General features: G+C 34.6%; 8 protein-coding genes across 10 annotated transcripts; 4 read left to right on the top strand and 4 right to left on the bottom strand.

Moving 5' to 3' along the window:
* Positions 1-9,664: 9,664 nt before the first annotated feature.
* LOC112510573 lies at positions 9,665-14,230 on the bottom strand. Its single transcript, XM_025116037.1, has 2 exons — positions 13,755-14,230; positions 9,665-10,002 (listed from the first exon to the last, which is right to left on the bottom strand). The coding sequence occupies exons 1-2, from the start codon at positions 14,130-14,132 to the stop codon at positions 9,787-9,789; spliced, it is 594 nt and encodes a 197-aa protein (XP_024971805.1). The 5' UTR covers positions 14,133-14,230; the 3' UTR covers positions 9,665-9,786.
* A 6,645-nt stretch (positions 14,231-20,875) lies between these two features.
* Positions 20,876-25,160, top strand: LOC112508527 (probable F-actin-capping protein subunit beta). The gene is made up of 8 exons (XM_025113170.1): positions 20,876-21,055; positions 22,070-22,140; positions 22,434-22,547; positions 23,159-23,244; positions 23,321-23,394; positions 23,486-23,605; positions 24,557-24,652; positions 24,962-25,160. The coding sequence occupies exons 1-8, from the start codon at positions 20,927-20,929 to the stop codon at positions 25,043-25,045; spliced, it is 774 nt and encodes a 257-aa protein (XP_024968938.1). The 5' UTR covers positions 20,876-20,926; the 3' UTR covers positions 25,046-25,160.
* A 37-nt stretch (positions 25,161-25,197) lies between these two features.
* LOC112508528 (uncharacterized protein OsI_027940-like) lies at positions 25,198-27,779 on the bottom strand. 2 transcript variants are annotated; one of them, XM_025113171.1, is made up of 6 exons: positions 27,690-27,779; positions 26,231-26,417; positions 25,999-26,158; positions 25,669-25,706; positions 25,540-25,591; positions 25,198-25,454 (listed from the first exon to the last, which is right to left on the bottom strand). In XM_025113171.1, exons 1-6 carry the CDS (start codon positions 27,692-27,694, stop codon positions 25,369-25,371), a joined length of 528 nt encoding a protein of 175 aa, XP_024968939.1. In that variant the 5' UTR covers positions 27,695-27,779; the 3' UTR covers positions 25,198-25,368. The 2 variants fall into 2 exon arrangements, with proteins under 2 accessions (XP_024968939.1, XP_024968940.1); XM_025113172.1 differs by having other exon boundaries at positions 25,198-25,451.
* A 4,682-nt stretch (positions 27,780-32,461) lies between these two features.
* Positions 32,462-34,336, top strand: LOC112510338 (pentatricopeptide repeat-containing protein At1g34160). Its single transcript, XM_025115731.1, has one exon. The coding sequence runs from the start codon at positions 32,462-32,464 to the stop codon at positions 34,199-34,201; it is 1,740 nt and encodes a 579-aa protein (XP_024971499.1). The 3' UTR covers positions 34,202-34,336.
* A 1,301-nt stretch (positions 34,337-35,637) lies between these two features.
* LOC112509290 (sphinganine C4-monooxygenase 1-like) lies at positions 35,638-41,185 on the bottom strand. Of its 2 annotated transcripts, XR_003068816.1 has the most exons (4): positions 41,058-41,180; positions 40,640-40,976; positions 35,974-36,569; positions 35,638-35,782 (listed from the first exon to the last, which is right to left on the bottom strand). XR_003068816.1 is itself a non-coding variant. In XM_025114165.1 (3 exons), the coding sequence occupies exons 2-3, from the start codon at positions 40,868-40,870 to the stop codon at positions 36,027-36,029; spliced, it is 774 nt and encodes a 257-aa protein (XP_024969933.1). In that variant the 5' UTR covers positions 40,871-40,976; positions 41,058-41,185; the 3' UTR covers positions 35,638-36,026. The 2 variants fall into 2 exon arrangements, 1 of the variants encoding a protein (XP_024969933.1); XM_025114165.1 differs by having other exon boundaries at positions 35,638-36,569; positions 41,058-41,185.
* Positions 41,186-48,539: 7,354 nt separating this feature from the next.
* Positions 48,540-52,847, top strand: LOC112509737 (NAC domain-containing protein 17-like). The gene is made up of 3 exons (XM_025114852.1): positions 48,540-48,903; positions 50,988-52,019; positions 52,320-52,847. The coding sequence occupies exons 1-3, from the start codon at positions 48,708-48,710 to the stop codon at positions 52,664-52,666; spliced, it is 1,575 nt and encodes a 524-aa protein (XP_024970620.1). The 5' UTR covers positions 48,540-48,707; the 3' UTR covers positions 52,667-52,847.
* Positions 52,848-53,885: 1,038 nt separating this feature from the next.
* On the top strand, positions 53,886-56,201 carry LOC112510306 (putative pentatricopeptide repeat-containing protein At5g52630). The gene is made up of 2 exons (XM_025115670.1): positions 53,886-54,053; positions 54,136-56,201. Exon 2 carries the CDS (start codon positions 54,232-54,234, stop codon positions 55,963-55,965), a length of 1,734 nt encoding a protein of 577 aa, XP_024971438.1. The 5' UTR covers positions 53,886-54,053; positions 54,136-54,231; the 3' UTR covers positions 55,966-56,201.
* A 4,656-nt stretch (positions 56,202-60,857) lies between these two features.
* On the bottom strand, positions 60,858-64,045 carry LOC112509855 (laccase-14-like). The gene is made up of 6 exons (XM_025115045.1): positions 63,928-64,045; positions 63,677-63,828; positions 63,336-63,580; positions 62,869-62,997; positions 61,599-62,549; positions 60,858-61,202 (listed from the first exon to the last, which is right to left on the bottom strand). Exons 1-6 carry the CDS (start codon positions 64,018-64,020, stop codon positions 61,072-61,074), a joined length of 1,701 nt encoding a protein of 566 aa, XP_024970813.1. The 5' UTR covers positions 64,021-64,045; the 3' UTR covers positions 60,858-61,071.
* Between the last annotated feature and the right edge of the window lie 1,091 nt (positions 64,046-65,136).

The following is a 65,136-nucleotide window of genomic DNA, read 5'->3' as shown; positions in this document are numbered from 1 at the left end:
TTCAAAAATAAAACATCATCGCTTTCTCAAAATCACATAAAGCCATATTATAACATCGACTGAGATAAATAATAAAATGAAATATTAAAATCATGATGTATCTCGCTGCATTGCGCGAGTACACTTCTAGTATATATATATATATATATATATATATATATATATAAAAGAATCACTCACACACGTTTAACATATGATGATGGAATGTTATATAATCAATACATTATACCAATCACTTACGTGTTGTTTGTTTTTTAAAAGGTGGTGAAGTCTGAAATCTTATTTTACTTCTTATTTATAAGATGTGGTGTTGAAGTTGAAATCTGAATCAATAAAACTATTTGTTTTTGTAAACTAATAAACGTCTAAATTTGTTTAAATTGTCGATTTTACTCATTAAAAAATTATAGTGTTGAATTTATAAATAAATTATACAATCTCACATAGTTAGGAAATTTACATCTAAATCAAATAATTAGCATTCATTTAAAACGAAAATATGTCATGAACGGTAGTTAACACATTTAAATCTTATTAAAATACATTATGAGATGTGAAGATTGATTTGGTAAGGATCGATTGAGAGAAATAATTGATTAAGGTTAATCGATTGAGAAACGTCGTTGTCAAAGGTTTGAAGAACAATAAGAGGCAAATAAGATGTTGGTTTACCTCTTACTAGATAAGAGAACAATAAGACATAAGTGTCTATAAAAAATTGGAAAAAACAAACAGTCTGCATGACCATACCTCTTAACGAATCATACATAAGACGCTAACAAGAGTTCTTTTATAAAATAACAAACAAGGCCTTAGATACGTTTTGAAAACAGGTGGGTGCATGCATGACACAATTGTTGTTAATTAAGAATTAGAAAACATGGATCATCTAATTAGCAAAAGCAAGTCTTCCCTTTAAGAGGTCAAAGGTCAACTTTGCTTTAATTAATCATGAACTATACATATATGGGGTTATTCACCAAAACGAACAAAATATACCTGATATATTAACGAAATAGTCAGCTTTTACGAAAAATTGCCAAAATACCCACACGGATCGCCCCCGAGGTAGATGTTTGACCAAAATATACCTGATATATATGTTAAAAGTTAAAATTTAAATATTGTTTTTAGGTATTGATCGGTCAAAAGATGAATTGGATGTGTAGCTATTTGATCATGTACCTAATTGTTAATGTGATTGCATTATCCTATAAAGCAGTCTATTGAAACGCTTAGAGAATGAGGTCGTCCTATAAACCTAATTTTGTTGTAGTGCAACAGGAATAATTTTCTGCATAAATTTAATTAATAGATGAACAGATTTGGGATCACGTAGACCAACTTGTTTTTGTGAGACCCGTGAAATCATTTTTTTACACTTGAAATTTCACAGCAAAACGATGTGAAGGTAACCTTCACGGTGTTTTTGTTATGAATGTTCGACTGTTTTTTACCTTCATAGTATTTTTCTGCAAAGTTTCAAATGTAAAAAAATAGTCAAATAAAAACAAGTTGATAACACGTGTAATTATATCATAGCTTGACTTAGTTTTGTGGTCTTTGTACCTAGGAACCCCTATATGCAGGATGTCCCCTCAGAAACGACATATGATCACTAATTTATATGACTCATTAACCAAATCCTAAAGTCAACCCATACTAAAATTAGTTGAGATTTTTCTTGGATTATATAATATTTACCTTCGACATTGATTTCATATCTCTCGTTGTATTTTAAAATACACCGTCTATACATGAATTTTAACGAAAATCGTAATTAGCAGAGGATGAGATACCGTAATCATATGTTGATGGCCTCATCCAATTTCTTAATTCACCGGAAATAGAAACCAGAACAAATGCAACCAGACGGAAAACGTTTCACTACAAGAAAGTTGTACCGACACAAATGATTACCAAGGATTTTTGTCGGTTTATGGCAATTTTAGAGCTTTAAAGTAACGATGAGAAATATATCGAGAGATTAGCGATAGATCCAAAACGTTGGTAAACCATGATCAATAGCAGTTTTAATCTTTACCTTTAAAGGTTTCCTTTTTTCAAATGTCATTTCAACACTATTTGTAAATATAAACAACATAAAAGTAATAAAAATAAACTTTTACTCGGGATTTTCTGGGTGATCAACTGGTATTTTCTTGAAAAACAATGGTTTCTACTGAACATTTTGTATTTTTTGAGTGATCCGTCGGTAATCGCCAACGAAAATTTTCATGGATAAAATTCTTTTTTTTTTTTTTGTAAGGGTGTCCGGGCCAAAGCCCGACTAATCCCCGGCAAATTTGGAGGCTAAACATGGCCTCATTTAAATGTCACCAACACTCCCCTCCCAGGACTCGAACTCGGGTTCATGACTATGCCATGCCCAAGCCTTTACCACTAGGCTGGAAGGTCTTTGACAAAATTCATTTATTTTATAGTAAGAAGAATAATCTATCATAAATCTTGTTCAAACTTAACTACATGTTACTATCACTATGATATGCCATTTGTTTAAATGCATTACAAGCCATGACTACTAAGTATTTTACAAAAAAATTCTAACTTGTAATAAAGTTTCGCGTCTTCGATGACTACGCGAAAGTTCATTCTTGGAAGGATGTATGGCGTCGTTATAGATCACGAGGAACGTTTGTGGTTATGCACCAAATCGTAGGTTGTTATCACATAGCTTGGATCGTCTATGTCTCGCTCTATTCTTTTCTTCACCTTGCATCCTATGGCCGCACAATGGTAGTAGTTCCTGTACAACGTTTCCACCGACCACACGATCAAATAACCTAGCGAGCTATGTTTTAACGAAATTGTACATAACCGGGTTACTTAAATGTTTAAAATTTTACATCTTATGTACTAAAATAGAAGATTTAAAAGTACGTTACCTAAAATATGAATCAAGTTACTTTTTCATGCAATTTGCCCTTTTAGATATAGGATATTGCATAATCAAGTTTAATTTAATTCTTGTCATCACTACAACAAAATCGGGTTTATAGAACACTCTCATTTCTAAGCGTCCTAATAGACCGATTTATAGGACCAAAAAAATAAAGTGTCCTATCTAAAGGTGTTTTTTTTACGTCGTAATAAGTTTTTTAGGACACTTTAAAAAAAAAAGAGTCCCGTTAGCAATTTTATAAGACACTATTTGAAAAATTGTCCTATAAAAACAAATATCCTATAAAAGATTGAGTTTATAGGACACTTTCTCAAAAGTGTCCTATAAAGTTGCTAATACGACACTTTGTATTAAAAATGTCCTAAAAAACTTGTTAAGACGCCCAAAAGCGTCATATAAACTTATTACACCACCTTTAGATAGAACGTTTTATATTTTGGTCCTATAAACTAAGTCCTATAAAGCGGTCTATTGAGACGCTTAACGATTGGGGGTGTCCTGTAAACCCAATTTTGTTGTATTGCATGTTTTTTTTCTTATGAAAGTTATACCTTGGATAAGGACTACTTTTAACCTTCTTCTTTCCGTACTTTCTCCATTTATATCCATCATCCACGACCTCAAGCTCTGTCTGCACACGAAATGCAATCCTCGATCCGACATTCACCGTTTCTGTCATGCAACCATCTCTGCATTTTGCAAGTTAAGCAAAAGAACTTAATTACAATAAGATACATCATGTGTGGTATAACAACTTAATATAAACAGACACTTAACAAATTAAGTCACATGCATGTGAAAACTATTCGGTTGTGGGTTGAAAGAAAAATTGATGCAACTTTGTGAACCAGCTGTGATCATGTGCTGCAAAGCCGGATTTTGGTCATTCAGACTACTAGAATCTTGGTAAGCTCTGGTGCTTGTTGTGGTCATTTCTTGCAAGACTGGATCTTGCTCGCTAATACTTAAATGGGGTGCTAAATCCAAAGGAGTTGAGCCTTGATAACTTGGTTGATCAATTAGCCGGTGATGATTATAATCCAATAACGTATCTTCAAAATGATATTGGTACGTTGCGTCATCGTTGGTTGCAAGAGGGTTGTAAAAGGAAAGGGAGTAATTAGGGTTTCCAGCTGGATCATGGGAAAGAGAGGGGAACATGGTGATGGAATGAGAGAAATTTAAGAAGGAACTGCTCTTTTTATAATGCTTCAATTTCATAAATTAATATTAACGTTGTTGTTTACTCTCTCTCTCTCTCTCTCTCTCTCTCTATATATATATATATATAGGGTGGGTTCACGTGAGACCAATGGTTTTTCGTGAAACCCGTGAGACCAATTTATGTTCATTGATCAACTTTATAAGCTAATGATCTAAAGTTACACGGTGGCAATTTTGTGATTATTGAGAAATCTCGTGGCAATTTGTGATTATGAATGTTTAGTATTGTAGATATAATCCAAGGGTTGAGAATTGGTCTTGCGGGTCTTACGAAAAATCATTGGTCTTACATGATCTCAAGTCTATATATATATATATATAKAGAGAGAGAGAGAGAGAGAGAAAGGTTGGTTATTATACAACCGTTTACATTTGTACAACCAATATAACTCAATCTCAACCGTCCATTTAATTTGATAAATATGTGATTTCATAAAAGTTTTGATTGTTTTCTAATATAAAGTATTGATCATAATTAATGAACTATATTCATCTTTCATAAATATTCAAATCATAATAAATAAACTCAAATCATTTCTATAAATGTCTCAATTAATTGGATTGCATTGGTTGTACAAATGGACATGATTGCATTTCAAATATACCATATATATATATATATATATATATATATATATATATATATTCTTATATAATATATGTTGGGATCTTTTCATACCACCTTCCTTGAAAGAAGACGAAATCCCATGTTAATGTCAAGTGCGAACAAACCAGATGATTTCGTACCAAAGTTTACATTTCTTTAAAGACGTGATTGACCGGTTGAATAGGTAACTGGTCATTTTAATTTGATGTGAAAAATTATAAATTAATTAAATCTTAGGTGATGACAACCCCGACCGCCACCTGCAGCGAATCCCATCGTCCTCAACTACGATCAACACCGGCCACTATCAACATCTTCTCATCTTCCTCGGACGATCTTTTAATTTGGGTTTTGAAAATTGAAAAGCTTCAATTTTGATCGATGTTGATTTTAGGTTTTTGATTTATACAAATTTAAAAGTCGCGGTTTCGATTTACATTTGATAGCTTCGACTAGATTTTGATTTTGATGTTATTTAGGTTTTTGATTTACATTTATTCAAAAGATTAGTTTCCTGCTGGGTATCCATGATAAGGAACAATAAAACGTTGATTTACATAGATTCAGAAGATTTTGGCTTGGACCTAAAAGGGGTTTGTATTATTTAGGATTTATGTTTTGATTTTTGAACCAATGGCACGGTCTAGTATTATTACGAGTGCATAAAGGGTAAAACCATGTGATTTACCACTAGTTACGGACATTGAACAGAAGTCACACCTTTGATTGTACTGTTAAGATGATCAGCAAAAGAAGAATCTGTAACACTTCTTTCATCAGTAAAGACGTTGTTCACTCTCTGCTTGGGTTTATACCCGATTAGATGCCTATGCAACTTGTAACACTTCTCTTTGACATGTCCATGCATACGACAATGACTACAATATGGTTGATCTCTTTGATTAGACTTAGGAGAGATATTGTAGGAATTTCGTTTTACATCAGTTTTAGCATTGAATGCCAATGATTGTTGTCCAAATCTAGTTTGTTGTTGATTCATACCAACAACGTTCCTCTGAAAAGTGGTCATTTTGTTGATGTAAAGTGTATAAAATGGTCATTTTGGTTAATTTTCCTAGTACTGAGTAAATGCATGCATGCTTAGATAGTCAATATAATATATTGATATATGTCTTATCAGTATATTCTGAAATCAACAAACTAAAGATCAGATATAACAAGAATGACACATCCATGCCTCGTGTTCAATCTAGATATCATGAACAAAAGGACATAAATATGTACACTGATAATGATCATACAGTTTGTTGATTAGCTGAATCACCAGACAATGGATGTGCTAGATGCAAGAATTATCCATCCGGATCAATTCTTTTTCTCTATATTTCACAAGCTACTATTTCTCTCTTCTAGGGAGTTGGAGACCGTATCAGCATTTGGGAAGAAAGAGGCTAGATCTCTTCCTTTGGCTTTGACGTCATTTAGAATCAGAGCATTTGTGATAGAGACCATGATCTGAGTTCGTTGGCTTAGATTCATATATGAATCAAAGGGTTACTGCTAGTACTGGTAAATTTTTGAAACACACATCCTACTCCATTTCATATGGATTCCTAAAAGAATACAGTTATTTTCAGTTGAACGTATGGCTCCCCTATTCAAACATTCCATTTGTTGGATCGTCGATCATGCTTTGGGCACTTGTGTTCATCGGTTATTATCTTCGTTCGTTGTTGATTGTGCTAGTTGTAAACCAATTCCTTTTACAAAGTTATATGAAAATGGGCTATCAAATTTGAAATAAAAAAAAGGGAAAACTAAAAAACCAATGGTCATTATTGATTACCGAAGTATCTCTGATGGATTTTGAAAATCGTATCCAAAAAACTAAAAAAAAAAAAACTTTCTACAGTGATCCTTCGGTGATCACCGGCGGCTATTTTTATTTTATTTTTGATTTCCCATTTTTTTATTTTGTTTGGTCATTGTTGGTGATCTATCCATAAACTTTTACATTTTCGACAGATTGTTGATGTGTGATCTTGTCCTCGAAAAATTCATATGAAATTTTCATTAACGATCGGTTGTTGATCCGCCATAAATCTCTTACAAGATTGATCACATGACGGGGTTCCGACCAATGACCGGATTGATGGTGGTCAAGTTGTGATTTGAGAGCAGCGATGGTAAAGTTCATTAATGTGCATATACCTGATTACCGAAATTGTTGACCTAAATTAAGTGGAAAAGTTTCTAAGTATGTTTAAAGAATATAAGTTTTCTCCAATAACACGACAACATAATTAAATTACGAATAATAAATGTAATCATTACATTCAATTTTCTTTTCAACAAAATATTGTCTTTCTAAAGATCCTAACTAATTCAAGTGATCATACATCTTTGTTTACGGGTGCTTTAGGATTGGTTTCACGTGAGACCAACATGTTTTTGTGAGACCATTTTTTTACACTTGAAACTTCACAGCTAAACGCTGTGAAGGTAAAAAGAAGTCGAACCTTCACAGCAAAAACACTGTGAAAATTAAAAAATCGTGTCTTATGAAAACAAACTTATCTTACATGATCTCAAGTTTATATATATATATATATATATATATATATATATATATAATATGTTTGAAAGTGGTTTCATTTCCTTACTTCTTCATTCTTTCTAATCCATTCACTTTATAGAACCCATTTTGACATTAGTTGAATCATTCAATTTATTATTGCATTATGTATACAACTTTTTAAAACTCAACCTTTAAATTCCATAAAACTAACCGGCAAATACGTTCAATACAAGATAAATGTTGAATCCTACTAATACGAAAAAATACTTCATAAAACCGATAACCACTCGACGACTTTAACGTTCTCAAAAAACCGCCCAAACCCATAAACTCGAAATGGATAAAAAAATGATTAATAGTTTAAATTCTCGTCTTCATAATCAAGATATATCTTATTATGTTGCATAGATACATTTGTTGTTATCGTAAATATTAAAATTCTTAAACAACATGATTGGTTCCCTTTGTAAGAGACATTGAAGTGGTCAATATCCAAAAAGGATAATAATTCAACCAAAATAAAATCACTTTAGATTTTTCCTTCGATCACGTATGATCGCTTTCGGTTTTTGTCTAAATTATGATCTTATTTACGATATCAATCTATCATTTATGATTATTTAAGATCAATAACATCATTACGACATAAGTTGTACTTTTTACATGTATATGTTTGGGATATCTGTGAATACCGAAAGTGAAACTAAAGGTGGAGGAATCATTATATTAACACAATTAATTCCAACACAATGTTGGGTACTTTTTTTAATTTAAATTTGATATACCACGTGGTCATGAAAAGTAGACTTGCTTTAATGGGAGAACTCTTGAATGGACTCCGATTACTTTGAAAATGGTAAGATCTTTGACGTATAAAAACGGGTTGCTCATTAATAGAATTTACTTTTCTGTTAAAATTGGAAAATTAATCACATAAATAATATGTTTTATGAAGTTATAATATTATTAAAAATAATTACATTAAATTATCCAATAGTTGTTAAAAAAACAAGGGAAAAGTTTTAATAAGAATCGTAAGTGTTTTGAAAATTTTAGGGAGAAATTATTACATGTATTATTTATGATTAATAATCTTAAATATGATGTCTTGCATTTTTGTAATCATAAAGGGAAACAAAGCAAAAAGAAGGGGAGGGACGGAAACACTGATTTTTTCTAAAGCATATAATATTTATATACGACAAATAAACTCACACATTTCTCTCACCTTTGGTGAGATTTGAACCATTGACCTCTTAGGAAGCTAAGGACTAAGGATGATGATTTGCTCCGACCCAGTGGAGAACCCAGCTCACCCGACCCTAACAGGGACGGGGATTTCCCGCTAAAACGAGCCCCAGGGCCGAGGATCCTCGATAGACTTAAACCAGGGTCGAGGTCGGGGCCAAGGCCGGGGGATGTTACTCAAACCAGGGCCGGGGATCCCCGGTAGACTCAAATTAACGGATATTCTTCATGGGTTTGACCGAGGCTTGACCGCCGGGGACCGAGGCCGGGGCTAGAAGCTATTACTAAAAACCGGGCCGGGGCCGGGATTAGAAAACCCGCCCCATCCCCGCCTCGTTGTCATGCCTACCAAGGACTCACATACAACCAGACCAAAAACCCTTTGATCAGAGACACCCTTTGTCGGAGAAGAAGATCGGAAAAGGTAGTTTTAGAATATTGTTTTTATTTTCTTTTATAGAACCGTTTGTACATGGGTTTTAAAAACTTGTACATTAACTTTCTTTATTAACAGAAAAGAAAATTATAACTTGATATTTTTAATAAAAAGTTGGAGAAAATGGTAAAAGAAAGAGTGAATTATATTGTCATCGTTTGCTCAAAATTCGGATTCGGTCCCTAAAACAAGCTATGTACACCGATAATTCTTAACTTCTCAATTTTGCAAACGTGAATGCAGATCAATAGATTGGGGCCGTTGATCACGTAACCGGTTTTTTCCAGAAATGACAAAAGTTGGACTCTAAAAAAGGTAATATAATTGTTCCAACATGTATATATTTGATCCTCTCTCAAACCCTGTTTTCGAGTAAGATATACTAAAAGAAACAAATAATGTGAGCTTATATCCTTGAGGTGCATTAAAAAAGCCGAAGCAACGAGTATTGATACAAAGACTTAATCACAAGGTTGGTGCCTGATTGGTTTGAGCTTGACTCCAAAGGTCAAAAGTACCTGGAGGTCTCAGGTTCAAATCCAAGAAGGAATAAAAATCCTCTTGTGGCCACGGAGGTTCAAATGCGGTGACTCCAGGCTATCTGCAAAGCAGGTGGTTGCCCCGGGATTAGTCGACTCGCATAGCGAGTTAGATATCCAGGTTAATAAAAAAAAGACTGTTGCATAACAAATTATCACAAAAAGGATTCATTGAAGCAAAACTACAAAAATTGTCCAGAAACAAACACCTTATGAAATGTGTAAAATTATGATGGTACTGATCAAGAACCTTTTTTAAGAAAACTATAATCAATGACGTTTGGCGAAGAAATCCCGGGTTCTCTTCCTCAAACGAGTGAAAACGATAACGACACAAGCTAGGACCCATGGAGGGACGTTGAAGTTAATGCCGGCGAAATTCAACTTCTTAGCCCATCCTGGAGTCTCCTTCATGACCAGTATAATCATTGCAGTTAATACTGCAACACCTACTAGGATCCTGGTGATTGGCTTTATCAATGAGTCCTGAAACCCGCATAAATTATTAAAAGTTAAACCGATTTCGGATGGTACTTTGAAGAAGAACACAGCCAATTAAGTGATACCATTGAAGCAAAACTAAGGGTTATTAGGGACTACTGATACCATGGAAGCAAAGGCAACATGGTAAAACTCATGAAGTTATAGTAGCCTCAGAGTGTTCTATCACAATCTTTGTATTAGAAAACTCTGAAGAATTTACGATCAACAAGCATTTAATTTAAGCATGCTATTCGACAAATATTCTCTATATTGTACTAGCTATTCAGATTGTTAGGTTTTGTGAGCCTTTCATGTTTGCTTCAAAATGAAGGGGAAAAAGTCTACATAAGTCACAGTGGAGCACACAAACACACCTGATTATTCGATACCACCATTGGAGTATCATAGGTGTATCAGGAAATGAGATGACCATCATATGGACCGCATGCATCCCTCTTGCATCATGTCATCATGTCACAAATCACATAGAGAAAATAGAACAGTTGGAAATAACCTATGAGAACCCTGACGCACGCTAGAAGCAACCTTACAACCTAGGTATCCGTATTAAGCCTCTTCATATGGTATGAAGCATGAAGAGATCGCCTTCTCTAGATTGCTTAGTCAATTCAGTATGTGCACGACTAATTAATAATGCATGTCATACCTGTAGATTGCATTTGCTAATTGTAGATGGATGGAAAGATTAGCATAAAATTCATAACACGCACTAAATTTAAGAGCTTCTCTTTTAAGTTTACTTTTTGCCTCCTCTGTTTCAATAGATGCTTAATACTTTGTGTTAAGATGACAACGCATTCTTTCACTACCCAAAACTTTTCTGATGGTCTCATAACACTTTATCCTACTGACCAAGATCTTGCCCCCTCTCTCCTTTTCTAAACCAAACAAACCCAGTAAATCTCACACAGAGTAGGGTCTAGGGGCACCTCTACCCTGAGAAGCAGAGAGATTTCTGTTAAGGCCCCGGCTTGCTATAAAGGTGTGGAAAAGAATTTCCGAAAAAAGAAAGAAATCGAGGGGGTCGTTTAAGGTTTATAGAAAATGGCGTTTTGAAGAGAATAGAAGCATGAAAAAGGAGCGTAAGTAGTGTTTTTAAAGAAATGGGTAATCACATACTTCGTCCAAACTAATCCCATGGCAAATTGCGACTGTAGGCTTCGCCCACAAACCGAGGTAAATCTCCCAGTGGCCACAAGTATACATATAGATGGCAGGATTCAAACTCGGGTTGATTTTATAATCCCCTTGTCCTTATCCACCACGCTACCACCCTTGTGGATATATATATATATATATATATATATATATATAACTTATTTTATATTATAAAATAGATTTAAATAATCCAAACTTTCATTTTAACCCTTTTTGTTTTAGAAAAATTAGACACAAAATTGTTATTCTATTTTGATTAATTCACATAATTATTTATATATTTATCATAAAAGATTATTTTACATAAAATATAAATCATTATGAAAAGCTGATCGAGTCTTTACACTAATATGAAACAAGTGTAAGTCAGCATGGAAAACAACAAGAGAAATAATTTACACCAACATGAAACAAGTGAAGCAGAAAAACACAAAAGATCTATTATGAGTGACTACCCACAATTAAAGAGTCCCCCTTCTCCTCATCTATGAGTTCTAATTGGCATAGAATTACCATACTAATATTTTCTATTGCTCTCTTCCTCCAATAGTACTGTATCACAGCCGACCATCATAGATAAAATTTTAATATTCATTTAGGTTCACAGTAATTACTAGGAACTTCTATATAGGCATGAGTATGGATGAAGAAGAATAGAACAAGAATTATTGTGGCTGGTAAACCCACACTTCAACTCTTGGACTTTCTACCCAAGATAAAAATCCAACCATATCAACGTGGTCTCAGAAACTAGCCTACCAACATGTAGAACATAGGGTAATGAATGGGATGGGCTATAACTGCTTTAACCCAATTCTGCAATAAAAAATCTTATGTTTATTAGCACTCCCAACAGCTCAAAGCAGGAACTCAGATCTACCATCCTTCATTCAAGAAACAAGTTTTCGACTTTCTTAATATAAAAAATTTAGCACGAATTCTGCCTGTATCCTTAACGGAATCTTTTGTTACCGTCTTAATGACGATGCTTACCGTATACAATTTACACTTAACAACACTTTTTCCTTTAGGCTTTGCTGGTTTTTCCATTTCTGCACCATGATTAATAACTAAACCCAGTAAGACTTAGTTGCTGGGAAGATCAACTAACCAGCAAAGAAGCTAACGGAAAGACCAAGTTTTATCATACACCAAGAAGAAGCATTTTTTAACAGAAAACATAAAGAATGAATGGTGCAGAAGATCTTCAAATCTTCATGAAAATATGGTTTTCCACCATCCCTTCTCTTATGGCTACTTTAATCAAACATGGATGATGGATCATAAGGTGTCATAAGACTCCTCTCCTCTTCCTGATCTCCTTACTGATTCTCCCACTCCCACTCCCACTCCCCCTCCCCCTCTTTGTTGTCCATTTTGCTGGCCCCAACTCCCAAATTGGTTGGTGAACTTGTGTAAGTACATGGATAGACTTCAGGTAGAATAGAACCTAGAGATCATATCAAACTCAAGTTCAACCTGTGAGCTTTCCAATTGAATGTTAAAAATGGAAAAGGGGGATCCAATGACTAAGTTTGCACCCGATGACGTACAGGTGACAGTGTGACACCAGCAAAGAGCACAGCAAGGATTACAAAATGGAAGTCCAAAAATAGCAGATAGACCCTTATCAACAAGTCCATGGCAAAATACACTTGGAATACGTTCATGCTATAGTCCTGTAGATACGAAGCAGAATATTGGAGACTATCTTAGACTGTTAGTTTTCAGAAGATAAAGACTGTTTTGAACAAGCAACTTTCAGCCTAATATAAGATTGGAAAACTGGAGCATGTTCTGCTTCTGAGGAGGAGGAATGGCAAGGTCCATTTAACATGAATTAAATGATAAGGAAACTTCTACAGGAACCTTTCACAAAATTCCCGACTAATGTGCCGAAATACAGATATGAAGAACAGAGGGCCATGTTCAAGTGATGTATCTTGAAGTACTATTTTCTGCATTTCCCTTGCCTTTAATGATTAACCATGGTAAGCTAGTCCAGAGTTTAACTGTCATAATCAGGAGTGTGTGCTATAGATGGTCAACTAGAGAAATTGAAAGGCCAATAAAAAGTAAAAGCAGAAAACAGCCAAGTACAGGGGCAAAATCCCTTTCATGTCTAGAATTTAACTAGATGTGACACCATAGTTTTCCTCCAAACCATACCCAAGCAAAAAATTAATCCCTGTCACCTGATTTTGAAGCACATTATGTATTTCTTTTATGCTTACATAAGATTCTATCAAAAAGAAACTACCAGTTCTACATATACAGACTAAAAAGTTGCCCTATTTTTGTATCACATTTTAACAAGTCGTAGAATCACTTTTGTCTTTTGGACAAAATTTAAATTTCGTTGAAGTATGTTGCCAAAATTGGGTTTGATAACATTATTGGTCTAAACAGACAGAAATTACGCGTTTGGAGAAAGCATAAGTTTCTGGTTTTTTGCCGTAATCACTTTTCGAGAATCAATTTTCAGAAAAATAAGCAGCAAGAACAGCTAGGAGTTGGTCATATAATAAACATCAATAATCAAAGGTAGAATTGGGGGAAAAAGAACTGTCGAGTACCTTGGGCTCTCCGTCAATGAAAATTACGGATCCATCCTTGTATGGTAGTATAGATCGACCATTTCTACCGTTAAACCGGATCGGAACGCCCCTTCCCGATTGCGTATTATAAGCATACAGCGATTTCAACCCATACTTGTCTAATATATCTCGAACTTCGAGCTGGTCTTGATCCCAGCCACCTAAACTCGACTTGAAGATGTCGATCGGACCCTCTCCGCGCCGATAAAGATGGACCTCCACCTCCGGGACCTTAGTCCTCACCGATTTAGAACGTGGTTTTAACTCTGAAGTATCTAACAGTGGGCGTGATTCTTCTTCCTTGACGGTAGCGGTGGTAGTCCTCGGCGTTTCTTCAGTTTCTACGATTTCCACCATTGTTGTAGTGTTGCCGGCAAGCGAGAAGACGCGTTGCAGAGAATGATCCGGTTAAAAGGTTGCTACTTGCCAAAATGCCTCAAAATTTCGAGAGTGAAGTAAATTATAGAAAAGTATAAGTTTGGTTTCATCCCTGAGGTTTCTCCACTTAACAAATCTTGTCCCTAAACTTCGTTTAATTGGTTTCCATCCTCGTTTTGTCCATTTCAGACCAATTTTATCCCACTATTTAGGTATTGTTAGAAGTTGTTTGTTTATCCCTTAATAGTTTTATTAAAAAGAAGTTTCAGAACCATTAAGAGGTAAAATTTATTTGGCAAAAAAAAAATCTGTCTTTTAATGATTCTAAAACTTCTGAACGATTTTTGTATCATGTGTCTTCCTTAATCATTCAGCGTTCTAATTGCACTGTAAACAATTGTCGAAAAATTTTATTTCATTTTGCACTATATCATGAGAGTTTTTTAATCATTCTGACCACTTAATCATTTTGTACCAAACCATTCGGCAACTGTCAAATAGTCTCTTAGTTTTTACTATTAAATGAGGGTTATTATAGTCATTTCAATTATAAAGTTAAGAAACCCAAATATTAACATTTTCGATCTCCCTCCCTTCCTCCCACATATCCCCCAAAAAATTAATTTATGTCGGATAGAAACAAAACTCACTATCCCTTCAATCGAAAAACCAAATCCATCGCCCCTTCATTTTCCTCTCCATGTATCAAGCAGAACCCACCGCCCCCCACTATTTTGATTTGAGAAAAAACCCACCACTGTCAACCAACCCATCAGCGAGTGGGACAAAACGTCATCTTCTCACTATGTATTGTGTACATCTAGAATCAAAAGGAATGACCATCATTTGATCAAACAAGGCGGAATGATTACTAATAGAAAGGTAACCATACAGTGATTAAAAACAAGTAAGACAACAATCGGAAAGAAACTTTAAACAAATTAACTCATATACGATCGGTCGATCATCTACCAAATTAAGTCTACAACAAAATAATTGTCCTTCACTATATAATCATTAAATTACAAACATCAGGGACGTTCATCACCATAAAAAATGGAGCGGTGGGGTTTGTTTGTTGGTTGGTCGGATGAAGTTCGTTGTTGATGTTTATTGACGATGGTGGGTTTTTACTCGCACCATTTTCTCTCCCCAATATTTTCGTGAACCAAAACAAACTAAAGTTCGTCGGCACATAGGCTGGTGAGACGAAGTTGGTCAGTGGGAGGAAAAAGAGAGGTTCAGGGATAAAATTAAAATACATTATTAATATATATATATATATATATATATATATATAAGGAAAATTAATAAAACGGGTAAAATAACCTAAATACCCTTTATATAACTGGATTTAATAGAAAACCTTAACGTCTGTTAAACAGAGGGACGAATTTGTTAAAAACTAACAAACGTCAGAGGCAAAATTTTGATTAAATGAAGTTTACAGACGGGATCCATTAAGGGGGTGTTTGGGATTGCTTATTTAAAACAACTTATGCTTTTTTGTAAAAGTGTTTATTAACTTATGTGGTATCAAACTTGAGTTTTGTAAAAAGTGTTTGGATTAGCTTACAGCGGTACCAAACTGCAATAAGCTGATAAGTTGTTTTTTAGTGTTTGGCAAATTTTGCTTATATCTGTAAAATGACCAAAAAGGACAGAGAGAAGATTGATGTTGTTATATGGAGAAGGGAGAAGATTGAGATCGATGTTATCTGGAGGAAAAAAGATAGGTATAAAGGGTAATAGGGTTAAAATGGTAAACTGGTAATAAGCAGTTTTTCATAAGTCAGGACGGATTAACTTATCAAAAACTGCTTATTACCGGTTTGGCACCGGTATAAGCAGTTTTCTTTTTTCTTATCCAAACACTAGGTATTAGCTTATCACCGGTGTCAGACTGAAATAAATCAATAAGCAGATAAAATAAGCAATCCCAAACACCCCTTAAAATAAACAAACGCTAGTGACGAAAACCAAACTTTATTCTAATCAAAATCATTCATGTTGTTCATGAAAATTTTTGGTTTCTGTAGCTCCCCTTTCAAAAGTACATAAGAAAATATATGGTTTCTACATTGTTATGGCTTTCGTTCTTGGCCTGTTTAATTGTCTTGTGTTAATTGCCTTCCGTGTGACGGTATTTTAGTTTTTTTGTCTCATCTTCTTCTTTCTTTTTCATCCTATTATTAATAACGTTGTACGAACATCATCAATTACCAAGAACATTATCAAATTTTAGGTTCCTTCTTCGTAATTTAGCGTCAAATCAATAAATCATCAAGTTCATATCCAAAAACATTATCAACTCGGACACGAATAAGAATAAGAAATTATCAGAATCTTCTAATCGTTTCGTTCCAAAAAAGTTGACGGATACAGAAGCCAAGGCCACATAAACCCTTTGCGGGTGGCTAGTAATGGTGAAGAAGCGTTAAGCAAAAGTTTAGGCCATAAATCGGGAATGAAGATTGAATCAAGTGGTGGTGGTGTTGTATACATGTTGAGGCTGCGTAACCCTTTTTCAAGTTGTAGTCACTTGCTCTCTTCTTGATCTTTTATGGCTGTTGAAATCGGCAAATAACAAGTTTTAACTGCTCCAAATCACAATATAAATTGTAATGATAAGATTTGTAAAATCACAAATCTGAAGCAATAAGCCCACAAGCTCGTCTTATTAGACTCTAATTGCAAGAGTTCAAGAAACCAAATCGAAAACTTTATTGAGTTCGAATGATTTCAATTGACATTTCATCAAAATCTCTAAACGGTTACGTATCCAGGGTTTAAATAGTTATTTTCCAAAAGAACATCAACTAAATGATCATATTAATCGATAACTCAAGTGAAAATGACGTTCATATGGAAATCAAGCCAATAAAATTTGTTCATAATATCTTACAAAGGAATCTTAAATGAAATGCATCAACAATCTAAAGCTTGACTATTGTTGAAAATAAAAACGAGTTACCAACTAAATAAAACGGAATGGAGATGGTAGACGCTTCAATTCTTCTATCTTGCTCCCAAAACCGTCCCTTGTTCTATTTCAAAAGGCGGTTTCCAACTCAATTTATACCAAGAAAATGGAAAAATTGCTCAAGATTCAAAAATTGACAAAATTAGTCCCTACAGTTAATTATACGACCCTTGCACATCAGGGTAGCATCTTGTGCATCATAAGTTCATATCATATATGCGACCCTGGTGCACGACCCTCGTTTGTGACCCTAGTATGCAACCCCTGCATGGCAAGGTAGCATGTTTCTCTTTTATGCATTTGTTCAACCACTTGTTCTGTACAACCCTCTTAAGTGCGTCAACCATTTTTTTGTGTGTTCTCTCTATTATATTAACCTATAATGGAATGATAAAACACATTTAGTAGGTTCTTTTAGCCATATAAATGTGTATCATGTAGTGGATTCGATCATAAAATATAAAACAATTTTGACACTTATCAATTGAATTAATCTAACTCGCCTATTAACATTTCATTTTTAATAATCATGGGCCTGTGCAACCTCAACTGATCTTAATGGGATCATGAAGTTAATAGCCAGATAAACCCTTCAGTTACCCTGAAGGGGCTTGAACTAGTGATCTCTAGTGAGCAAACCTATTAACGAACCCAATGACACACCAGTTAACCACTAACAAACCATATGGCGTTTCAAAAATTACCTCGCTGTTTGTAGGCAAATAGTTTGTACCACAAGAATCCAAGTTAGGTTTCTTTTATATTGATCTGCACACGATCATGTTTGACTTCAATGTAGTGCTAGCTCTAAAACCCTTGATTCTTCAAGATTGTATATGATTTAACGAGACAGAGAGAGAAAGAGATGGAATTTTTCTGTTTTGTTATCATGGTCGAAATTTTTAGGGTTTAAGATTAGTTTTAGGGTTTTGGATTAGTTTTAGGCTTAAGCTTTAAAACATAGATATAGAGGTCGTTTATTAAACATTCACCCGGTAAGTGCTCATCGAGTCATTTTACCTTATCAGATGAACATGAAAAGGATTAAAATCTTACTCTGTAAGAGCGATGACAAGGACCGGGAATTTTATCCGGTAAGTGAGAGTGACGACTCTTATCCGATTAACGCAAACCGGATAAAAAGTTGTATACAATGTCATTTTATTAGACCAGATCTTATCCTAAATTAAGTAAAAATGTTGACTCTTATCGAGTAAGCGTTGGGTGAACAGCCCCATAGGTTAACATAGATTAGAGATAAACTCTGATCTCTCCAACATAAGAAAAGCTTACCTTAATCCTTGAGTATTCCCATTAAAGTCGATTAGACCCGATTCTTTAAAAAAGTTCTATTTAATTTAATCAACTTAATAAAATTATATAAATATATTTATGCATAAAACCTTAATTACTAAAAAATATATTAATATTTTTTTTGATTAACCTGGATATCCAACCCGCTATGCAAGCCGACTAATCCCAGGGCGACCACCTACTTTGCAGATAGCCCGGAGTCACCGCATTTGAACCTCCGTGGCCACAAGGGGATTTTTATTTCTACTTGGATTTGAACCTGTAACCTCCTGGTACTTTTGACCTTTGGAGACAAACTCAAACCAATCAGGCACCACCCTTGTCATAAACATATGATAATATTTTCTAACCATCCAATGATCTCATTAGCATACGCATTATTTGTATACAACCTTATAGGTTTACGTATTTTTTAATAATGTCACTGTCTGACATATTACATAGACATATAAAACATGCAATATCATAATACTGACCACCTAACAGGACCTACATAAAACAACCTATCCTAAGCAAGGTAGATACGCTTTAACATGATAATGCAATAAAACATCATCAACGACCTCAAATCACACTATTTCAAAAACGAATAAGATCAATATTTTATATAAACGGACCACGATATAAAATTTGAAATTGACTTTCAGTTAATCTTTTGAACAATTTATAACATGGATCGGATATGTTTTAGTCTCTTGTTTGACAAGATTGAAGGAAAGAAAAAGCACCAACCATGTGTTGGTTGGTATTAGCATGTGTTAGGTAGTATACATTTCAAGCTGTAACGTTACTGCAAATCCTAACCGATTTTGATTTTAAAGGTAACATTTGTAATGAATAGAAAAGCAACATTGTCATTAAGGCTCGTATGCGTTTTTAACCATCCAACGAATCAATATTTAGGTCTCATTCGAGGTCAGCAGGGCCAATCGATCTTGGTTGACTCTTGTTGTGGCTTGGTTATATTTTTGTATATATTAACTAAAAATAAGTCGTTAGCCAACTTTTAGGCCGTAATTGGTTCTCGAGGATAAGAACTGCTTTAAGTGAATATGAACCAGAACAATATCTATGTTGGAACATAATCTTTAACTGGACTTTTATTTTGAAAATTGTAATTAATTCAACCATAAAAATCTCAATAAAACCCTTAATTGGACCTTGAGGGACCACGTCATAAAAATGGTTTTTAATAGTTTTTGTCAAATACATTATAATATAATATAGATATATTATTATTATTATTAGAAAAGAAAATTAAAAATTATATATTTTACGATATCTAGATATTATTAAATTTATTTTTCATATACTAAAAAAATCTTTAATAATATTTGATTTAATTAATATAAATTAATTAAAATAACATAATATCGGGTTGGCTTTTGAATCTCTTTGAAAGCAAGCAATCAACATCATTATATAAAGCATCGTTGGTTTTGAATTTCCAAATTTCTTTCATGCTTAGCAATCAACAGTTCAACATCATCATCACCAAACCCTGTATACTACTCAACAAAATTACAATAATTAGTATATACAATATTCATTAAAAAAATATTTTTTAAAATAATTGTATCATGTTATCTTGTTAATACGGTAATTAAATAAATTTGGTACATATAGAAAAATAGCAGCATTGTATCGTATTATAATTAGGTAAAAATGTTCATCTCCATGTTGACTGATATGATACTCGATTTTTGTTATATCTTTTATTGAGTAAGGTTTTTTGTTCTTGATATGCTTACCCGACAAAATAAGTGACACCTAGTAAGCAACTCCTAATAAGCACTTACCCGCAGGCACGTTCCAATCTTTTTGGAGGCCCTGCTATATTCAAAACTTTTTGTCATATTGTATAAATGAGATAACAGAGTATATGTTAAGAACAAAAATGAGTTAAACCTATAACGATTAACAATCTGAAACTAAACCTAAATCATTAATAATTTGGACCTAAAACCAAACAATTAGTAGTTTGAACCTAAATAATTTCGGCTATAGTTTTATACAGTTTGATAAAAGACCTTAATCTCATGTAAATTTTGGGGGTACCGTTCAAAATCTCATATTTAACATGCTAATAGATGACTCTACTTATTCACTAGACAATTAATAAACAGCCGTTAATAAACAATAATTATCATCATGAAATTTAAGCTTCATACAAACTAACCATTATACTTGATAAAATATTAAATAAAAAAAACACTTATTATTGTTGCGCCTCCCTTTTGAGCGTAAAAGTTGAGGGGTGAAAAATGCTAAAATAGATTTGTTCAAGGACTATCGAAAATGTAAAATAAAAGCTAAGAGGACTAAAAAGTAAAAAATGAGTAGTCAAGGGACCACATAATAATTAATAGATAAATGTACAATTAAAAGATTCAAATGAATGCCGGCCAGATAATATATGGTGGTTTCTTGAGAGGGAAATCTTCAGATCAAGCGTTTTTCCCACTTTCTTGTGAAAATGGAGGCAGCAATGGGATTGATGAGAAGGATGCCTCCAAAACACACAGAGACGGCTCTCTCCGCCCTCCTCAGCCTCTTGCCACACCACTCCTCCGATCTGCTCTCTCAAGTTGATCAGCCTCTTCAGGTTTACAACTTTCTGTAAACCCTAACTTGTATACTCTTATGTATATAGTAGTATTTTATGTATGTTTATTCCATTGATGGACTTGAACTTCTGTTACGGTTACTGGATTGGTTTGTGTGTGTGAATCCGCTTTTTGTGTTATAGTTCTTGTCCATCTTGTTGAACTCTATTTCAAGTTCAGAACTAGGGCTAGAAATCTGACTAGGATTCAGTTTCGTCAGGTATTCATATTTCCTCCGCTGTTATCTTATCGAATGATTAAGTACGAAATTATCATTTTGGATGGAAATCGGAATAGGTTAGAGATGATGGTGGCCAGGTTATCCGGGCTTCAAATGAAAGATAGACTCATAGACGGTGCAATTGTAGAGACCAAACAGAACATTTGTGACAGTAGTCAAATCGAGATCTAATAACTAAGCAACATATGGCAGATGATGGTATCATCAATAGCAACCTCCCAGCGTATGTAACTGTGGATTGTGCCTAAATGCCAGATATCTCTTCACTAACTTTCTTAGCTTGAGATCTCAGTACTTGTTTACATTTAGCTTCTTTTTGTGGCCTTCACCATAATCGTCGACCTTTTATATGTGTGTTTGCGAAAAGATTGCTTGCAACTACCTTTCTAATTCCTTGGAACTGGATGGTATCAAATTTTGTGCCAAGTGCTGACCTCCATAATCATGCTTCACCAAACACAAAAGGAAGTGCTGCTGCTTCTCCCTGCCTTCCTTTTGATTTGGCTACAGAAAGAATGGAAAAAAATTTGGACCTACAGAATATGCTGCATTTGTAAAGGAAAATACTTAAGGTCATTAGGATAAAGTACATTATGAAATTAAAATTTCATTATTGATTTGTCCTGTCCAATATGCTTTCTGCCATAAATATGCATCAATGCTGAGATTGTTGCATACTGTATCGTCTTATCTTCTGTGGATGCATCTTTAGAGTGCATATGATTGTTGTCATGTCCGCAACTTCACTTGCTCTTGTTACTGTGCAAAACAGGTTGTATGTGATGTGGACAATGGGAAAGAATTCATTTTGTGCGAGTACAACAGAGATGCCGACTCTTACAGGTAACCATATTGCTTCCTATTGTATTAAAGTAATGATGATTCTCATCATAGTTTGTTGCCCCTCATGTGCCTTTCCAAGTTTTTATTTGCATCACATCTTATTATATATTTGAAAGGAGGGGTTTGGAATATCCACTAGTAAGAATGGTGTAGGTCAACGTAAAGACAGAACCCTCTGTTTATGCTTCTTGAGGCACAACAATTCAAATATTCACCATCAGTTGCTCTTAGGACCTCCATTAACTCCTTGATATTATCACATTACTTTCCATCCCTTATGTTTTTGGTTGCAGATCACCTTGGTCAAATAAGTACCATCCTCCTTTGGAAGACGGGATGTACCCATCGTCTGAATTGAGAACACTAGAAGTTGAGGCAAATGAAGTATTCACAGTATATCGTGACCAGTGAGGTCCTTTACTCACCTCGTCTTAAATTTGAATTCATCATTGTTGATTTTCTGTTTTTACTTGGAGAATTCTTGTCATCCGGCTTTGGATATCCATGGACTGTTCTCGTTGGATTAGCCAATTTTTTTATTAGGAAGGTCGTTATTTACCTATTGTGCCTTCTGGTCCTTTGAGAAATGTCACCATAATGAATGATAGAAGTAAACTTATGATAAAGGAGAACTTGGGTGGCATAGGTTGAGACTTGAGAAGCTGTGGTAATACTGATCGAGACTTGTACCAGTTAGATGAAACTAGTACCAAGAGGAGTCTTGTTAGCGTGGTAGATGTCAGCCAAGATTGACATTGAAAGTAGCAAGTTGATATGCCAAGAAAGTTGGCCTTGTATAGGTGAAATGAAGGGACATTCATGTTGGATATGTAAAGGGTTCATGCATTTATAATTTCTGTAGGTTTCAGTTTTGGCCTAATCCCATCTAATTTGGGTAAACGGCTTGTTGTCATTGTTCATATATCAACTATTTATAATCTCTAATGCATTAAATCTGGCCTACCGCAACTAATTTGGGTAATTGGTTTGCTTTCATTGTTCATCTATCTGTTGTTAGATATTATGAAGGCGGTATCTCATCAGTCTATTTGTGGGAGGAGGATGACAACGAAGGCTTCGTAGCTTGCTTCTTGATTAAAAAAGGTTTAATTTAGTGTGAATTAGTTTGTTTATGATTTGTTTTATGTTAACTAATTTGCAATATATCTTTACTATGAAGATGGATCAAAATATGGACATGGTAGACGAGGTTATCTCCATGAGGGTGGGTGGGATGCTATACATGTTATCCAGGTATTATTTTTTAGTTACTGATAAGCTTAATCCTCTCTCTCTCTCTGTCTCCAACTTCTTATGGCACTGCAATTGCTCTCATATTGTTCAGGTTGGGCCAGAAGAGGAAGGAATGGCTCATTACTGTCTAACAAGTACTATAATGCTGTCATTGACTACAAATAGTGAGACATCCGGCACGTTTAGTTTGTCAGGATCAATTAGGAGACAGGTAACTCGGATATGATGCTAAATTGAGATATTACTAACCTTTCCGTTTATAAATGAATTTTATGTGCTAGCCATCCAACTCAAATGTAACTAGAATTAAAGCTAGACACCACATACTAAAATATATGACCATATGATCAGTGCATATTGTTATAATGGACAGAGTCTTCTAGTGTTAGGTCCTTAAATTTTGTTCACTATCATGTCCCTCGTGATGCATGCACCTTTATTAGCATTATAAACTTCCAACTTAAAGAAAAATAGAACGCATACAGGACATACTGAATCATGCAAAAGAAGGAAGGACCCTGTTCTTATTCTTGGAATTTCTTTCCCATGATTTTTTACTTGCTGCTGCCAGTTTCAGGTCTATATTAGCCATAGACCGAGGTTTTCCTACTTTCACATCTGTTCTCTTCTAACTTAAATAAAGACACAGTGAAGGGTCGTTTCAAATTTCTTCTTCATATCTTTTGCACTCCAGCTAGTTTATAATGGTGCATAATCCTACTGGTAACAATATAACTTCTATAGCCTTCATGTTCACAGGTTTTCTTAGCATTGATTCAACCTCTCAAAGATATTTTAAAGCAATGAAAGAGTTGTTTTGATCAATCAAACCGAGTGCTCTACCTTTTACCATTTTGACATCATAATCACTATTGAAATAAAATGTTGCAGAAGACAAAGCCATATCCAACTTCTGTTAGCCTTCCTAGACAAGTGACAGTTACTGTAGTTGTAGTCTGGCTAGGCTAATTTAATTTAAGCTTACATGTTTTTCTAACATATATATAATATTTATATTCGGCAAATACTCACACTCTTCTCACCTTTTTAAGCTAACTCTAACAAAGTAGCTCCACTCGTATAACATCAAGGGGGATATTAATTATGCATAAAAGAAGCTGTGCAATTGTGGTTAATGCAATAGCTGTTGTTTAATCTGTAGATGAAAGCAGACCTCTCTGTTGAAGAGGGTCATCTGTGCAATATGGGAAAGATGATAGAAGAATTGGAGGGAAAACTGAGGAATCAACTTGACCAGGTATTCTCCTGAAAACTGAAAAACTAAATAGTTCATCTGGCGCATGAATCCATTCCAACCCCGTGTTGGTTTAAAGTAAAGTCCGAATTGAAATCTGACTAACATTGGGGTAATTGTCCGAATTGAAATCTGACTAACATTGGGGTAGTTGATATATAAATTACGGTATTCCTTCCAGATTCTACATTAAAGATTCATCTTTCCACAAAATATAAATCACTCGAACCAAACACCAGCTTTGAAAACAATTGCTATTCCTAGGATTTTTATGGCAGTGAGATAGTACTGAGTTGTTGTGTGCAATTTTAGGTGTACTTTGGGAAAACAAAGGAGATGGTATGCACTTTGCGTCCTCCTCCTGAACTGCTGCTGCCAGAGACCAGAAATCCATAAATTCAACTTGTTTCTTCTATTGGTGTGTGAATGTGTAATTTTGGATCTTTAGTCGAATCTCTTGGATTTTTGTGCTTACAACTTACTGAATGACAGAAATGCAAGTGTTTCTTCATTATGTATGGTCTGTCATTCTACAACACAAATTGGGTGTCGAAAGAAAGAAGGCTTCGTGAATTCATCAACCATTTGACAAGTTTTAACTTGCGGTAGCACCAACATATATTTCAAGATTAATTAATTAGTTTCAGTCAACAACCCAATCCAACCCTTTAATCTATAAATGCTACTAGAAAACCACATAGTTGGGATCAAAAATCAAATCAAGCCATGGCTTCAACTTCATTACTAACAGGTGGTGCACCTTCCTTCTTCCCAATACTTTCCTCTTCCATGTCACTATCATCTGCTGCAAATGAAATGAAACAATCTTTCTAAATACAGTTTCAAACAAAGAAATCAAAATCAGTCGGTTATTAGAACGCTTGCATTACCTCCATCAACACCATCTGCATCAAAGTCTCCTCCGCCTCCCATGTTAAGACTCTACAAGTCACACAACACCCCATGTTAGATTAGATGAATTGCAATCACTTCCACAACTAATGCAAGTTGGTACTTACTGAGAAATCGACATCGCCAAAGTCCATATCAGCACCAGCTGCATAATCAAAACCATGTTACCATATCATGATAAGCAGCTATTTTGCTTCAATTGTAATCCTATTAGGATCCATTTGTTTACTCAGACCAAACAACCATAAGCATATGAAAGAAGAATTGTGGCAGGTTCTAGGGTTTTAATTTTCCAGGGATAATTTAGTAATTTACCAATGTTTGCCCATCTATCATGTCCTACCGAGTCTAAATGTCATACCAAACGAGTTTTTGTTATGTCCTGCGTACTAAATGCATGTAATTGTGAACAAAGAGACGATAAAAAACCAACTAACCCTTTTCGTCCTGCTCATCTTCATCTACCCATTTATCCCAATCAACTTTCACAAACATCGGAGTTTTTCCCTCTTGCTTCAAAAGTCTGTTCCACCATTTACTTTCTTCCTTCTTTATAAGGTAAACAATGTTCCTCGACCCTACACTCGCCTTGCTCTCCTGCAATTTCCAATCTTTATCATTTCGCTCCCAATACAAACAGGTGTAAAAGACTATTCACAGACTACTTACATTCACATCCACCTTATCGTGAAGGTTGATGTCTATTTCATACGGTAAACTGTCAGCTCCTGCAGTTGCAGAGAAGTAAAATTTACCCTCAGGCTCCAGTTTAAGCTTCACATCTTTGGCATCGGGCAGATCGATAGTGATGAAAAGCACATCAGCCCTCTGCGCCCACTTCAAAGTAGGATGTCGGCTAACAAATGCCCAGAAACAAAACTAGATTAGAAAGGGTAACATATACCAACAATATATCCAACTTCAGTTGCAAGTTCTTGGGGTCAACAGGATAAAGCACAGCCTTTAACGATTCCGTTGACACCGAAAACAGGGTTCCAACAATACTATCCAATTTAGTATCAGAAAGAGTGTTGGTTACTTTTGTTTGACAACAAATCACAAGTTCAACAATACTATCCAATTTAGTATTATAAACCTCAGTATTATTAAGACCGAATGTTTTCCATTCGCAAATCAACCACCTTGGAAAACCATGAGCACCTAAAAATATAGCTCAGGCTTGTGAGATTCTGGTTTACAAAAAAAATTGTGGTTAACTTTTCCATCCAGTCTAAAGCTGTATAAGGGGGTGTTTGGGATTGCTTATAAAAACAACTTATTGACTTATTCCGGTGTGACATCGGTAATAAACACTTTTGAGTGTTCGGATAAGCAACTTATAACACTTTTGAATGTTTGGATAAGCAACTTATACCTGTGCCAAACTGATAATAAGGAGTTTTTGAAGAAGTTAAATCATTGTAACTTATAATAAGTTGATAAGTGTTTTTTAGAAAAGCATAAGTTATTTCAAATAAGCAAATCCCAAACACACCGTAAGTGTAAGGAAGAAATAGAAAATAAAAACTCATCAAGAACAACGTAGAATCCCAAAACATAAAACATAAATTAGAGCATCGTAAACGAGCATTGAATCAGTGATAAGAGTTAGGAGAGGGATGCTAGAGATGGTTTTTTGGCAGAGATGCGATGATCACAAAAAGAGCACGCAATAAACTAACAATAAAACCCTAAATCAGGCCACAAGTTTTATCTGCAATAATGCTCCTAACAACATGATTAATTTATTTATTTTTGCTGTAAACAAGCATTCATGGATGATCATAACCATGATTAATCAAATTCATCGAGTCCCATTAGAACGAAGAAACCCATTAAAACCCTAAAATCGAACCGCGATTTATCGACGAAATCTCCAGTGATCTAGATTACTAAACAAACGAAAATTCGGTAAAATCAGCAAAAACATCGTCAATCCAAAACAGCCTGCTTAAATTATAGTAATGCACAAGCCATGGCACATCGAATCATCAGATAAACAGTAATTCTACAATTTGATTTCAGATGAATACAGATAAGTGAATGAATCAATCTTTATGCATTAAATCGAATGTAGCAAATTAGCATAATCTAAGAAGAAAATACAAAAAGCGAACAGAATTGTTACCTCATCTTTGCTGATCTTTGCAGTTTGTAATGGAAAATGGAATTGTTGGAAAAGGATCGTTAGCTCCCGTCTGGCAATATGGAAAGTGCAAACGGGTTCCGTGGAGTATTTATAACTAGGGATGGGGATAGAACAAGTGCGTAGCATCTAGATGCTTCCGGAAAAACTGACCTTGGAATTATCCTCCGTTACCAAAAAAATTATTTTCTTATCTTAATATTTAAAATACAATAAAATATATCTTAATTCTTAATAGCATCATCTATCTATATTATATTATAAAATGTTTAATAAAAATTCTTAAAAATCATTTTTACACATAAAGTATTGTTTATTTACGTATATTACTTAAAATTCAAGATTAGAAGTAATTTTGTATAATTACAACTTATTAAAGCTCTATTTTTAAATTAATGTAACTAACTGCATATAAATATAATCAAATACAATATAAACATTTATTTTAAATATAGAAAATCTAAAATATTATTAAGATAATCATTGAGTTCTAACAGAATATTTAATCATTATCTTTATAAAAAATTGTATTGTTAAACCAAAAATAAATTACTTTGTTATTAAATCTAAATTAAATAATAATAAAAAATTGAATTAAATAAATTACACCAAAAAACTAGAACTATTAAATAGTTAATTTGATACTAATATTGATATATTTATTTTCAATCTTATGATATTTTCAAATTTGTATTTTATTCAAAAATAAAAACATTATCTATTTCTCAAAACCACATAAACCGTATTATAATATCTACAGAGACAAAATAGAACGAAACATTAAAATTGAGATATATTTCCCTGCATTGTGCGAGTATCCTTTTAGTATGATATTATAAAACATTTGACAAAAACTCTTAAAAACCATTCTTTTTATGCATGAAATACTATTTATATTAATGCATATTACTTATAATTCAAGATTACAAGTAAATTGTGCGTAAGTACAACTAATTAAAGCTTCATATTTGAATTCGTGTAACTAACTGCAGATAAACATAATCAAATAAAAGATAAATATCTCATTTTAAATATAAAAAAATCTAAAATATAATTAAGATAATAATTGAATTATAACAAAATATTTAATTATTATATTTATAAAAATTATATTATTAAATCAAAATTAAACAAATGAGTTAAAGAAATATACACAAAAAAAAAAGAAATTTTAAATAGTTAGTTTGGTATCAATATCATCATTATTAATTTTTTTTTTCCAGTTTTTGATGATATCTTTATATATATTTTATTTAAAAACAAAAACATTATTGTTTTCTCATAACCACATAAACTTGTATTATAACATCGATTGAGACAAAACGAAACACTGAAATCGAGATGTATCTCGCCGCATTGTACGAATACCCTTCTGTAGTCTCCAACAAGTTCTTTTTAGAGTTTTTAATATAGAGAAGTAAAATTCAATATCTCTAAAAAGAATTGCATTGAACTCTAACAGATTCTTTATTTTAACGATTACAATATTAATTATATCATTAAAGTATTTGATACATTTAATTAAAAATTATTTATCTCTCATAAACATTTCATTTCAAGGTTATCTTTAATAATATAAATCATATTGTAATCTAAAAAATGGAGAAATTGTTGAAAATAGGACAAAATGCACGAAAAAACAATCTAATTTTACAAATTTCCTTATTAGTTATTATAATATTTATTCTACTTTCAGTTTTTTTTTATTACAGCAATGTATTTTCAAAATATTTTTTATTAGGACATTGTACTTTCAAAAATATATCCGAATAAGAAAAACTAAAATTAACTCATGTTAGTATGCTTTCCTATTAACTCTCATACTAACAGGTGAAACTCATCATAAAAAATGACTATTTTAATTTATTTCCAAAAAAATAAACGTAATAATATTTAGTTAAATTTTATTCTTTTATTCACATTATGTGATACATTGGATTTTCTCGATATACAAATGAAGACAAATCATAAGAGGTATTTTTTCATAAAAATTAGATTGAAATAAAGGTAATAAATATGATTTTAAAGATATATTAGAAATATAATCGTGTAATGCAGCGAGATACATCTTAATTTTAATATTTGGCTTTATTCTTTATTTCAGTCGATGTTATAATATGGTCTTATGTGATTTTGAAAATGCGACAATGTTTTTATTTTTGAATAAAATATAAGTTTGAAGATATTATAAAAATTGACAAAAATATATCGATATTAATATCAAATTAATTATTTAAAATTTCTCATTTTTTTGTGTAATTTTTTAATACAATTTTTTTTATTATAGCTTAATTTAGTTTCAATAACGAAGTAACTTATATTTGGTTTAATAATATAATTTTTTATAAAAATAATAATTAATTATTTGTTAGAATGCGATAATTATCCTAATTATATTTTAGATTTTTTATATTTTAAAATRAGATGTTTATCYTCTATTTGATTATATTTATCCACAGTTAGTTATATAAATTCAAACATTGAGCTTTAATAAGTTTTATTTACGCACAATTTACTTGAAATCTTGAATTTTATGTAATATGCATCAATAAACAGTATTTCATGCATTAAAAAAAAAGATTTTTAAGAGTTTTTATCAAATGTTTTATAATATAGTATAGATAATCAAATAAAATTGTACTTTTTTAATAAACTTATTTATGATATTATTATAACATACTATACTATAAACTATTTGTAGGAAATTCTTAAAAACTGTTTCTAAAAATCAGTTACCGTTTATTGATGCATATTATATGAAATTTAATATTATAATAAAATGGTGCATAAGTTCAACTTTCTAAAGCTCCATTTTTTTAATTCAAATAGCTAACTAATACAAGATAAACATCTCATTTAAAATAATAAAAAAAATAGCATTTCATTACTTTAAATTTGATATCTATATCGATACTTCGTTCCCAGTTGTTTTTACAAAATTTATTTTCCTGCATCAAGTACCGTTGTGTAATACATGTCGTTTTGAAATTCAAGAGCACATAACTTCTTAAATCTCAATGTTATTATATAACAAATTACTGATAAACATAATTAAATACATAATATGGTTGAATTTCAGTGAGAAGTGAAGTTATGGTGAGAAGCGTAAAAAGAGACATCCACCATTTGATCAATCATAATTTAATGTCCACATTAATGAGGTGTACCGAGATGCACATTATCAATTCCCTTCTAAATATAATTCATAAGTGGACATAAGATTAAAAGTGATCAAGGGTTCAAATCCCTTCTTATGCTTCTCACCGTAACTTCTCTTATCACACGATATTTCACCGTACATAATACACATCTCATTTTTTATTTAAAATATAGAATATCTTAAATACAATTCACGTTTTGATTTAACAAATTATATAAAAATAAATAAACATTTTTCAGTTTGATATTGCTAATATATTTTCCTATTCTTTTACCCGGTTTGTTTTATTTCATAATATGTGTATCAAGCAGTACAATTCTATTAATACAGTAAAATACTTCATAAAACTGATAACCGATCAAAATCGTTATTATTCTTTCAAAATCACCAAACCATAAAAGTGAATCGAGAAGAAACAAGGAATGGAACAAAACAAGAATCTGAATTGAGGGTTTAAGTTCTTGACTTCGAAATCGAGATGCACCATGCTGCATTATGCGGGTACACTTTTAGTTTATATAGAAGCATAAAAAATTCATTTTATGTATCCATCGGGTCCACTTGACTTGTTTTCTCCATGAAACAATTGATTTAGGAATTGTTTACTCAAACAGTTACCCGACAAACACATACTGGTAAAAGTTATTACTATAATTTATTTTACTGGATAAGATTGTATACATCAATTTACCTGGTAAGCATTTACCGGGTAAGACTCTCTATCCTTATCATTGCTTTTATTGGATAAGAATCGTCACCTCTTGTCATGTTCATCCGTAAGGTAAATGACTCGGTAACCACTAATCAGTAAACTTCTAGTAAATGGCCTGTAAAGATAATATGACACACATGCGCGCGCGCGCACACACACACACACACACACATATATATATATATATATATACACACACAAAAATCAATTCATTTTTAGATAAATGATGAGAATGAGAAGTTACGGTGAGAAGAGTAAGAAGACATTTACACCCTTGAATCAATCCTAATTGAACGTCAACATTAATGGGATACACCGAGATGCAATGGATCAATTCTCTTCCAGAGCGCAATTCATAGACAAACATGAAATTAAAAATGATCAAGAATCGAATCTCTTCTTACCATAACTTACGTTCTCACACTATCCCTAGTCTTTAGATAATATGTCAAAGTTTTCATATCTAAGGTGTCGTTTACCAAATGTTTACCCGGGTAAGTGTTTACCAAGCCATTTTACTTTACCGGATGAATATGGTAAGAACTAAAAATCTTACCCGGTAAGAGCGAAGACAAGAATCGAGAGTCTTACCTGGTAAGTGAGGACGAAGACTCTTACCATGGTTAGCGCTTACCGGGATACATTGTTGCATACGATGCGTTTTAGTGAATAAAATCTTATCCGATAAGTAAACGATAATGTTGAAAATACAAAGATTAAATAGAAGAAAGGGATGAGTTGACACTCATTCAAAATAGGAGGGGTAATAGGTATAATTTTATATCCAAGGGGGTAAAACGCAAAAAAGAACATATTTAAAGGGGTCAAATTCAAATTACTAACAGCTATATATTTCTTTCTTTCAAGTCTTTTTCCGGTGGCATGGCCGCCGCCGTCGAGCCATTACTGCAAAAGTGCGCCACCTTGTCCCACATCAAACAACTCCAAGCTCACCTTATCACCGCCGGTGTCTTCGAATTCTACCCTTCCCCACGTTCCAAATTCCTTGAATTTTGCGCCACATCCTCTGCCGCCGGTAGCCTCCTCTACGCCGCTGACATCTTCCGACACATTGCATTTCCAGTCACTAATGACTGGAACGCCGTCATCCGCGGCCTCGCTCAGAGCCATCAACCCGCCGATGCTGTCATCTTTTACCGCCGAGGCTTGCGCGTGCTCACCTGCAAGCCCGACGCTCTCACGTGCTCGTTCACCCTTAAAGCCTGCGCACGAGCGTTAGCTTGTAACGAAGCGATCCAGATACATTCGCAGGTGGTTCGATATGGGTTTATAGCAGATGTTTTGCTGCAAACCACGCTGCTGGATGTGTATGCGAAGTCTGGTTATCTGGACGACGCACGCAGACTGTTTGATGAAATGTCTAAATTAGATGTTACGTGTTGGAACGCTATGATTGCTGGACTGGCTCAAGGGAACCGACCCAACGAAGCTTTGCAACTCTTTACAAGAATGAGAGACGTTGGGTTCAAGCCCAATGCGATCACGGTTATTGGAGCCCTCTCGGCATGTGCTCAGTTGGGCACAATCCGAGAGGGCGAAAGCATGTACAATTACATAAAAAGCCAAAATCTTGATGCAAATGAGCAAGTTTGCAATGTGGCGATTGATATGTTCGGGAAATGTGGGTACGTTGGAAGAGCTTATCGGGTATTCAACGACATGAAGTGTCCAAAAACTCTTGTTACTTGGAACACGATGATCATGGTCATGGGGACGAACGGTGAAGGCCTCGAAGCACTTAAACTCTTTGATCAAATGGATAAAGAAGGATTTCAACCCGATAACGTTAGTTATCTTGCCGCTCTTTGTGCTTGTAATCATGCCGGCATGGTCGAACACGGGATCAAATTGTTCGAAACAATGGCTGAAGATGACTCGGTGATTCCTAATATCAAACACTATGGTGCCATGGTTGATCTATTGGGGAGATCGGGCCGACTAAATGAGGCCTACAATATCATCGATTCAATACCTATAAAACCTGATATCGTTCTCTGGCAGACTTTATTAGGTGCTTGTAAGACGTATGGGAACATAGAAATGGCCGAAAAGGCGTCAAGAAAGCTGGCGGAGCTAGGTTCAAGTAGCGATGGAGACTTCGTGTTACTATCAAACATCTACGCAGCTCATCATAGATGGAAAGACGTACGTCGAGTTAGGGACTCGATGAAAGAAAAGGAAGTTAAAAAGGTTCCAGGGTTTAGCTACATCGATATTGACGGTGTGATTCACAAGTTTGTGAACGGAGATCAAAGTCATTCGGATTTACAACCGATCTATCAGAAGCTCGATGAGATCAAGTGTCGGATTATGGAACACGGGTACGTTCCCGAGACCGATTACGTGTTGCACGATATAGGGACCGAGGAGAAACAGAACGCGCTAAATTATCATAGTGAGAAATTGGCTGTGGCTTTCGGGTTGCTTAGCCTTGGGACAACTAGTCCGATACGTGTGAACAAGAATCTTCGGATTTGTGGGGATTGTCACGAGGTGATGAAGCTCGTTTCGAAGGTTTACGAACGAGAGATCATCGTGAGGGATCGAACTCGGTTTCATAGATTTAAAGATGGGTTATGTTCTTGTAAAGATTATTGGTAAACTTCATCTGTTAGTTTGTTAACAAATTTTGTGAAAACCATCATAAAATGGTTACAAAATACCCCCAATTAGAGTTTAGGGTCCCAATCTTATTAAGATTTTATGTAGTGAAAATAGATATTACAGGAAATTACATTTTTCGCCCCTATGATTTGTTGAAAATTGTTATTTTTATCCTATACTTTTTAAAATTACGATTTCCATCCCTATGAGCGATAACTCACTATTGTTTCCATCCCTCGTACCTAAAGGTAGAAGTTAGATATGAGAATGAAAATAACAATGAATTGCAAAATACAAGAACGAAAACCATAATTTCTAAAACACATAAATGGAAGTTGTAATTTACTCTGGATGTTATCGATAGTAGATAAAATTTTAAACATTTAAATACCTGGATTATCATGTTGATGTGGCGAGTGATGTGGTACATTTCACTCATGCATTCACTCTCTCATACCTCTATGTTTTCTCCTCATCCTCCAAGGTGATATTCAAACTGATATTCATCATTAGTTATTAAAGGTTCTCTCATTCAATTGCTCTAGAACTCTCGGTCTCGCTCTCGATCTCTTGATTCTTTGCTCTTGGTGTAAATCGAACACATTTGTAGAGTCGTTTAAATATGTTGGATTTTAAATATATTGGATTTTAAACTGTCATACAATTTTTTTCCCATTGATAGATTGTAATTGGAACCATAACTCTTATTTATTCAAATTGTATTAATATGTAAAGACCAAGTGTAACTTATATCATCGTTAAATCTTCTCTAATAAAACCAATGAAACTTCAAAATCGTTAAAAGTTATGACTCTATCGTCGCATTGCACAGGTACACAACTAGTTAAGTATTAATTAGCTTATTTCTTGATATAAAAACCATTAAAAAAAGCATCGGTGTCATCATTACGTCAGTATATAAGTAACTGTAGTTTATTCATACAAATGCAAACACTCTCAAAAGCTCCAAATCAAGCAGTCGTTAAAAGCACAATTTTTCATATTTTATTGTTTAGCAAATACAATTTTTTATTAAACATTCTTAAACTATGCAACATAAATAATAAATGTTTAAAGAAAAACTAAGGGGGTGTATGGTTAGAAGTACCGGACATTAATCAATGAGAATGAAAATAAAAGAAACTGTTTGGTTTTCTATAATATAATAGAATCATTCCCTCATAAGCCCAAAATTTCATTCCTGATTGAACTGGAGGGAATGCAAATTCATTATCTATCATTTTCATTCTCATTCTCATTTTCATTCCTCCGCATGAGCTAAAGAGAACCTAAAAGTATTTAAGCTAGTACTCCACCCTCATTCACATATGAATATGATATTTACCCCATGGATGCTCAAATAGCAACAACATGAAATCAATTGTCAAAAAGATATAATGCATGAATCATCAATATTGTATGCAAATCTTTAACCATAATTCAATTTTATAAGAAAGAACTTCAATTTACCTCTGCAAACTGCAAACTGCAAACCATAAGTGTATTCCATTTGAAGAACATACAGTATTTGTTGCAAACACAGAAGAAGCATGTCAAAAGATTACAATTTTTGCAAGACTGCACAAAAGAACACCAAAATAACAAGTTACAAATCACTGTTACATCTTTAAAATCCAAAGAATCAGACAAAAAATGGAAAGAAAGAATGATTAGAATAATACTAAACACAATCAAGGAGTTGATTACTAGCAACTTGCAGCCTACAAATTCATTTGGATAAAGAGAAATTAAGGGGGATTTCAAGTTACCTCAATCAAATCGACATTTTGATACAGTTGAGTAGTGAACAGATTGATTGGAGTTAATCTTTCGATAGCCGAGCCTCAAATCCTCCTTCGGGCCGCTTAATGAGATCATAAGGCATGTGGGTTCCAAGAAGTTTATCCCAAATTGGGAAAAAAGGTTGCGAGAAATTGTACTTCAGGCCATGCAGTTGATGATGGATGTCATGATAAGCGGTGTTGTTTTGGAAAAACAAATGGAAGAGATTACCCGGCAACCATAGTCCACAATGATCGTCCACTGTTTTTACGACAGCAAAACAGAAGAATATAACAGCAGTTCTTGCGGTCATTCCTGAGATAAGAAAAGAGATGGCCCCACCAACTGTGTCTAGCAGAAGACCCTCGAGTGGGTGATTGTAGAGGGCTCCAATTGCATAAGGTACCACCAGTTTGTGATGTTGGGAATGAATGTGGCGATACAGAAATTTGTTCATGTGCATGTATCGGTGCACAAAGTACTGCCATGTGTCCATCACAAACATTGCGATGATGATCTGCACAACCTGAATAAGAACGGACGGCTGGATTTCAGTCCCAACTAAGCCTGTCTCCGAGGTCACCTACATACAAAAATTGTAGAGATTTTAGACAAGAACAAAAGATGTCAAATGATCATTATACAACATACCATATACTTCCTCAGTCCCAAAGATTTTCTTACATTAAACACAAAAATCAAGACAATATTTGATCATTTTCGGATGCAAATCACACAAGTCACCGTTGGTGCACCATTAGAAGAATTTAAATTCAATTTTTTTGTCACAAAATATCTCAAGAAGATTACATTTTGATAGATTTTATAGAAAACAACAGAAACAAAAAACAAAATGTCTTGTAACGTTCTTTACCCATTAATAATCATCACAAAAATTGATGGCATTGATTTTTCTCCACAAACATTCCCTTATTTTGCTATTTACCAAGGAGTATTTTATAAATCTACCTAAAAAACAAACACTTAAATTAAACTATGTGCTTAGTCAAACATTGTATTAACTTGAGAAACATGGAAGTATTACTAATTCGGATGAAGAAACAGAGAACAGGCAGGAGTAACTTCACTTTACAAATATGGGACGGACATAACCAGGATGGTATGTATAATATGCATTAAAACTTCATTTATTCATTTTGGTGCTATATTTTTTTCCATTCTCTCTCTATCATCACTCTCTAATTCTTCATGTAAATCTGTGGACATGGAAGTAATGCGAAGAAATTTAGAGGACGATAAATTGAGAAAAAAAGTAGAATTGATAGTGTGTTTCTCTCTCGACCATAGATATATTTTATGCCTACCATCAAGTTAAAGCCTGGTAGTAAAACAATAACTGCAGGCTACTTCAGGATTCAGATGAATTGGGATGTGCATGCTCTTTGATTAATGTTCCATTTTCCAGGTTACTATAAATCATCTTATTTTCCAGTATAGCCAAAAGAGTACACCCTTTTTGAATGAATTAGGGATAGAGCCTTACGGCAAACAAAGTCAACAAAGCCTCAGTTGCCTAATTAAACGAGGGTATCCATCCACAAATAAAGAAAGTAGATCAAGATTCTTTACAAGTAAAGTTGATACAAGACAAATGATCCCAGTATTTGAGTTGATGTGGACGGGGAACAACACAGACAATTGAGTCGGTGAGAAGACAATAAAGGGAGAATGTCGCCTCGTATATGTATACACACATATACATACACTTGTGTGTATTATTATGTATTATGTACATAATGTGTGTATATGTGCATGCATATAATATGTATGTACATGTACAAAATGTGTGTGAATATGTATGTATATGTGCAAGTGTGTGTGAATATGTATGTAAGTGTTTATCAATGTGTGTTTGTGAATATGGACTCCATACACCAGTTAACGAAAATGTATATCAGTATGTGCATGTAGGAGAGTAGTCTTACGAGTATAAAAGCATTGCAATTGGATTCACATGGCTTTTTATAGGAATCACAAGTATATGTGATAAATAAATACAATAATTTCGGGTACCAATTAGAAACTGAAATCAGGATTATGCATATGAAACTACATTCAAATAATGCACGTCGCAGCACTTAACCACATGCAGCACCGAATATTTTCTCAATATCCGTCATATTAAAGGTACTGGGTACATATTTTTGTATCCTGCACAATTTGTGTATATTAGTATGAAGAATCCTTGCCCAGCACAGTCAAATTAGTAACTCCCGCCTCCCCGCATTACACGCTTTTTCTTGCTATCACATTCAGTTCCCCTTTCATGATAGAAAAGAATTCCCTTTCAAGCTAAATGAATAAGTAGTTTCACTAGTACAGGAAGAGTCTACTAAAAGCTCTCTTTATCATAAATAAATATAAAGATAAAGGGAACCTTTTTGGAAAGGCAAATTTATGACAACCACCAAACTCACGATAACACCTTCAGTTAGAATAAACACTTGAAGTAATATCCATCTCCTAACAATTCCACTCTTTTCAAGAAAAGAAAAAATGATATGCTTGATGATAATCTTAATGGTTGTGGTTGATATATTATTTTTGGCTAGTTATACAACTTTTAGAGGTTCTCAAGTGGAGTAAACGTTCGTTGAAAGAGTAATAAGTTCTGATTTGTGATAAAGGTGCAATACAGCAAAACATTAAACAAATATACGTTCACGATACAACCAAAGAGAGAGACCCCTTATGCATGTATCATATATAGATCTGTGTTTATGGTAGCAGCTTGTTTCACATGATAAGTCATTTTAACAAAAAGAATAGGGAAGATGTGTGTTGATTGATGTTTTAAGTGTAGAAAGGAAAAAGTTTGGATCATTCAGCTGTAGCATTTTGAATACAAGAGAATCACGAAACTTGTTCTTGTTCTCTTTCTCACTGTTGAGTCATGGGTCTATCAAAATTGGTAGTAGTTATTAAGTTGTGGTACGAATAGGAGGAGGAAATACGATATGTGGAAAACATTAAAGTTTATTTCGTTTCTGTGAGCAATTTGCATAAAAAGAAATAGATGCTTCAAGAATGCAGAATATCCCTTTCCGATGAAGGATTTTCACACATCTTTCAAAGTTATAGAAGGAAAGTTCAGAGAAATCACAACCATCTTTAGCAAAATCCACGATCAGTACCGAACTTTTTCAAGAGTGGATATCAAGTAACAAATAATCAATAACAGGAAAGTATAATATCATAAGATTAAGAGTAGCCAATATATTTGATTTATCATGTCGCAAAGCAGTCATATGCAAGAATTAGCATGTGTCATTATGTGGAGTGCTTCAACATTTAATGCAAAAGAAACAAGTGTTTCAATAGGATAGAAGTTACGCAGCCATAATTCTCTTGAATGAGTAATTGAGCATCACCTTTGAAGGTGCAAAAGAAATCACAAGTTTGAATAAGGAAACTTCTTGTCCATATTATTGGCAAAACATTTATGATATATATTAAGAGCAACAAATTCTTTTCTGGAAAACACAAAGGTCAGTATAGTAGAAATGCAAATGTGGAGGTGGATTTTTGCTCCCGAAAGGATTAACAAGATTAGAAGTTGATGATATCTGAGAGAAAAAATGGTTAAAATGAATTAAGATTGAAACGACGGTTGAGGTGGTTCGGTTACATCTGGAATATAACCTTTGGATGCACAAGTGAGAAAGAGAGACGTTTACCAAGAGGAGGGCATTAGATGAGCTATGACTAAGCCAAAAGTTACAACCTGGAGGAAGTCAACAGAGATTTAAATATAGGAACATATAGGAGTTGGGCAGTTAGCAATAGATGGGTGAGCTTAGAGACATTCCAAGTGCAAGGATTGAAAAGCTTATGCTGTCACCACTCTTTTTGTATCATGAGTTTACTGTAATTGTTTACATTGATGGCAAAGGGGCAAGTATGCATATAATATGGTCTATTTAAGCAAACAATATATAACTTCTTAAAGATCCTAGCGTTAACCTAAAAGTTGTAGCACACAAGTACAAGTCATCCCAGGTTTCATCATGAAACCATCATATGTGAATGAAACTAAATAGAAAATTCAAAATGTGAAAGAGAAAAATATACAAAAAAAGAAAAAAGATGTAGAGATTTGAATCACCGAAAAGGATACATGAATAAATGGGTGAAAAGGAAGAGTCTTGGGACAGATTCTTTAATATTCTAAACAAAGCATTGGGATCCTTGGGTAAATTAAAAGTGGGAACTAGTAGAATTTAGCTTATTAAACATAGAAGAACACAGCTGAACTGCTGCAACAGCAACATCAGAATCAGAAGTAATCTCTGCTGATCAAGAAAATGCTGCAGATGTGCTTGCACCTGATGTGGTATCCTTCCTAGTTCCTATTTTCTCTTTTAATCATTATGTTTCAATAGTTTCCAATACGAAAGCAACTTGTAATCACTTGTAGTTGATTTCACTCTACAATTTGCATGATACATACCCCAGTTCCATATTCTCTACAAGTACTAAATTCTCATATCCCTATTAAGTATTATAACTAAACAAGCAGAAATCAAACAACCTAGTAACAGGGAAACAATTAGACATACAAAATATGAAAAGAAAACTCTTCAACTTTCCAAAATAATATAATAAAGATGATGTAAATAAGAGCCATCTTACCAAAAACAGGAGGTGGGCAACGGCTGCCTGAACAACCTGTTGAAGCAATACACCCTTGACAACCGAACCCAATGGCACCGAGTTCTTCGCATCCTCTTCCTTTCTAGTGTGCAGCCTATAATTATCTAGAGGCGGTAGCAACTGGAAAATTCCAGCGTACAACCAGTACACCACAATTGGGGCAAATGTACCCATCACTTCATCACTTACGTACCCTTCCCAAAACACCATCACTGTAAAATCAAATAAAATCCCACTTCTTAAACCCTAACCCCAATCTGATCCCTAAATCCGAACTAACTAGTTCAGCAACTCCGATTGAATATACAAATATAGCCTGTAAGTGTGATAATACAACAGATTTAGGTCAAAATTCGGGTACAAAATCAAAGAGAACAAGGAGTTAAACGGGACGTACTGAATCAGATCTGTAGAAGTTGGCTCGACAGGTGTAGAACTTTGTAATCTTGTTTGTGGATTCGCTGGACCGCTCGATCAATAAACCATTGGCTTCCCTCTTTTTCAAAAAAGGAAACACTTCTCATTAGATTAAGGACCGTTTTGTAAGGTGCTGCTTTTCCCATGGGTGATTTACCAAAGTATTTTCTATGGAGTTTTATTAATCTTATCCGGTAAGCGGTAAAACAAGAACTGAGAATCTTATTTAGTAAGTGAAGAAGAAAACTCTTACACAGTTAATGCTTATAAGGTAAAAGACGCTTACTGACAATTCATTTTGATGGCTGAAAATATACCCGATAAGGCAAGTTAAAAGTTAGGGTCATGACTTGCCGGTAAGTGACGGGTAAACTACCCTACATTTTCGGCTATCAAAATGAATTTTTGGGTAATATTTCTTACCTGATATACGTTGATCAGTTAAAAGGTTTTCCCACACTTATTAGATAAGAGTCTCGGTGAATTTCACGCTCATTCAGTAAGATAAATAACACCTGAGAAACGTTTGGTAAATGATCCCTCGATGAGTTTAGGGTGCGCACTAGACCGGATGGGCGATAACTAAGTTAAGGATTATAGAAGGTTTTAGCGTTTTTAATTTTATATGGATGGTTTCATAATCTATTGACCATGTATTATCTTTTTTTTATTTTTGTTGACTAATTTGACAAACAATTCGATGATATCTTTTGGCTTTTGATGATGATCATTAAAATACTGACCATGGTTACGTAGTTGTGTATACAGAAGAAAAACGAGATCCTTTTTAATTCTATCGTATGTTATTTCAAGATTAAATTACTAACCTTGTTCATGTGGTTTGTTAAACTTTGGTTATCGTCTCTCATATTTTATTTATTACAAACCTAACCTTATAGATATCATTCCGTTTTAGTTTTAGTCCCATCCTCAACAGTCATTATCTTTCGGCCACTAAGTGCCCCCATATGTTTTATGTACGTCACATGAGGGGCAGTTTGGTCATTTGTCTCAATCCTTCTACTTACCGATCCTTATTCTTCCTCCCTGCTTCATTCTTTTTCAACCTATAATCACAGCCTCTTTTTACTAGGGTCGTGATCACTTATCATAACTTAAAACATACAAACCATCCATCATATTGGTAGGTTATTTTTCGCACTCTTAAACTTATAAAAGGAACCTCAAAGCAAGAATATAATATGGTCCAATGTCGTCTTTTTCAAGTAATAAAGTGGTAAAAATCGGTTATCGTCCATGGAGATTGTAATAAAGGCTTAAAAAGAGTTCAATGAAATAAATTATTTCAGATGATGAAATTGAAGACTTCAGTTGGATCTGAGTTAACAATAATGAAATAACATAATATAAAAGGGTAACATGGTGTAAGACTTGTGGTGAAATGTAAATATCCAACAGGTAATGTTGTAGGAATGTTACAGCATGCAGTAGGTCATAACTAGTTCCACCATCTATTTTGAAGGTATTTCTCTCGGGCTTCCACCATTGCACTATATTATAGCTTTCTATTCATATCTTTATATGGTATCCGGACCAGGGATAGTGACAAAATGGTATCTTCGAAATATATGCATAAACAAATCTCTTTGTTAAAAATCACTTTTTTGAGTTGATTTTCATATCATCCAAGTTGGCGTGTGTTCTAGGTAGTTCATCTCTGAATCTACCGCACTTTAACATTTTTAACAAGTGACCAATGTATCAAGAATTAATTAGTTTGAAAGATATAAATGACAAGTCTACTTGTCGGCAACTTTCTCAAGTTTACCTCTCATATGATTCAAGTTGACGTGCATTCAATGGCTTATCTCTAAGACCATGACACTTTAACACTTTCAAAGTGATCAACTCGTCAAGAAGTGTCAAACGTTGTTATTGCAAAACAAGATCCACTTTTCTTCGGTTTAACATTTCACCATTTGTCTTACACCCAAACTAATGGAATTAGCTACTCATTACGGAAAATAATTGACAAGAAATATAAACAATAGAAAGTAAAGACATAAATATAAATGACTAAATGTAAATAGCGGAAAGTAAATGACAACAAGAACAATGCTGCAACAATATATCTTAAAGAACATTTTTTAAAGAAATTCAAGAACTAACTTGAATGTGCTAAAAAGCTACAAATCTAAATATGAAAGGATAATCAAAATGAGTTCTAAGATGTCCTATTTATACCAAAACACCAAAGAAAAAGACAAAGATCTTGGGAAAGCAATGGCTCCTTAAAAGGAGACAAAAAGTACAAAAGTAAAAGAGAGTATCACATCAAATACAAAAAGCATTTCTCCAAAAGTCTTCTACTACAAAGATCTTCAGTTCTATAACCAAGAGTTCAACAAAAGTTTGTCCTTATCTTCATGCAGCAGCTGAATTCATAAAGCCTTTTCAAAACGCCGCTTCTTAAATATCAGTTCTGGTGAAATGTTACAACACAAAACAATAGACATTCAAGTTTAAGATTTAGCTACTCTAATGGTGCAAAGACAAGTCAATCACCTAATTTAGCACCAAGTATAAACAAATGGAAAATAATATAATAAAAAAGACTCAAGGTTGGGATAAGACGTTTTATACCTTGAATAATCAATGCATATCACACTTCATAACTGAAGACTAAAAAATAGAATACCAAACATAACATATTAGACGTCGATTACAAGACCATACATGTCCAACTTAGAGAAACACAATATCAACATTACGTAAATACCAGGTAGGGATGGCAAAGAAAAAACGAAATCGATGGTGAAAACCAAAACCAAACAATTCGGGTCGATTTCGGGGACCGCTTAACAGGGACGGGGCGGGGATCGGGGGGATTTTCGAGGATTATATCAGGGATGGGGACGATACTCACCCACCCGATATGATATATATATATATATATATATACACACACACACACACAATTTTATAAAATGCTAAGAGCATTTATAAAGCCCAAAGTTGCTTAAGGGCTTAAAGCCCAAAGATTTATAAAGCTCGACTGAGACTGTTGAAGGCTTCATGTCTTCACGACGACAGACACGCCTAGACCTAACTCCACCTCGACACCGACAACAATACACGACCAGACGACCAATCCACTCCTCAAAAATCTCTTTTTCGCTGTCGGCTGTCTTTCGGCTCTCACCCTCTCCTCTCGCTCGCTGTCTCTTGGCTCTTGCTCGTTGCTGACCTACTGCCTGTCCTCACTCCTCACTCATCATGGCTCGTTGTTGTCCTCATTGTCGTTGTGCTCGCTGTCTCACAAACCATCAAACGAATCTTTTCTCTCGGTTTGTCGATTACTTGATTTGTTTCTAATTTATTTGTTGATTTGCTTCTAAGTTCTAATCTGTTGATTTGTTTCACTGTTTCCTAACCCTAAGTGAATATTAAAACTTGGTAACTTGATTTTGTTCATAATCTATTTGTTGATTCATGGAGTAGGTTTGGTACCTTGGTATTATTGTTGTTGTTGCTCTAAAATACTTAGAACTTAGATGCATCATGTATGAAGTATTATTGTTGTTGTTGCTCTAAAAAATTTGCACTAATTGACACCAAAATATTTAAATTGTTTGTCTTTACATTGGTGATATCAGATATGGGAAGACAATGTAATGATTCCAATACAATCACTCATACTGATAGCCATCCAATAATGAATGAGTCTATTTCACAAAGTAATCTAATTGGATCATCACCTGCAATTAATTCAGTGACTTAAAACGAAACGCAAACTAATGATGTCTTTGATAATGATGAAGTTGAATCGAGGGTAGAAAGAGAAAAACACGATCAATAGTATGAAATCACTTTAAGAAAATAAAAGTGGATGGTAATGATAAAGCATAATGTAATTATTGCAAAAAATGGGGGTGAATTCGAGAAATGGTACAAAGCATTTACATGATCATTTCATGTCTTGTTCAAGGTGACCTGCTCGAGATATACACCAACATATCTTAGTAGGGTAGCAAAATAATGTTGATAGTTCTTCATCATATGTTTCTAATTATACTTTTAATGTAGATAGATCAAAAAGAAATCTCGCGGAGATGATAATCATACACGAATATCCACTTTCAATAGTAGAACATCATGGGTTCAGAAAAATTGTGGGAGGTCTTCAACCTTTGTTTAAGGTTCCGTCTCAAAACACCATTAAAAGTGACATACTAAAGATTTATGATTTTGAAAAACAAAGGACATTGAAGCTGTTAGAGAAGAACACCAGTAGGATAACAATTACTACTGATATCTGGACGACTAACAATAAATAAAAAAAGGAATTTATGGCGATCACTGCTCACTTTGTTGATCAAAATTGGAATATGCAAAGTCGGATCATAAGGTATATCTTTACTATCTACATTATTTAAAGTTAATTTGTTGAGATTATTTTCAATTATTTTCAATTTTATTAACGTATCAAATGTTGAACCAGGTTTATTTATGTGCCTTATCCACATACATCTGAAGTTCTTACGGATGTACTTTATGATTTTTTATTGGATTGGAATCTTGATAGGAAACTGTCCATGCTAATTGTTGATAATTGCACCAGAAATGATGCAATAATCAACATATTGTTAGACAAGCTTCCTATGAGTTCACTTATGATAGGTGGGAGGTTGTTCCACATGCGATGTTGTGCGCACGTTCTCAATTTTATAGTTCAAGATGGATTGATTATTTTTTGGGAAGGGATTGAAGGGATTAAAGATAGTGTGACCTTTTGGACTGCATTGCCAAAAAAAGATCAAAAGTTTGAGGAAGCAGCTCTCCAATTGGAAATATCATCCACCAAAAAATTGGCACTTGATTGCAAGACTCAATGAAACTCTACTTGTTTGATGATTAGTGATGCTATAGTTTACAAATACGTCTTTCAATGCTTAGACCAATGAGGGTCTCAGTATAAAAGTTTGCCAACGCAACGGGGTTGGGAGTTTGCTAAAAAGATTTGTGATAGATTGCAATTATTTTATGAGGTAACTCTAATTTTTATTTAAACTTTATTTTTGTGTTGTTGATATGAGGTAACCTTAGTTTTTGTTTTTTGTTTTTTTTGGCAATTTTAGGTAACGGTAATGTTTTATGGTTCAAAGTATCCCACTACAAATGTATTTTTTTCATCGGTATGTGAAATTAGATATTATCTGGTCAATTGGTCATGTTCTCCTAGTGAAGTTATTAGAAACATGGCTAAAAAGATGTTCTTAAAGTTTGACAAGTATTGGTCTGTTATACATGGGATTATGGGAATGGCAGCGGTTTTAGATCCTCGGTATAAATTGAAGTTTATGGAGTTACTTTTTTATGTGTTGTACGGATAAGACAAATCGGCGATTGAACTTGAAAAGCTCAAGAAATTGGTCTACACTTTGTTTCAAGAATATGAATTTAGTGATCCAGACGTAAGAAACAACGAAGGTGTTAGTGGTTTGTCTTCTTTAAGTTCAGGGGCTTTAGCAAAGTCATCGAGTTGATATTAGAAAACTCTTACCAAACATTGCTTCAATTGCCAACCAACATGATGATTCAGGTATTACATCAGAGTTGGATAATTTCTTGTAAGAGAAACTTTTGCCTAAAGACATGGAGCTTGATTTGCAACTTTGGTGGAAGACAAATGAGTTTAGATACCCGACACTTCAAAGGATAACTAGAGATATATTATTTGTTCCTATTTCTACTGTTGCCTCAGATTCTGCATTCAGTTTCGGTGGAAGATTGGTAACTCCACATCGTAGTCGACTTCATCCAAAAACATTTGAGGCTCTAATGTATGCTCAAAGTTGGCTATTGAATGAAACACGAGGTAACCTTATATTTGTTTTAGTTATATATTTTAATTATTTTCTTATTGATACTATATTGTGTTGTTTATAGAAACTTGTTCCGATGAGACCGAAACATATTCGTACTATTGAGCATGATTATGGCATGGAAGGGGTAACTACAATATTATTGACTATGATTATGGTATATTTATTTATTTAGTCTTTTACATACATTTTATTTTTTAGGAAGCTAAGGAAAGTGAAAGCTTGGGTTGACGAGTTTAGCCGTTTGGGAGTTTTCAGTTTCGAGTCAGTACTCTAGATTATTTGTCTGTCATGAATCATGATGTTAGTTGGATTATGTCTAAACTCTAGTTTATTTTGAGATTGTAATTTAAAACATTTTTGTTCGTAATTGGGTTGATCATGTATTCATGCTTGGGAAATTTTGATCTTCTTTTCTCTATATTTTGGTTTGATTATGTTTGATCATGTATATATGGTCAAATTCCACTATTTAATCCTAATTTTATTTTCTAGAGTAATTAGATTTGTCTTCATAGTTTTAAAATTGTCTTGGACTTGGACTTGGACTTGGTCTTCGGATTCTTTTTATTTCAAAATAGCCCCCAAAGTTTATATTTTCGTAAATTTTGGTCCCTGCAAGTAATAACCATAAAAGAGCCTCCGTTAAGTGAGGTGCATTTTCATTTTTTTTAGTTATTCTCTATTGTCCTTTTTTCTTTCTTTTGTTTTATAAGTTTCTCTTTTTGTCTTTTATAATATTAAACCACCTATCCTACCCTTAATCTTCCATCACCGGCAACAACCACATATCTGATGATCATCCACCCCCTCTCCCTTCTCTTTCCCTTTACCTGACCATGGCAACTCATATCCCTCTAGTAGTTGTCGGTATTTGAACCTTTCTTCCATATTCCATACTCGACCTGTATCTCATCATCACCAAAATCCAAGTAATTTGAATCCATTCTCACCATCGATCTGGTGGCCTCCCTCTTCGACCTCTATCTCTAGTCACCAAAACTCAAAATCAAAAGCCTAACACACATAAAAATCAAGTTATTTGAGTAGAAGGATTGGAAACAGACAAAGATATAGGGACATCGAAGGGTCCTTTGATTGGTTGTTCATATTTATAATCGGGTTTTTCCTGATTTCTTTGATAGAGTACGAATTGAGGTGAGGTTGGAGTTGAAGAAATAGTTGGTTGGTGAATGTTGAAGGTGAGGTGAACGCTTGGGTCGTCATAGGTGTTGGGTTGTAAGAGGTGAGGTGGGGGTTCAAAGAAACATTTAGTTGGCGGAAGGGGATGTTGAAGGTTAGGTGAGGGCTTGGGTGTGGTGGTAAAGGGGGAAGGTATACAAATTCAGATATGAAATTTCAATAAGTTGTATTTACATACAATCTACTTGTAATCTTGAATTTTAAGTAACATACATTAATAAACAGTAATTTAAGTATAAAAAATGGATTTTAAGAGTTTTATCAAATACTTTATAATATAGTATAGATAACTACAAGGACCATATCTAAGACAAACTTAAAATCATTGACACCAAATCCGTAATTTACTCTAATTATTATCGGAAAATTCGCTTGTTTAAATGGAAATGCCAACTGCCAAGACACCAAATCTCATTCGAGTCCACCCATTTGGGTCTTGGATACTTCTCCATCACGCCTCCTTCCTCCCACCCATCTCTCAAATAACCTAGGGTTTCGATTTCAATCCCTCTTTCCAAAATCGAAACCCAATTTCAATCAATCTCAACACTAGTTTATTCAATACTTTAATCCCCCGATTCATGGGTTCTGAGTCGATCATTTCCAAGTCATCATCGTCTTCCCGGGAAAAATTCTTTCCTCCTGGTTTTCGGTTTCATCCTACTGATGAGGAGCTGATTCTTTATTATCTGAAACGAAAGATCTGCGGTCGACCGCTCAAGCTTGATATTATCGGCGAAGTCGATGTTTACAAGTGGGATCCGGAAGAGTTGCCTGGTACGTACATACATGCCTACACACTTTCACTTTGTTAGTTTTTTTTACTCATCTTTAACTGTTTATTAAGATCGTGAACTGATTTTTGTTTGTTTGATTACTGGGTTATGTTTCTGTTTCCATTTGTGGGATGGTTAATCACTTGGTGGGTTTTGATCGCTGCTTTATGTATGGGTATGGCTTAATCGATTGATTATGTAGATGTTTGGGTCATCCGGAGGTTGAATCAGTCATGTGATTCTTAGCAGAACTCTTAGTAAATTGTTAACAAGACAAAGAATTAATTCTCTTTAGTGAAATCCAACTCCATTGGGCCTTGTTGAATTGTATTCGAGTGGATTATGCTAGTAATAGTGATCATTATACGTTGTAAAATCCCCCAAAAAAACACTTGTAAAATTTTGACATTATTTTCCCTTGGTTGAACTTAGTTAACAAATGGATTATGCTCTCCCTTTTAACCATCATGTTAGCCTTTTCATTTTCAAGATAACCATCGCCATGTAGAAATACTAAAAACATTGTACTTGAGAAATTGTGAACACTTTCGCCTAAATCTTTTGGTGCAAACTGTAGTTGGCAAGAATGCCCACAAATGTCAAATGCTATTGGTGCAAAAAACTTAGGGGATGTTTGGTAGTTGCTGAATGGTTTGGTACATAATGATTAAGTGGTCTGAATGATTAAGAGGCTCTCATGATATAGTGTAAAATGAAATATAATTGTTTGGTAGTTGTTTACAATAAAATTAGGGCACATAATGGTTAAAGAAGGCCCATGATACAAAATCATTCGGAGGGTTTTTAGAACCATTAAGAGGCGGACTTTTTTTTTTTGCCAAACAAGGTTCATCTCTTAACAATTCAGAAGTTGCCTCTTAATAAAACTATTAAGAGGTAAACAAACAACCCCTTAAAATTTGTCAAAAGTGTCACGATCTTTTTAATGCAATTTGTTAAATATGATTTGCTACACTAGCGTTAAAGCACAATTTTGGCAGAAATATACAAAATATTTGGTCAAAGGTATTCAAATGTGACAAGGGAAACAATATTCAAAATTAAGACAGGTAAAAAGGTTCACAATTTCTCAAATAACAATTCAAAACAAATTATTTTGGGAAAAGGTTTAATAGTTTCTTGAGTATACTATAAGTATGGTGTTTATTTGAGAACAAATGCCAAGTATGATGGTTAAAGAAGTAAAATATAATCTAATTGGGTTACCTAAACTCAACTGTGGTTAGATTGAGGACAAAAATGTACGGTTTTGCAGGTATAATGTTTTTCATTAAAGTTTTTATGGAGTATAAAAATCGTTTGAAAACAAATAGTTAAGCATGATGGTTACAAAAACTTTATACTCCTTTATCCGTAATCAAATTACGTTGAAAAATGATGGTTATTGTATTTCTGTTTTATTTGAGCATTTGCTGGTGATTTAATATATTTGTACGATACCCGATGTTCAAAAAGGCCCGCCATGGCGGATATGGCTCAAGATGCGTTTGTGCCGTTACGAAAGGCCCATAGCGTCTCTGTAAGGCGTGCCTCGCACCTTGGCGCACGTTTTTTACAAGACATCACTTTTTTTAAAAGAAATAATTTTTTTAGTTTATATTTTTTTAGCTTTTGTGTTTTTACACTTCTAGCTTAGCTTTTACAACTTTTATAGATTTATCTAATCACATGACTCACAGTTTCACAAATTCATAAACGTCATGGACTCATTAATTAAAACGAAGTTGTAAACTTACCTTTCTAAGTTCTGTTTTGAATATTTAATCAAGGACACTTTTATAATAATAATCTATATGATTTTTCTTCTTTTAATATGAATGTGGATTTTTTAGTATCATTATCTGATTAAATGATATATAGAAAACATATATGTGTATATATATAATTCTATATAGGACATACAAATTTGCCGCCTTATGTCACGCCTTGAAAAACGCCACATCCTCGCCGTGGTGTGTAAGGTTCGACCTTGCCTCCATGCCATGTCTCACGCCATTTTGAACCTTGACGACACTACCATTGAATGATTAATGCTAACCAATGTCTTCTAAATTTGGAATATAGGTCAATCTAAATGGAATACCGGTGACAGGCAATGGTTCTTTTTTAGCCCCCGGGATAGGAAGTATCCCAACGGAGGAAGATCAAACAGGGCTACTGTGCGTGGCTATTGGAAAGCAACCGGAAAGGACCGCATAATTAAATGCAACTCACGTTCCGTTGGGATCAAGAAAACTCTTGTCTATTACCAAGGGCGTGCAGCCTCTGGTAAACGCACCGATTGGGTGATGCACGAGTATACCCTTGACGAGGAGGAGCTCAAGAGATGCAAGTACGCTCAAGAATACTTTGCTCTGTACAAAGTATTTAAGAAAAGTGGGCCTGGACCCAAGAACGGCGAACAGTATGGTGCTCCCTTTGTAGAAGAAGAATGGGCTGATGATTATGATTATTTGGAAGGTGATGCACTTTTGGTGCAGACCATCAGCAATTTGGTCAATGAGCCTAAACTAAAGAGTGGTATCATGGTCGAACCTGATATTGTTCCACCACTGGCTCAGATTAATCCGATCAATGGTGAGAAAGAAAGTCAAAATACTTTGTTGGCTTGTTCTTCAAGCCAAGTTGACAAGAGTATAGCCATGGGTCCAAGAGAGAAGCTATTGGATGTTCAGCCAAGTTCTGATTTGGCTCAGTCAGCAAATAAACCATCTGAGATTACTACTGTGGAGGAGCTGCAGCCTTTGGTGGTCACTGATGATTTTCTTGAAATGGATGATCTAATCACTCCACAACCTGCTTTCCGGAACTCTGAGCCGCTGTTGCTTGACAATCTGCAGTTTGCTGATTTTGATGGGTTTTGTGAGTTTGATTTCTACAACGATTCAACTGGGATCAACGAGATGAATCCGTTTGAAAGTCAACAAATTCAACAGCCATGTTATATGAGTAATCTTGACTATGGAATGGAAAACTCTGGTATGCATTCATATTCAAATGCTATTGGAAGTGAAGCTATAAACACCGAGTTTCAAATGGGTTCTGATGATTTCATGGGTGCACAAGCAACTGATTTCGCTAGTTCTGCTCCTTCAGGTACTGTATTTGCTCCATTCTTTGGAGCAGACACATTTTGACAAAAATGGGGGTTGTGATGTGATGTAGTCATTGACATGTAAATAGGGTTTCGACTTGAAGCCATTTAGATTATGATGTTTACTGTCTTAACATTCGGGCTCTTGATCAAATTGAAAATTGGCCAGAACTCTCGAGCCCATCTGGGAAGAGGGGAGTTTGAGCCACAGCTTCAAGAGCTCCATTGATATCAATGTGGTATCGCCTAAATTGTTAGCTGATATGCAAGTTTCTTTTTGTTTTTTGTTCTGATTTTTCTAGGTGTAATAACTGATGGGAAGTCTGGAAATCCCAATTCTGGTGTGAATCAATGTGGAGAAGGTGATGGTACAGAATCATGGTTTTCTTCTGCTTTATGGGCTTTTGTTGAGTCAGTACCGAGCAGTCCAGCTTCAGCCTTGGAGAGCAGTGCTCTTGTGAACAAGGCGTTTGAACGGATGCCTAGCTTTAGTAGGATCAGCAAAGCTAATGCCGCTACTAGAAGGGTAGAGCGGTCATCGAGATCGATCAGGGATATTGCTTTTATTTCTGTTCTTGGAGTAGTGCTTGCCATATTTTGTGTACTTTTAGGGACTTCAATCAAGTTACTTGGAAGATGTGTATTGTGATGATTGTGTAGAAAGTTGAAAAGCTGTGTATAGAAGCCAAAAGAGATCATCTCTGTATCTGGAAGCCTAGTTTTAGGTTGCTGGACGGGATAGGACCGAACGAGTGCTAGTTAGGCATGCAGATGAAGGAATTGTGCAAGGTTTTTAGGTTTTAATTTAATATGGGTAGTTTAGTAATTCACCAATCTTGCCTATCCTTCTGTCTTTGTTCCCCAATTGTGACGAGAGAGAAAAAAATTACATTTTGTCCGACTAAGGACCAGGACTGTCCCAATCTAATGTCGCTCAAAACATGGGACAAGTTTTTGCTTTCGCTTTTGTACTGTCATGTCCTGTTCTGCGTAGAGGTGATCAATAAGGTGGTCAATGGATCGGCAAAAGCCAGGTCTAAGAACACGCCGAGCAGTTATGGACAGGGAGGTGAAGGGCTGGTTTGAACTGAGATAATGGATGGCATGTTTGGGGGTTACAACAAGAGTAGGATATGTTTTCTTGAACAACAATTGTGAAGGGAAAGGATGGTCAAGAATGTTGGTGGATTTGCCTATTTACTACGCATAAACCATCCTTTCAATTGAAGAACCGTTTACCAAAAACTTACTCGGTAAGCGTTTATTGATAAAATTAACACTATTACTTACTGAGTAAAATTTTAGTCCACCACAACATATCGTATACAACAATTTATCTTGTAAGCACTAACCGTGATAAAATTCGTCACCTTAACTTAACGGGTAAAGACTCTTGGTCATTGCCTCACTCTTACCGGTTAAGATTGTTGGTCCATACCATATTCATCCGGTAAAATAATGTAACTTGATAAATACTTATCTGAATAAGCGTTTGATAAACGACTCATGAGTGATAATTAAATTTGTATTATTGAGTAAAACTTTCGATCCTTATCATTACTGGTACTGAAAAAGAATTTAAATATTTTTCATGTTAATCTGAAAAAGACAAAGGGAGGTAGCATTTATGGGCCCTCCGTAAAACAGAGGCCCACCCTCAACCTTGTAAAATTTTTAAAGCCCATTAGTCTGAAATCGATTCACGAATAACGATACTAATTGCTAAATACTCCGGTCTGCGGCCCAGTGGACCCGATCATCCTTTTGCTGCCGACCGGCGACCGCCCTGCTGCTGTTACAATACTCACCGCCTCTGCTGCCGATTTAGGCCTCATCCTCTCAAGTCTCGAACTGACATCGCCTCTTTTGGCATTTTCAGGTATGCATATGTCATTGCTGGTGGATTATGTGCGTATATATTTATGGTTGAGAACCAAAATGTTACAGGAATGCAAGTTTACCCACTTACAAATTGAATCCATCTTCCTTATCTACAATTCGTTTGTTATTGCAATCTTCACACCATTGATATGGAAGTTGGAGCTATGGTATTCTGGAAATTAGAAATCTAATTTATTATCATGAGTTTTTACTGAACTTTACTATCCCTGAATGTAGAAACGGCCACCAAGAATGGACAAATGCAGCTTCAATTGCTCGTTAATAGATGATCGTGTGGCCTATTAAGTAAGCACGGGTATTCTTTCAAGTTTTATGGTACAAGTTGCAGAAAGTTTAAGCTTCATATTTTTTATGGAACTGGATCCTCGCCGCATACATGCTCGAGTCATCAAAACCAATACGGCTGGCGCTTCGCAGTATCGCTTTCAGCTCAATAATCTCATAACCCTTTACTTCAAATCCCATCTCGTGGCTGAGGCCGTCCATGTCTTCCAACAAATCCCATCACCCAATGTGGTTTCATGGACATCCCTCATCTCCGGCCACTCCAACACTCACTTCGGCCTTAGTTACTTTGTCTCTATGCTCCGCCACCCCATTCTTCCCAACCAGCGTACCATAGCAATCGTTCTCAAAACCTGTGCTTCTCTCCCTTCTCTTTCTTTTGGTCTCCAGCTTCATGCTCTATCTACCAAACTTTCCCTTGCCAGCGAACCCTTTTCGGCCTCTGCCCTCATCCATTTTTACTCGAAAACTCAGCTCCCTACCAATGCCCAAAAGGTGTTCGATGAAATTCCTCACAGAGACGCTGTTTGTTTTTCCTCTGTTATTGTTGGGCTTGCCCAGAACTCGAAACCTATCGATGCTTTGTCTTACTTTTCTGAAATGAGAGCTTGTGGGTTTGGGTCTACAGACTATAGCGTGTCTGCTGCATTGCGTGCATCTGCGGAACTAGCTTCTTTAGAACAATGTAGGGTGGTTCATGCCCATTCGATTGTTAACGGGCTTGATTCAAATGTGATTGTGGGGACGGCTTTGGTAGATGGGTACGGGAAATGTGGGATGGTAGACGAGGGACGTTTGGTGTTTGATCAACTTCTATCGATCTTAAATCTTATAGGATGGAATGCAATGTTGTCGAGCTATGCACAACAAGGGGACAAAGATTCAGTAACCGAACTATTTTCAATAATGGAGTATCGAGGTCTCGTACCCGATCAATATAGTTTTTTATCCGTCATGACAGCTTTCTGCAACGCGGGTTTGGCTGATGAGACAGAACGATGGTTTAGGAAGATGGAATTAGAGTACAAATTGGAACCATGGATCGAGCACTACACATGTTTGGTGGGTGCATTGGGTAGAGCCGGGAAATTAGAGGAAGCAAAGAAGATTGCTTTCACAATGCCAATTCATAAACCCGATGCTGCAATATGGCGGGCGTTGCTGTCGACCAGTGCACATCATGGTAACATTGAAATGGCCAAGGAAATGAGTCAAAAGTTACAGGAACTCGACCCACAAGACGATTCGGCTTATGTGATTGCTGCAAATGCCTTTTCTGGTGCTGGAAAGTTGGAGGACGTGCAAGAAGTGAGGAAGTTGATGAAAGATAGGAGGGTGAAAAAGGAAGGTGGGTTGAGTTGGATAGAAGTTTGTGGGCAAGTTCACGTCTTTTTGGCCGGAGATCGTCGACATGAAAAAACAGAGGAAATCTACGCGAAATTAGCCGAGTTAATGGAGAAGATATCGAAGTTAGGGTACGTGCCCGTTTGGGATGAAATGCTGCATGAAGTAGGGAAAGGGGAGAAAAGGGAAGCACTTTGGCATCATAGCGAGAAATTGGCTGTGGCGTTCGGACTGGTTTCCGGGGCGGCACCACCGGGGAAGACGGTGAGGATCGTGAAGAATCTAAGGATCTGTAAGGATTGTCATGAGGCGTTCAAGTATATTAGCCGAGTGGTTGAACGAGTGATTATTGTTAGGGATGTTAATAGATACCATAGGTTTTCGGATGGTGGTTGTAACTGTGGAGATCATTGGTGATCTTTGTCTTTTCGGATTAACAAAGGCCGATAATTTTACCCGGTAAGAGCAATGATAAGGTAAAGTGTTGTACGCTATCATAACATTTTGATGGACTACAATCTTACTGGTAATTAAAGTAAGTTAAGAGTGTTGAGTTTACCAGTAATCTTGAGTTTATACATGATGTTTTGGTATGAAGTTGGGTAAAGTTTTACTATGAATTCTTTAGTTGGGAGTTCAATGTTGAAACTACCAACCACAAGGGTACTGCCTGATTGGTTTGAGTTTGGCTTCAAAGATCAAAAGTATCTGGAGGTCCCAGGTTTAAATCCAAGAGGGAGTAAAAATCCTCCTTGTGGCCACGGAGGTTCAAATGCGGTGATTCCGGGTTATCTGCAAAGCAGGTGGTCGTCCTGGGATTAGTCGGCTCGCATAGCGGGTTGGATATCCAGGTTAATAAAAAAAATGTTGAAACTGTATACCTAGATTGGAATAAGTAAAATATGTGTGGAGATTAGTAATGACTTAGACCTTTAAGTGATTTGGTCGAAATTGTTGTTTTGGTTTTTGCTGAAAATCGTAATAAATCACTCGTAACTCGGATTTGGACGGGTAATATATTTCTGAAACCATTGAACTGTCTTCCCCAATCGATATGTTTTAATTATGAGGTAGTTTGGGTTGTAAATAGGTCAAAAATCGAGTTTAATAGAGCTGGCTTGCTTTATGACGGAAATAGATAATCAATCTTCAAATATTTGTGTAAAACTGGTCTTGAATCTGTTTGGGGTGTTTCTTAACGGGTTGGAAAGTTAAAAGGGTTGTCTAAATATTTTATTTAGGGGTCGTTTACCAAACACTTACCCGGTAAGTGCTTACCGATAAAATTTAACACTATCATTTATTTACCGGGTAAGATTTTAGTCTATCAAAATAGTATCGTATGCATCAATTTACCTGGTAAGCGGTTACCGTGGTAAGAGTCGTTGTCCTCACTTACCGGGTAAGACTTTTGGTCCTTGTCTTGCTCATACCGGGTAAGATTCTTGGTTCATACCATATTCATCCGGTAAGGTAATGTGACTTGGTAAGTGCTTACCCGGGTAAGCGTTTGGTAAACGGCTCCTTAGTGTGACTATATTGATTTGAATGAGTTTGATTTTAATGGAATCTTTCGAATTAAATGAATGTTGTATTATGTAAACTCTTGAATTCACAGCGCGTGAAATATAATTTGTTTTCTTTGTCGACGTTTATCTCAGGATCACGATCAGGATCAGATGGTATTACTGAAGGTGGTAATAAAGGTAACTATTGATAGGCAATATTATTGGTTGATAAAGTTTGGGACAGAAGATTAAACCAATATAGTACTCAATAGATTTTGTATCTCTATATTTGGTTTATGTTTGTAAGTAGTAGTTAATTTACACGGTCCTAATACCCATTTTTCGTTTCAAATACTGTGAGATGTGAAAACACACACACACACACACATATTTATATATATAGAGGAGTGATCAAATTCAAACCACCCAATTTATACAAACCGTGCAAACCACCCTCATCCGTTGATTTCATTGTTTAATCTTGTCAAATTGTTTCATATAATACTTTTCTTGATAAAGTTGTTTCATATATGACTATGAAATTGTGTCATATAATACTTAATGAAATTTTAATAAAATTGTTTCATGTATTTCTCTAAAATTAAAATAATGAAGATGATAATATCCATGATTAACACCCTTCACAATAAAAATGATTAATCAACCTCTCATAATTACAAAAAAATGAACAAAATAAAAAATTATGATTGGTTGAATGAGATTTGTATAAATAACATGGTTTGCAAAGTAAATCTCCTCTCTCTCTCTCTTAATATATATATATATATATAGGGCCGTCCCTGGGGAGGGCGACACGGGCGCACGCCCAGGGCCCAAAAATATCAGGGGCCCAAATTTTTTCCTTTAAAAAAATACAATAGTAGTCTAAAAGAATTTAATGAAATAAAAAAACCCAAAAAGTTGTAACATATAATAAGAAGCAAAAAAAATTAATACATAATAAGGGTCCAAAAATATTTCAACTAATTATATTAGAGAATAAAATAAAAAAATTAACTGGTCATTCATTATATGCTACTGTTTATTATCCCTCTAATTTTTTTTATCTTCAACAAGGTCCAATGATATTGGTTATTGTTATCTCTATGTGATTGACTGTTTTCGTGCTTCAACAATTCAACATTAAGATCATGTGTTTGTTATTGCTATATATTTTTGTTGGATATTTTTATCAATTTCTGCTTCTATTGGCTATTGCTTTTTGGTTATGTTGTTCTAATTGTTTTTGTTGACTATTGTTATCTATTTTTGCTTTTACATAAAATATTTTACTATTGTTTGACAATTAATCTATTGTTCTTATAATTTATGACGTGTTTCATAGTTTTGTGATTAATCAATAATTTTTTTCTACTAATGTATTTAGTAATGTCTCTTATATATGTCATGTTCCATAAACTTTTAATCTTAACATCTTATTTTAGTTGAGCAAAAAAAGTAGAAAAACAAAATTTAAATATTTTCATCAATTGTTTGACTTATATATCTTTCATTGGGACTCCATCGCACTACAAAATTTTATTTAAGTACTCAAACAATCATTTGTTGAGATTGCATATTATATGTTTAATTCATTATTTATTTTTATTAGATCCCAATGAATCATCTTTTCTTTCATATTCTTATTGATCCTCATTTGTCTAATTGTCTAGAAAACTTTGATAATCTTCTTTATTATTGATCTCTCATTGACCCTCATGATTACTTCATTCACACGAATTCTCTTTTTATATCAAAATAACACATATTTCTTGTTATGAACTAAAAATATTCTTACTTTTTATAAAAATTTATCAACCATAGTTTTTATACTCTTGGTTTCAAATTACTAAATAAAAAGTACGTAAATTTAAGTAATCACAAGGGTGGTGCCTGATTGGTTTGAACTTGGCTCCAAAGGTGAAAAGTGCCTGGAGGTCCCAGGTTCAAATCCAAGAAGAAACAAAAATCTCCTTGTGGCTATGGAGGTTCAAATGCGGTGACTCCGGGCTACCTGTAAAGCAGGTGTTGCCTGGGATTAGTCAGCTCGCATAGCGGGTTGGATATCCAAGTTAATAGAAAAAAATTAAGTATTCTCTTATATATCTATAATAAGATAAATAAGATTTCTTTTCTCAATAAATTATTAGCATTTCTTGTACTCAATTTTATACTAATGAAAGATATTTATTGAATTTTTTTTTTCGTACTTACCGAGAGTCACTACAAGAAAAGTGAGCTTTGACAATGCTACTTTTAGCGATGACATGTTTCCACCATAAGTTATAATGACGACATATTGGTATATACTCTTTCTGATGATAAAAAGACTTTTAGCGACGACAGAAGTCGTTGCTACAAGTCTTGTTTCTTGTAGTGGGCCCTGTTTTTACGTTCGCCCAGGACCCATAAAATGTCAGGAACGAGCCTGTATATATGTTCACATCCTCACAAGTATGGTACGACATTACGAATAGGTAATGCACAATATTTGGTAGAAATGCTAATGCTATGATGGAAAATAGAATGTTACACTTTTGTAAAGTTAGTGCCAATTCATTGGTTAGCAAAATGATTTACCCCCTCCCTCTCTATCTATACATATACATACATATATACATATACACATACACACACACACATATATATATATATACACATACATACATACATATATATATATATATATATATATATATATATAACTACATAGAAATTTATATTTTCTTTCAAGAGAAAAATTAAAAGGACATAGGTATCATTGATTTACCAGAGCTAAGGTTTCAGATGTTCGGATGAGAGACTCAATCCCTAACAAAAACAAAACCATAATGATTGTAGTTGTAATCATCTCGTTTGAGGGACCCAATCTGTAATTTGCATATATCCACACAGATAAATTTATAACTATTTATATTTTGCTCCAATTTTATAACTACAATGTCATCATATTTAACACTTTGCTTAATACAAATTTTATGTTATTTATCATTTTTAAAATCATTACAAACTTCTATGTACAAAAAGCTTAAGATATCGTTGATATTTGAATATGAAATATTTAATTGTAATATTACAATACATGTAAATTTTAATTATGAATTGGTCGTAGGTTCAAATCCAAGGAGGAATAAAAATTCTTTTGTGGCAACAAGGATTCAAATGCAATAACTCCGGGCTACCCGTGAAGCAGCTGATCATCTTCGGATTAGTCAGCTTGCATAGCAGGTTGAATATCCAGGTTAATAAAAAAAAGGTAGGGTCGGAAAAATAATTAACAAACTAATATTGTCCATTAGACAAAGACATAATGACAGACTTGTTTTATACAATATGTCAATATTTAATGTATTATTGTATCTTTCTAATAAATGGTTGACGTAACTTCGAGATATCCAATTCGTTATGTAAGCCGACTAATCCCAGGGCGTCCACCTGCTTTGCAGATAGTCCGGAGTCACCGCATTTGAACCTTCGTGGTCACAAGGGGATTTTTATTCCTCCTTGGATTTGAACCTGAGACCTCCTAGTACTTTTGACCTTTGGAGTCAAGCTCAAACCAATCAGGCACCACCCTTGTGGTTAACTCGGATATATTTATCTATCAAGTGAGAGAAAAAACTCTTATTCAATTGACATTTACTAGGTAAGTAAGAGATGTTTACGAATAATTTATTTTGTTGGTCGTAAATTTTCCCAAACAAGGTAAATAAGTGTAATGACTCTTACTGATAAATGTTTACCCGATAAAGATCAGATAAACTGCCTATAATTGTTTAATAACTATTAAGACGAACACTATTTTAATGATCGGAAGCAAACTTTTATTAAGAATAATACACTCAGAAGCTTAATTGGGTTTACATTTGGTAACTAATGAACCAAATTATTAGAATTGAGAACGGAACTCAGAAAAAAAAAAATCGAAGAACACTCGTGTTTTCTTAAATACAAACCTAAAAATGTTTCAAATTAGAAACATGTACGGATCATATAATTCACAAAAACAAGTGTTTTAACAAGGGGGCATGTCGGGAGGTGGGGGCAAAACCCTAGCGTTGGCGCTCTTCCCGTTTCGTACTATGAACACCATTCCCATTCCCCAACTCACATGACGTTCCAAATGGCAGTGCATGAACCATACTCCTGGAAAAATTGATACCAAAAAAAGTTAAAAAAGATAATTATAATAAGAGTTGGGTTCACGTGAGATAAGACTGTTTTCATGAGACACGATTTTTACACTTGAAACTTTACAACCAAATGTTGGGATAGTAAAAAAGACCGAATTTTACCTTCTTCACAGTATTTTGCTGTGAAGTTTTAAGTCTATAAAATAAACATTCCAAGGTGCATTAATTATGTCACACAGAATATACTATACAAACATCCCATGAATTAAATAACAATTTGAATGATTTTTAATATTTTAATTAAAAAAGCAACCTTTTTGTAGAGTTGATAATTTTTTTAAGTTTTAATTAAATTAATAATTTATAATTAATAGAAATTGCAGAAAATATATAATTAAAGCTTAATTACCAGGGTTATCGGCCTTGAATCTAATGGCGGTCCAGCCATTCTGAGCAACTGCAATGGTTTGCATCAATGGAGGGTCTACCAGATTATAATTTAGCGAGTCTCTTGATCTCTTAAAGTTACCGAATCCCGAACCCACCACGTAAAAACTGTGCCCGTGAAGGTGCATCGGATGATCGATTCCGGCCACCAAGTTTGTTCCCTGAAAAACTAACTCCACCGTCTCGTTATGCTTCAACATCGTCACCTCCGTCCTAATATCTGGAGTCTGCAGTGACCTGTTCAAACCAGTGGCCGTGTAATTGAATTTCAATGGCGGAACATCTGGAAAATCATCTCCATATACGCCGTTTATTCCTCGGTAGTAAGCTCCGAGAACCGACGTTGTTGGCATAGCGAACGTAATGTTGTTGATGCTCGCCGACAACCGCCGGCCATTTGGTCCTTCGCAAGTCGCGTTGACGGCGCACGGTAATGTGTTGATGGAAAGGGTGTAAAGAAGGGTCCTTTTGATCGTCAATGGAACGTCGATGGGATGTTCAGCGCTGGCTAAACTTCGTAAACTTCCGGTGAAGTTAGCAGATGCGTTCCGATCATCGAACACCGGAAGAAAAGGGAAAACCGGCGAAGAGGATGAGGGGGTGAAGTTTCCGGTGTACTGAACGATGGCGGTGGTGGTGGTATTATCGAATGCAGCGCTACTTTGGCCGCTAAACAGCTTGGCTGCCATGTAGTAGTTGTCGCGAGGTTGGTTAGCTTGTAGCAGGAGGTCTATGGTTTGGCCGGGAGATATGGTGATGACATTGGATCTGAATGGTTTGGTGTAGGCACCGTCGGTTCCGACGACGGTGAGCGTGTGGTTGGCGACGGCGAAGAAGGCCAGGTTGTTCATGGCGGCGTTCACCATTCGCAGTAAATATGTCTTTCCTTGATCAACACTTATCTTCGTTGTTTCTACAAATCAATTTAATGCAAAAATTTATTAAAAAAATTAGAAACTTATTTAAAGAAAATAACAAAATGATCAAATTACATACACATTAACGGTTAAAAAAATGTGCAGAGGCCGTGTGACAAAGTCACATAGCAAGGTCATGATAAAATGTATTTTATACGTGATCTTAGTATAAAATAACATTTGATTCGATGGTTCTCTTATGGGTTGGGTTCACATGAAATCCGTGAGACCATTTTTTACGTTTGAAACTTCACAATAAAACGTTGTGAAGGTAAAAAAACCGAACTTTCATAGCAAAAACACTGTGAAGATTACCTGAAGCGGAGCAATTGTAAAGATCGCCTGGTTGGCCGTTGATGGTAAGTGCATCGGAGTTGGCAGGATCTCCTCCGCCATCTCTGAACTCTTCAAACACCGTTTGTATATCGTTTTGCCACCATTCACCTGCAATTTTTCTCCTTGTTAGTTTCTTTTTAAATTAATATTTTTTATTAGTATCGAAAAAGAATTGATGATTATATTAATAAATCAAATAAAAACAAATTTAATTTTCTAAAAACAAATGTTTTTGGGATCGACGAATAAACACATTTTGCACGTATCGAAATAAACAAAAATAACCCTTCCATTTTATTTTAATTACAAAATGTAAATGGGTTTTAAAAGAATTTTTATAATTAGTTTCATGGTTTAATTCTATAAAATCTCATATAAATTGAAAAATATTACGATAAATTGGATCCATTTGAAACTAAAAATTAGAAAGAGTGTGAATTAATAACCTAAAACGACAGGGACTTCTCCATCAGGTTGAGTAAAAGGATAAGTAGTTCCGAGCCTAGGTAAAATGACGAATAGGCCGTGTATGGTGGCACGTGACCAGTCGCTATGTGCGTGCCACCATAGTGTGCCTTCTTCATCGGAGAGCAACACCTGTTGGCTGAAATTGGCCCCCGGTTGGATCGGGCATTGAGTCACAAACTCCGGCCCATCCGACCATGGGTACCTTGGTTGTTTAATTCCATGCCTGCAATTTTAACAAAATTGAATTTAGTTACACAGTAAACCCTAACCCTAAAACAATGTATATTACAGTTTCTTTCGAATATTTATTTATATATACCAGTGAATTGTGATATTGTGGTCGCCCCCGTTGATAACGTCAACGATGACAGTGTCGCCTCTGCGAGCGGTGATGGTTGGACCCGGGAATTCTCCGTTAACGGTCAAGATGTTCTTACTAGTGCATAGCCTGGTGTAGTTTGTTTCTTGAACCTGAAATCAAAGTTATAACATATAACCAGTTATTTCATGCATATAATCGTAACTTAAATCAAAAGATCAGTATGTGCAAGATCGAAAAGGGAAACTTACGACGAACGTATATTGAAGGAGTGCAGCTTGTGAATGGGCGATGATTGCGAGAGTAGAAAGAAGAAACCCTAGAGCTTGGAAGCTCATCTTCATAATTAGTGCAGGCCGATGGTATTAATTATAAACCCTAGCTAGATAGATCATGCATAGAATTGGTTTCTTTAAGTTATGTTCTTGCATGAATGGGGTGCATGTATTTATAGATACTAATAGTATTAAATAGACACCTACAGAGGCTGCTAATTGTTGGCAGGTCGATTTCTAAACATGTCAACTTGTATTTTCTTGACCTATGTGTGTCGGCCGTCGGGATATAGGAGTATATATAATATATGTGTATATATATATATATATATAGAGAGAGAGAGAGCACCAGCTAACATGGCCACTAATGAACGACCTAGTCTTAGATGAATTATATAAGTCTTTGTCCTACTTCATATATAATTATATATTCGTTAATTATTTATTGTATTTGAAGAATTGATTATATAATTAACATTACAGAGAAACAAAGATAAACGTACAAATGCTAAAGTGAAGATCGGAAAACGACCAAGGAATTGACAAACGTCGGAACAAAAAGTTAGGTTTTTGAGCTCGTTTATATGAAATTAATAGATTAATTAATTATAATGTTTCCGGCTGGTAAGATGACATATATAGAGAGAGAGAGACTTGGGTGTGACTACAATCTGTTTTCGTGAGACAACATTTTAACACTTGAAATTTCACAACAAAATATTGTGAAAGTAAATAATTTGAACCTTCATAGCAAAAACATTGTGAAGATTACCTTCAGAGTGTTTTGCTGTGAAGTTTCAAGCGTAAAAATGTTGTCTGACGTATCTCACGAAAACAGTCTTGTCTCGTATGATCCAAAGTATATATATGTGTGTGTGTGTGTGTGTGTATGAATGTATGTAGGCGCTGGAACAAGATTCATCTAAACAAAAATCTCAATGATCCGAGTGTAAAAGATGTAACAGAAATTATACACTTAAAACTTATCTATCATGGAAGAATGGGCAGTAGCTACTTTAATGTTCATGCTTTTCTTTGTTTTAAATTTACAAATTGATTAGTTTATTTGATCATTAGAAAACTAATTTACTGGTTAAAAAGTCCTCATACTTTTCATACTTTCTCAAAGTTTAAACTACTTGTTGTGGAGAAGCATTCAAACATGATATATATATATATATATAT

Source organism: Cynara cardunculus, assembly GCF_001531365.2.
Source record: "Cynara cardunculus var. scolymus isolate 2C chromosome LG 3, CcrdV1, whole genome shotgun sequence".
Taxonomy (NCBI): domain Eukaryota; kingdom Viridiplantae; phylum Streptophyta; class Magnoliopsida; order Asterales; family Asteraceae; genus Cynara; species Cynara cardunculus.
Note: the sequence above shows the minus strand (reverse complement) of the source record. Positions and strands in the feature narration are given on the sequence as shown.

Excerpts from the sequence above, each read along its gene's own strand:
- LOC112510573 (XM_025116037.1), bottom strand. The coding sequence starts at position 14,132 with ATGGTGGAAATCGTAGAAACTGAAGAAACGCCGAGGACTACCACCGCT. Across the intron at positions 10,003-13,754 it reads TCATTGACGGAGAGCCCAAG|GACTCATTGATAAAGCCAAT; the intron begins GTACTCGACAGT and ends TGCGGGTTTCAG.
- LOC112508527 (XM_025113170.1), top strand. The coding sequence starts at position 20,927 with ATGGAGGCAGCAATGGGATTGATGAGAAGGATGCCTCCAAAACACACA. Across the intron at positions 23,395-23,485 it reads ATGCTATACATGTTATCCAG|GTTGGGCCAGAAGAGGAAGG; the intron begins GTATTATTTTTT and ends CATATTGTTCAG. Across the intron at positions 24,653-24,961 it reads TGAGGAATCAACTTGACCAG|GTGTACTTTGGGAAAACAAA; the intron begins GTATTCTCCTGA and ends GTGCAATTTTAG.
- LOC112508528 (XM_025113171.1), bottom strand. Across the intron at positions 26,159-26,230 it reads ACGATAAGGTGGATGTGAAT|GAGAGCAAGGCGAGTGTAGG; the intron begins GTAAGTAGTCTG and ends TGGAAATTGCAG. Across the intron at positions 25,455-25,539 it reads TGCAGATGGTGTTGATGGAG|CAGATGATAGTGACATGGAA; the intron begins GTAATGCAAGCG and ends TTTCATTTGCAG.
- LOC112510338 (XM_025115731.1), top strand. The coding sequence starts at position 32,462 with ATGGCCGCCGCCGTCGAGCCATTACTGCAAAAGTGCGCCACCTTGTCC.
- LOC112509290 (XM_025114165.1), bottom strand. The coding sequence starts at position 40,870 with ATGGTGTTTTGGGAAGGGTACGTAAGTGATGAAGTGATGGGTACATTT. Across the intron at positions 36,570-40,639 it reads TTGCCCACCTCCTGTTTTTG|GTGACCTCGGAGACAGGCTT; the intron begins GTAAGATGGCTC and ends TTTTGTATGTAG.
- LOC112509737 (XM_025114852.1), top strand. The coding sequence starts at position 48,708 with ATGGGTTCTGAGTCGATCATTTCCAAGTCATCATCGTCTTCCCGGGAA. Across the intron at positions 48,904-50,987 it reads GGATCCGGAAGAGTTGCCTG|GTCAATCTAAATGGAATACC; the intron begins GTACGTACATAC and ends TTTGGAATATAG. Across the intron at positions 52,020-52,319 it reads CGCTAGTTCTGCTCCTTCAG|GTGTAATAACTGATGGGAAG; the intron begins GTACTGTATTTG and ends TGATTTTTCTAG.
- LOC112510306 (XM_025115670.1), top strand. The coding sequence starts at position 54,232 with ATGGTACAAGTTGCAGAAAGTTTAAGCTTCATATTTTTTATGGAACTG.
- LOC112509855 (XM_025115045.1), bottom strand. The coding sequence starts at position 64,020 with ATGAAGATGAGCTTCCAAGCTCTAGGGTTTCTTCTTTCTACTCTCGCA. Across the intron at positions 63,829-63,927 it reads TCCTTCAATATACGTTCGTC|GTTCAAGAAACAAACTACAC; the intron begins GTAAGTTTCCCT and ends CTTTGATTTCAG. Across the intron at positions 63,581-63,676 it reads CACAATATCACAATTCACTG|GCATGGAATTAAACAACCAA; the intron begins GTATATATAAAT and ends TTAAAATTGCAG.